This window comes from Adiantum capillus-veneris, chromosome 27 (genome assembly GCF_014529385.1).
Source record: "Adiantum capillus-veneris isolate H3 chromosome 27, ASM1452938v2, whole genome shotgun sequence".
Lineage (NCBI taxonomy): Eukaryota > Viridiplantae > Streptophyta > Polypodiopsida > Polypodiales > Pteridaceae > Adiantum > Adiantum capillus-veneris.
In genome coordinates, this window is record NC_140957.1 from 78497990 (window position 1) to 78570078 (window position 72089).

The window sequence follows — 72089 nt, forward strand, 5'->3', positions numbered from 1 at the left end:
TACATTCAGAAAAGGGCAAGGCTAAGAGCTACTATTGAGGTAGTACATCTTTCAATGCGGTCTAAGAATGGTCATTAAGCTCTTAAAATACTGGTCCTCTCTTGTCGCTCACTCTCTTTGCAAGAAAAATGGGGCTTTAACCCTTGTATCACATAAAGAAAACAAAGGCAATGAAATAACCAGCAGGCATCAAAGATAACCAAACTTATTTACAAACTATTCTTCTCACACTAAAGGAATACATAAAAGTCGAAATAACACAAAAAAGTGCAACTAGCTATTCACGACAAGATCTTGTCAAAAGGCTCTATTGGCCTAAATTCAAATGATACTTCTTTTTTTCTTTACCCACTAACCTTTTTTCCCTCAAATTTTAATTTTTTCTTTAGAATCCAGTTCAACTTTTTGCAGCACACGCCATGGATTCTGATCAAGAATCCGATCAAGATCGGGAATGTGTCCCGCCTACAGCCTTGCAAGAAGACAAATCTACCAGCAATGGAGATTCAAAAAACAATAGATCGACTGCAAGGAGTTGGATGACCAACTCAAAGAAACTCTCGAACAGTCATTCAAGCCACCAGTTTGAACCTTTGATTAACCTTCACATGTGCAGCATGGTCAAACTCCTTATCATGAAAGGGTAAACCCTTCACCTGTTGCACAGCGAGCTAGAAAATCTTATAAAACAAAAATGCTACACAGCAGAAATAAGCTCGTTTACCTCTCAAACCCATTCCTTGCCCGATTTCATTTTGAACTGAGGTTAGTACAAGAAACAACATTTGTACAAAGCAGCTATAGGGATGATACAGCATTCTGGGCTTTTTACTTCTATTTTAATAGGGTTATCTATCCCATCCTGAAGGCCTTCGTCTGTTTCGAGGCTGCTCCTGCTCCAGCTCACTGAAAATTGAGAGGAAATCACATTAGTAAGACAGCATATGCTAACAAACCTACTTTATCTTACATAAGTGCGTTAAAAAAACTTAAGACATCATTCAAGAGAGGCCGACAAGCATGAAAAGAAAGAAGGGCTATTCCTAGCTCAATGGATTTTTTTCGAAGGGTCCCACCACTTGGCTGTTTTAGAAAAACCATTTGTCAAAAGATTAGCCCAAACTTTGTGATTTTGGGAGTAAATCCGCTAAAAATACCGTGTCAAGTGCCATTTTTGTTAAGAACTTCAAAAGGTTCTCCCAAAATCCTGTATTCTACGGTTCATGGAAGAAATATGCTACGCCAACCCATCTACACATACAAATGTTTTAAGGGTTTTTCACCCTGCTGACAAGCATTTTCCATGACATTGTTCTATGGCATGTATGAAAGTAATAGAAAAGAGAGAGATACTGCCTCCCTCTCAGCACTTTCAAAATTCAATCACAATTTGGAAGGGCGACTAAAAAACAAAAAACTTCAATTACTTTCAACAAGAACCTCAAGTCAAGCACCGAGTTGTGTCATACAGTTAGTAGGAGAAACCGGAAAAAATAACAATGACTACTTTCGAGCTTGAAGCTCAAGCCTTACCACTGAGAAATACCATGTAGTTGTATGAGCAACTGAAAATATAAACTTCGATCACTTTCTGACAGCATTGAGTTGAGACTTACAAAATGTTTCGAAGACGATAGCTGAAATCTCTGACGACTTGGTGACGTGACACAAGGCAAGGGCCAACCAGCCGCACAAACGCACAACAGGTGCTGCTGACATATACGCAATATCTTCGATATATTTGGTACATGGATTTTGGATCCAGTAGTTTAAAGCACTTGACTTTTGAGTCGTACTTTTGTTAGCAGACGCTTTCGAAGGAGTTGTTGCTTTTGAAACGCCAAGTGCCTTTAAAACGAGGCACTGCCTCAGTTGTCACACACTTAGCTATAAGCGTGTAATCAAACAATTGTTAAGCATTCTTGATTCGACTTGAGGGTAAATACTCTCTAGAGAAGAACTACGCAGCTCTCATGTCATCAACAAAGTGCAAGTGCGAACCTTTCACTTCTTTTCAAGTGTTCAATTGCAGTTTTACGCGTTTCGGTGAGTCATCTGTCTTGCGGTTGATTACAGAAATCACCTTAGCAGAGTAATTACAAATCATAGGGATACAAATGCCTTACGCATGACCAAAAAAGGCATCCCCATTCTCTCCCTACACTCTAGACCTTCCTCTCTTCCCGGCATCCCCTCATCGAAGAGCAACAGAAGACAGTGAAGCATGGGCACCACGAGAGAGAGAGAGAGAGAGAGAGAGAGAGAGAGAGAGAGAGAGAGAGAGAGAGAGAGAGAGAGAGAGAGAGAGAGAGAGAGAGAGAGAGAGAGAGAAATGAAATGAAATGAAATGTTATATTAACGTCTTCAAAAGGCCAAAATGACCTATGAGACCAATCAGTTACAAAATAGTGAATCTAATACCATGTCTGGGTACAAAAGAACTAGAAAAGAACTAGAAGTGGAACAAAATACTACTACTACTACTACAATCTAAAACTACGTGGGTGTAGCAGCTGATACAATAGGTACCCGGTAAACTGGATGTAACAGTGTGTGAAACAAAGATGGAAGAAATGGTGAGGATCCATCCTCATCTGCACTCTGGATGTCGAGAGAGTATGGCTCGAATCTTCTGTTGTAGTCTCCGTCGATGCTGTGTAGCTCCTCTCCTCAGTCGCGGTCGTCTGTATCTCTGTAGCTCCAATGCTCGGTCGATGAGAGTGCCAGTAGTGGTCGAATGAGTGTGGGACGAGCTCTGCAGTGGTGAGAGAGAAAGAGAGAGAGGAGCCTCTGCCATACGCCCTCGGCATGATCCTCCATGCGGTGCCCTGCTCGAGAGCCTACACTGCACGCCCTCGCCATCCTCTTCCCTACAGCATCCTACGCTCTGCATTGCATGCACTGCCTGCACGTTTGCCATGGCCAGAGCTGAAGGTTCTTCATATGCAAGTGGTCGGACAATACAAGGCACCATAGTATCATCCAACCATTACCCCCCCCCCCCCCCCCCAGACGTCCTGTCACGTGCACATCTAACCCTATGTGCATGTGTTGCTAAATTGGCTTTATCTGACAGAAAAATAATTCTAAATGAATTATTGAAATTTTAACTGAGAGGGTTTTACTCACTGGACTCTGGAGACATCCGAGTACAGATGTTTCTAGTGCGTCATTCACACTAATAACGGGAGCATTGTGAAGGGGGATATTTGTAAGACCACCAAGAACGGGTACTTCTGATGCGTCACATCGGATGGGTGACAGGGAGCATCAGGAAGAAGTAATCGACCATCCGGGAACGGACATCTCTGATGCGTCATAGGATGAGTGACATAGAGCATCGCGAGGGAGATTGTACCGTAAGTTCGGTAGGAAAGACTAGGTGATGGGTTTTCCTGATGCGTCACACGATGGGTGACGGGTGCATCGGAAAAGGGAATATCCATAGTCAAGAGGAAAATCCGAACTGTGTTAGAATTGTGCACAAGGAAAAGCAAGCAATTCAATGAAGATGGGTTCAGAGGAAACTTTGAGGAAATACAGTTGCTTTCTAAGAAAGCAGGTTGCTTTTCAGAAAAGTAGATGCTTTCCCGCGAGGAAGTCTATGTCTGCATTGCAATTGTGCATGTGATTGCATCCAAGGACGCCGGGGATTGTTTTTAACTTAAAAAAATTTATTGAGTTTTTGGGCAGGTTCAGACCATTTTTAAAAGGTGACCGGTAATAAGTGGGCAGCCTATGATTAAACCAACCAGCTTTTCTCTCCCCCTTTTTCTAGCAGAAGAGCAAAAAAGAATTAAAAAAAATATCCGCCGGGATCTCTACGCGGGCCAACGCTCGGCTATCTTTGTCGTGACCAAGGAGCTATAAAAGCATCACACGCCCTCTCCTAGAGGGAAGACCAGTTTTTGCAAGAAGAAGATGCTGCTACAGATTTCAGCCGCAAAGAAGACGTTGCCGGTGATGCCCATGGCTGCCCCAAGTGTACCAGATGTCGCCAGGACCCATTGCGCGAGTTCCCTCACGAAGAAGTGCCTACGGAGCGTGTTTCCATCGCGACAAGCTGCTATTTTTCTCTGTTTCAGCCCATAAACGTCATAGACGAGGCTGATTTACAAGAAGGAACCCGAGAACACACCTCTTTTGTGTGTAGGATTGGAAGAGAGGATTTTTTATGTAGAGATCTCTTTCGAGGAATTGCTTTTCGAGAACCGTGTTGCGTTTCGAGCGTCGAGACTTTGAAGTTAACGATTTTCATGTTATGATCTCTAAGTATTTCTTTGCACGTGTCCTTCCTCTTAGTGAGGGAGTAGGAGCAGAGGAAGGCATGAGCCTCTACAAGAGAAAGTGCTCTGAGGAACTAGAGCGGATCAGCCCAAGGGTTTCGTGCCCGGATCCGAGAGTGGTAGACTCTCGAGTTGAGGATCCGGAAGTTGAGATTCCCAAGGAAGAACTTCGCGACCGAGAAAGCAAAGTTGTTCTGCGGGAAGAGGACTTTGGAAACAGAGTCGGAAAAGAGTTGCAGGGATGCCATGCCCCGATCTGGAAGGTGAAATCGAGAGGCGAAAACCTTCGTTCTCGAGGATTTGAAATAAGTAACAAAAGTTTCTGAAATAGGGTTTTGCCCTAGGAATAGGAAGCCGAGGCTTCCAGGAACCATCAGATCTTATTCTAGAACGAAAGTGTTAATACATTCGGTTCAAGTGCTTGTATAGACTTCTCCTTAGTAACAAAGATACTATTGGGGGGGGGGACCAGCCCATCTTCAAGTCCCCAATACTGTGTCGATCTTCTCACTCTCTCTCTTTATTTCTCTCTCTATCATTTGGCTTCAGTATTAAGTGATAAATTCTATTTACCCGAGTATAGTTTATATTGCTATGCGCTCCCGTTTGTGATAGTGGTATCAAAGTATGGTCTCCTCTCTTTCTCTGTAAAGGAGGACGACTCTGGAAAGATATGGGAAGAAGCCATGACAAGCCAAGAGAGAAGTTAGCAGGCAGAACCCTAAGTCTTGCAGGAAGAGCTCGCAGAGTTGGGAAATTTTTTCTCTCTCCAAGAAGTCGACACAAGACTTGGGATTCTCTAAGATGGCGACAAGAGCATGATGCTCAAGAACCTACAAAACCAAGGAGCGGAATGCTCAAGATACTTCAGAACCCAGAAAATATCCAAGAACATCAATCCAGAACCATAGCCAAGAAAACCCGTCTTTTCGTAAAAGGATATGAAGGCCTTTAGGCCTCATAACACTCCTGTCAAGTTTAATACTCTTGATGAAAAGGAAGATGTCCCGAAAGCTACCACTTTAATTCAATAGTTTGAAGTTGCCTTTGTAAATGGCAATTTCTCATAAGCGTCGAAGGTGAGGCATGTGACCAAACACCTCAAGGGGATTGCAAGTACTTGGTGATATACCAAAGCTCTGCAAGGAACTTACAACGAGACTTGGATTCAATTCAAGGCTAAATTTTTCGACAAATTTTTTTCCTCTTCTCTTTGAGGAAGGCATGCAAGAAGATTGGGATAGGTTTGCCCAATAGGAGCACGAGCGAGTCAAAGCAAGTAGTGGTTCACTCTTGCCAAGGTAGCTCCACTCTTGATCCTCTCTGAGGAAAGAAAGATAATGAGATTCAATGAAGGACTTTTGCCCGAATTTCGTAGACGCATTAGCAAGATACTTTGCAGAGTCAGCAATAAAAGTTGAAATTGTACATAAAATCTAACCCCCGCGGTGGGATGGGAACCATTGAACACAAAAACTATGAATTTTTGTTACCTCTCCTTGAAGGATACGTTGCTATCCAGAGAAAGTTTGGAGTAAGGGAATTCAAACTAACTCCTAAGTTTTTTGAATAGAAGACCCTCAAACTTTAAGTGAGAGGGCAGGTCTTTGATCAAAATTAAATCTTTAAGGGATTCAAAAACTGCATATTGCTTTTATGCACGAGGTATATAAATGAGTCACCAAGACCGATCACTCTCTAGTGTTTATGTAACAAACTTGGACACTCCACGTCAAGAATCAACTGCGACAGCACCAAATAACCACTTCAAAACAATTCACAGATCACAATAGATTTGCACTGGCCCGGCGGAGTTCCGTGCCTAGAGATATTGGCCCCAAAGACTGGCGCCCCTTTCGGTACTTCTTTTTGTATTAATCAATCATCAAAGTACAAGAGAGCGGTTAGGGTTTCACTCTCAGACTCTGCGTCCAGATGCTCTGAGAAGTGAGGCCCTCACCACTAATTTAAAGGTTACAAGGGATGCCCAAAAGCAGAGCCCCAAAAGCTTTTAAAATCAAAAGCATCAGTTCTCTCTCTCTCTTAGAGAGTCTTTTCTCTTTTTTTTTTTTTAAAAGCAAAAGCAAAATTCGCGTCGCTCATCATTTTCCAAAAAAAAAAATTTATTTTTTTTTTTTAATAATCCGCCTCCGCGATTTCCGGAATTTAGGGTTTTTGGCAAAAATTAGGGTTTGCAGGAATTTTAGGGTTTCTGGCAAAAATTAGGGTTTCTGCTGTCCGCCACGTCATCACTTTGTGACATACCCCCCTCTTGAAAGCATTGTAATCGACCGTGATTACGCCTGCAAAACCGACAAAAGCCATAAACCGTCTTAGCAGACACTGACTGTTAGTACCTACGTACTAGGAACACACACCTAGCACATGTACAAAATCGACAGTCACATCACACGACATCACAGGACATCACCAGACATCACAGGACATCACATGACATTCAACATTCATTCGGATCTTAGACCATGATTTATCGGCAATGTAGCTAGCAATCACATCTAGGTCCAATCGGGACCTCATCGATGTCCGATTGACTAACCCCTATTGCAACCATGTCTATTCGAGATCAAGTAGACCAAAATGCTGCAGTCATTTCGTCTATCAGTTCCTGCACTCACAAGAAGTCAAGAACAAATCAGTATCATAATCACGAATTCCATTTGATAAAGTCATCCAGCAGAATACTGTCAGCTCTCAGTATCCCTGAAGCTCAAAGAGACATCAGTGACTTTAGTTTCAAAATCGAGGCATCTGTTGACAAAGGAGCGGAGTAACTCCCCTCTTGTGCATCCCACTGCACCAGATCTTCGGCCAAGCTGAGTTCTGGGTTCCGTTTGGAGTAGACTATGCCAAACCAAAACATCGAGGTAAAGTTTCACAATCCGAGGAGTATCTGCTAGGTCCTCCTCCTCCATCCACTTCGCATCAAATGCAGGAAAGTTCTTGAACTAAACCAAGAACCGCCTTCGGACTTTACCTTTCTTCGTATCATTATGTGCCAAAATCTGTTCAGGAACAAGGATCTCCTCGTTTTCTTCCACTTTGGGTTGCTCATCAGGCTCCCCATCATCAGGCACATCACCCTTAACAGGTTTCAAGAGACTCACATGCAATGCATTATGAATCCTCCAAGTATCTGGCAGTTCCAATCGGAAGGAGACATCATTTATCTTGTCAGTAATCTGGAAAGGTCCGTAGTATCACATACTAAGCTTTGGAAAAAGCCTCTCCTTTCCCTTTTTCTTTCTTAGGCGTGCCTTCTCAAAAGTAAGAGCACCCAATCATCCTCCTCCAGTTTCCAGTCGCGACGATGGCGATCCGCTGCCTTTTTCTGTCGTTCTTGAGACTCCTGCAAAGTCTCGCGAACCTTGGCAAAAGCCGTATCCAAATCTCGCGAATATTCATCCGCTTCAAATTTCTAATCTTTCGTGCTCAGGAAGGATGGACCCTTCGCAGCAGTTTCAACAATCTCACATGGCGTCTTCCCCGTCGAAGAGTGTATCGTGTTATTGTAGGCAAATTCCACCAAAGGTAACTTCTTTTCCCATTGAGTCTTCTGATGCGAGATACAAGACTTCAATAAATCTAAAATCACTGAATTGGCAATCTCAGATTGCCCGTCAGTCTGCAAGTGGAACGATGACGAGAACTGCAACCGCGTGCCAATGTTCTCCCAAATTGCCTTCCAAAACAAACTCATAAATCTGGGGTCTCTGTCAGAGACAATCGTCTCAGGCGTGCCATGTAATCAGAAAATCATCGTGATCATTCTGTATTCTCGGGAGATCAAAAAAATTAAATCCATTTCAATATTTTCCCAGGGGCGGGTGGGTATGGGTAAAGGCTGTAACAATCCCTGTGCCTTATGCCTGTCAAACTTGACCTTCTGGCATACTGAGCAACTGCGCACAAACTCTTCCACATCCTTTTTGAGTCTCGGCCCATAGAAGTATCTCTCTACCCCTTTCATGGTGGTAGCAATGCCGCGGTGACCCGTAAAAGGTGGACAGTGACAATCAGTCATAACCTTTTCCCTCAACGGCTGTGTAACGCACAACATAGTCTTTTTCATCAAGTAGCCTTCCCGAAGGGAGTATCCAGCTACTGTCTCCCCATCCCGTATCCGTGTGAAAATATCTGCAAAATTTGTATCTGTGGCACACTGATCGACCATATCCTCGAAGCTCCTATAATGTATCGCGGAAATAGCCAGAACCAACGGTTTTCGAGACAAAGCATATGCCACCACATTCTTTTGTCCCTGCACATGGACAATCTGGAAGTGGAACTGTGACAAGATGTTCACCCACCGCATCTGCTTTTCCGAAAGCTGCTTCTGTGAACAGAAGTAGCGCAAACTCTGATGGTCTGTAAAGACAGTAAAATCCGCTCCGAGTAGGTAATGCCGCCACTGAGTAAGAGCGTGGATAACCTCCAAAAGCTCTTTCCCATAGATCTGTGCTGTCATCTCCGGCCTAGAGAACAAACGGCCCTCGTAAGCTATGACATGGCCTTCTTGCATCAAGACCGCACCCAGACTACGACCACAAGCATCACAAAATACTTCAAATGACTTCTGCAAGTCCGGCAAAGTCAAAATAGGTCCCGTAGTCAATTTCTCTTTCAATGTCTGAAAGGCAGTCACCTCTGTAGGTCCCCACGAAAAAGGTACTCCTTTCTGTGTCAAGGTATGCAAAGGGGAAGCAACCTCTGCAAACTTTCGTATGAACCGCCTGTAGTACGAACACAGTCCCAAGAAGCTTCTAACTTCATGGACATTCCTCAAATCGGGCCAATCACGGATAGTCTCTATCTTGGCCGGGTTCATTTGCACTCGTGCTGTTGACACAATGTGTCCCAAAAAGTGTATCTCTGGCAGGAAAAATTCACTTTTCTTTGCATTAATCACTAACTTGTGATCTCATAATGCCTGAAAGACCTGAAGTAGATGATCTCTGTGTTCTGCCTCATTCTTGGAGAAAACAATGATGTCGTCAAAGAAAGTGCCAACAAATAGCCTGTACTCTCGAAAAATCTTATCCATCATCCGGTTAAATGTCGCAGGAGCATTGGTTAAGCCAAAAGACATCACCAAAAACTCAAATAACCCAGAAGTCGTCCGAAAAGCTGTCTTGTAGACATCTCTTGGTGCTATCCTGATCTGATGATATCCACTCTTCAAGTCAATCCTGCTAAAGCACGAGGATCCCTGTAACCTGTCGAGTATATCATCGATCCTAGGAATCGGAAATCTGTTCTTGATGGTGATTTCGTTGAGAGTGCTATAATCGATGCACATTCTCCAAGATCCGTCTTTCTTCAAAACCAACAACACTGGAGAGCAATACGGTGAAGTACTAGGCTGGACAAGACCCTTTTCCAAGAGGTCTTTCACTGAGTTCATAATCTTTTCATTTTGTACTCGGCTCACACGATAAGGTGGCCGATTCGGTGGCGTGCTTCCAGATATCAGATCAATGGTATGATCTTCAAGCCCTCTCAAAAGCAATCGGCATGAGCGTGGAGAAAAAAAAATCTTGGCGTTCTTTTCTTCAGGTCAAAACATATTCAACTTTTATCCATCGTTCAGTTCTCCCAAAAGAATGAGTAAGAAAACTGAAGTTCATCAAGTACAATCTCTAAGCCCTTCATTTATCAAAGTCACTTTCTCGGCCCGGTAGTCAACCACGGCGTAGTTCTTGTGGTACCAAGGGATCCTGAGTAGAACGTCACTCACGTGCCCTGAACACCCCTGTCATTGCAAACGAAGTTTGCCAATGCTCGGTGTAATGGCAACATCCCATCCGGGTGCCAGTCGAACTACCTCCGCCTGTGGCGTCAGTCTGTCGGGCGTAGTTCCAAATCGAGCCGCCAATTCCAAGTGAAAAGAAGTTGGCCTTGGCTCCTTCAAAAGAGCTTCCTGATCCTTCACTTTGCCCCAAAAAAAGCGGCAAAGTTTGTACTTTCATTCATTTGATTCGGTGCAAGTCCCACGCAATGTGGTACCAGTTCTACTTTTCTATCTACCTTTTCTACCACATTCCTCAGCTGCTCTCGAACTCTCAGACCTGTCGTCGTCTTTATCATTCTGTTCTTTCTGTGCCTTATCAGGGCACTTCGCGGAAATATGTCCATGTTCCCCGCATCCAAAGCACTTCCCCTCTCTGATGAAGCGAGCTCTCTCCTCAAGAGTAAGCTTCGGTCGTGCATCCTTTTTTTTTCTCTGGGTTGCTCTTTTTCATTCTACTTTCATTCCCAGAAGTCTGTTCGGCTCGTTGTGTCATGGCCTCATCTGTGGGGTAGGTCAGACTGCCAGAGTGAATGGCAAAGCCCCGCTTCGCATGACTCATCAACTCCTGAATAGAAGCTGACTTCTGTTCCAAGCAGTGATCTCGGATCTCTGTAGGTAGACCCAAGGTAAACCGCTCAATCTGTTCTCTGAATGAGATCGTCTTGAATGAAGAGGCGGGTAGAAAAGAGCTCCAGAATCTTTCACAATAAGAATTCACTGTATCGCTCTTGGTCATCCGGAGATGGTTCCAAGCAGCTCGTATATCTCGCTCAAACTCTTGAGTCAACCAAGAAGAAATAAAAAGCCTCTTGAATTTCAGCCATGTAACTGGCACAGTCTTGCTTAATAGAAGCGTGGACCACCAAGTACGAGCATTCCCCTCAGAGTAAGAGGCAGCTCTCCGAATCTTGGAGTGCTCTGAATAGCGTCTTCCCGCGAAAGCGATGTCAAACTGCTGTATAAAAGACAAAGCCTTCGAAGCATCTGAGTATCCTGAAAAGTATCAAACTTGATCGAGTGGCCACCTTCCTTAAACTCTCGGACTTTCTTGCTTTTATCTTCGAGAAAGTCATACTGGTTGGCTTTGTAAAAATTCTTCTTGTTCGCAAAAAACTTTCCGTCATCGGAATCTGAGCTGTCTGTAGACGAGTCCTCAAGAGAACTGTCAGTCTCTGGGCGAGATGTAGCCTTCTTTGCCTTTTTCTTGCCCGTTCCAAAGCTTTGTGTCTTGCTTCGCTTTTTGCTTTTTTCTGTCTTCTTCGCTCTAATCCGAGGAGCTAGAAGAACTGTCAGAAGAAGAAGAAGAAGAACTGGGTACTCCTTCAAATCGAACACGCTTCTTCCGTTTCTTTGCTTTGTCGAATGTCGACTGACGACCCAAATATCCCGGGAAGTCAGTACCTTTGTTCTGCTTTTTGCCGTGCTTTTTGCCTTTCTTTTGCACGTCGAAAAGCTGAGCAATCCGTGCATCAACCACGTTCTCCAGTTCCTTCTCCGTATATTTCTTGGAGGCAGAAGGTTTCTTGAGAGCGGGTTTCGGGAGTGGTGTTGTGGTTCTCTGCCACTCCATCTGTACCTCTTTCAAAGAGGTCTGGTTCATATATTTTACCATCTTCGGGTCCTTGGCAAAATTGAGCATCATCTTTGTTGCATCGCCAATCAATTGACGACGCTCCATCTCTGTTTGCTCCGCCTGAGTAGGCCGAGGCGGGCCATACTCTCTGTCTGAATCTTCGTTGTGATCCCAGCCCGCATCTCCAGATGCAGAGGGAGTCGACTGATCATTGCCCGAAGCCATAGGTGCCGCGGAAAAAAAATTCGGGGATCGGATTTCCCGTAGAAGAGAAATCGGCCGTGCTCTGATACCACTGTAACAAACTTGGACACTCCACGTCAAGAATCAACCGCGACAGCACCAAATAACCACTTCAAAACAATTCACAGATCACAATAGATTTGCACTGGCCCGGCGGAGTTTCGTGCCTAGAGATATTGGCCCCAAAGACTGGCGCCCCTTTCGGTATTTCTTTTTGTATTAATCAATCATCAAAGTACAAGAGAGCGGTTAGGGTTTCACTCTCAGACTCTACGTCCAGATGCTCTGAGAAGTGAGGCCCTCACCACTAATTTAAAGGTTACAAGGGATGCCCAAAAGCAGAGCCCCAAAAGCTTTTAAAATCAAAAGCATCAGTTCTCTCTCTCTCTTAGAGAGTCTTTTCTCTTTTTTTTTTTTTAAAAGCAAAAGCAAAATTCGCGTCGCTCATCATTTTCCAAAAAAAAAATTTTTATTTTATTTTTTTTTTAATGCCTCCGCGATTTCCGGAATTTAGGGTTTTTGGCAAAAATTAGGGTTTGCAGGAATTTTAGGGTTTCTGGCAGAAATTAGGGTTTCTGCTGTCCGCCACGTCATCACTTTGTGACAGTTTATGAGAGTAGAATTGAGTTGAAACATTGCTTTATGCGATGAATTGGTTTGCTCAACCATCCGGAAGGTTATTGATTGATCTAGTATCTGATAGTTTCCTAACACATTACCTGCTGTTGCGGGTAGGACATTATGAAGGAACCATTCCAAGTTTTCAAGAAAAGAAAAGCTTTTGTCAAGCTTGAGTACCCTATGAGCCTACCCGCTTTACCCGGTAAGGGAAGATATGGTAGTGCTTTTCGCACAAGTGAATGAACACTCTCTTTGTGAGGGAAGGAGCAAGAACCGGCTACGGCATGTGCCCGTGGATTTCGAGATTTGAAATCCCAGTTTCTCTGATGAGCAGGTTTGCTCTGGAACCAAGTCGAGGAATCATTTGGTTAAGCGTCTTTGCTCTAAGGATCTTACGAAGGGAAGGTAATTTCCCAGGTGTGCCAAAACTCTAACACAGCTTACGTATTATGTACACCTTTGGGTACACGGATAACACACGAAGATGCAGACCTATGCCAAGGTGGGTCATCTACCAGTCAATTTTTTTTCTACTGAGCAAAATAAGATGAACCAACTTCCGTTTTAGGAACTGGACGGGAGTTTGTTATTGTCACCATGAGGTGTATTTTTCTTGTTGCCTTCCGTAAATAAGTACTAGATATTTTTCTTTATTTTTAATTTTACTTGTTTTCCCCGGAACCCTTGAAAAGGTGCACGTGGACATTGCATGGCCACTGTGAAACGGCTGCGGCCGAATAGGTTTCTCACATCGGGAGTCTAGGTCGGTCAGTCCGGGACTGGTTAGGCCAGTTAGCACTGAATTTTGATGAGTATGGAAGCCTGTGTGCGCCAAATGAAGTCTGGGCCACTCGGAAAATCACTTATAACTTTATAAGTCACTGGGAACTAGAGAATTAACTCAAAGGGGCAAACTGGATACTTGGTAGGAGGAGAGCAGCCTGCAGGACACCTCAGCAAGGGGGGGCGCCTAAGAGAGAGAGGGGGCTGAGTGACCTACACTGTGTGAGTAGTGGGTGCAGGTCTACAGCTTTAATGGAAAGCTTGCCTTCTCCTCTGTCTCATGTAGCGTGATGATTTGCTCTCATGCATTTCTCTCCCCCCTTTGGCACATATGGTAATGCCCCACTAGTTGGGCTACTCAGATGAACATGTACAGTTCTGGGGGTTTATGCGCGTTTGCCAAGGCAAGACCTTCTGAACAGAAACCGGATTAGCTAATTGCTAATTCCCCACAGGTACGCACAGATCCATCACGGAAGATTGGGAGTTTGGAGAGTTTTCTCACGTGAAAACTCGTCCAATTCACAAGGGAACTGTCCCATTGTGTGCGGGAGCCCTTGGGACACGCCTAAGCGTGTTCGCTCCGTTAAAATTCAATCCGAAACAAGGAATTACAGCCTGCTGTGTTTTTCTGCAGGTTTAGGGTTTCGCACCTAAACTGCAAGGGAGCACCACGGGAGCCTTGTGAGACCCTTGGGATGCGTGTACAGGCTTTTGGGCACCCGGCAGTGAAAAACAGAGAATTACAGCCCGCTGAATTTCTGTGACAGCTCACCAGAAAGCTTCCAGATAGTGAGGGAATCCACCCTAGACAGGTACTTTTGACCTGCAAGGGTTTTTGCGCCGTTATGCTGCCGAAATCAGGTCCAAAACCTGCGTTTTCAGCCCTCGCCAGGTTTGGACAGCTTTGTAAAAGCTTGTACTAAGTGGTCGGATCGTCTACCTTAAGTTAATAAAGAAATACCGAAAGGGGCGCCAAAGACACAGGCTGTCGGTCTCGTGTGCACAGTGACATTCTAGTCATTGGACGCATCTGTGTTCTCTTTCCTTCTCAGTGCTCTGTGTAAAGTTAACAGGTAAATGAAATAGTACCGCCCTCTACATTGTACAGGCTGGTTATATGGTTCCATCGCCGGGACAGTCACTTTTTCTTCAAAAATTGCAGCGTGGATTGTTGTGGGTGAAAGCAACACAGAGCTTGTCGTTATGGCAGAGAAGAGAGAGACCAAGTACCTGAAGAGGCATCTTCCTCACATGGCAAAGAGAAAGTTCCTTCAACTCTTCAAGAAGAGGGTAGGTTGTTTAGAGCTCACCTACGTTGCTACATGGACATGTTTCAGCAGTTGGCTAGCAACCCAAGGATGCAGGAGTTCTTACAGGCTCCGACACAGGGTTTCCAGCCTCCTACACATGGCATGACTGAGCCGTTGCACGAAAAGGAGATTTCCAATGCGCAGAGGAAAGCCCATGTGATTGAGCAACTAGCGGTGTCCAATGATCCAAAGCAACTTGCTTTAGCAGGACAGGAGCCGTTTGTGAATGGTCAAGGGAGTAATGAACAGGCTATGCGTCAGACCCTTCCATTACCTATTACTTATCCTGGTTATTTTAGAGGTGGTTCAGTGTTTCAAGCTATGGCTGGACCTTCCACAGGTTATATGCCACGGAATGTGTTCGGGACAATGCAAACAGGCATGGGTAACCCTATGTACGCAAACATGGGTGTCCAACCAGGATTTCAGGGTGCCTATGGTCAATTTAGAGTGCCTGGAACACAATTTGGTGAGGCTGGTTTTTCGCAGCCATACGTACAAAATGCAGATACGACAGGTAAAACAGTTGATGCGAGTGCTGGAATGAACAATCATGGAGCACCACTGTTACAGGCACCTGTTTATGATAATGTGGCTCCTTTGAGTCAACCTAAGGATTACAAGGAAGGTGGGCAGGGAGTGAAGTTTAAAACTTTCAGAGAAACTGAGGACCAATTTAAGGCTTTGACCTTCATACAGCAATTCGATGCAGCTTATGTTGGAGGAAACTTCACTGAATTTTCAAAGATACGCAAGGCTGCCACTTTCTTGAAAGGGAATGCGCTTCAATGGTGGACCGCATTGTTGAACCAAGGTCAAGCCCCAAGAACATGGGTCCAATTCAAACAACTTTTTGCACCTGCATGGCTGACAAACACTTTTGAAGTCGATGTGATGACAGAATGGCACGAGTTGAATGCTAAACAGTGTGCGAATCTGGAAGAGTACAATAAACAGTTTTGGGCCGCACTATTGCCTGTCACCTCTTACAGGTTTGTGCCATTGTCAGAACAGATTGAGAAGTACTGTTGCGGATTGCCCAAGAAAATTAGGGACTATTGCACAAAGACTACTATCATGAATATGTTTCAGTTGATAGAGTGCAAGAGTGGTCAGCGATCTGTCGAAGCGAGATTCCAATGGATTTAATAGCCACAAGAAAGGATCCCAGGGCAAACAGTTTTCAGCCAAGGGCAATGTTGCAGCAAAGCCTTCTGAGCCTCCCACAAAGAAGCCCTCCAATGAAGAATTTGATACGTCCAAGAAGCAGTCTAAATCTCCTTCGAGACCAGGACAAGGACAAAAAAGGCATTTTTCTGGCAAAACTTTTGAAGAAAGGAAAGCTCTTAGGAAGGCCAAGAAATGCTACATTTGTGAACATGAAGGACATTTTGCAAATGAATGCCCACAGAAGAAGTCACAGGATAAGGATGACAAGTCAGACCATAAAGAGAAGAAGCCAAAGCCGAGTGCAGGACTTGTCCCAGATTTGGTTGGAGACTAGCCAAACATAGATGCCACGGAACTGTGCAGAGCATGGGGCAAAGTTAGAGACCAGATAGTGCTGGTTTCTTTGATCCAAGAGCCCGTGCAAATTTCATATCACCAGAATTGGCATCAAAGTTGGGCATTCGTGCAGAGGAGATGGGTATGGCAGGGGAAGCAGGTTTGGTATGCCCAGGTCATTTAGAGCCTGTTACTCCCATTTTGGGGAAGCTTCGTTTGCACATTCAGAGCTATGTGGATGCAAAAGAATTTCATATTATGCCACTTGAGGGTTGTGATGTCTTACTGGGTATCCCATGGTGTTACAGGTTACATGCTATGATGGATACTTACAACAAAAAGATTACCCTTTACATAGAGGAAAGACTCATGTCCTTGATGTAAAGCTTAAAGGCGAGTCTGTTCGAGTTGTTTCTGCTTCTGCTATTTCATCTGTAATAAAGAATCGTCTTTCTACGTACTTGATCTTTGCAAAAGGAGTACCTGAAGTTGTATCTAATTTGTCTGCTTTAGATAGATAGGTCAACTTTTTTGAGTGGTTTTGGTGATTGTTTTTCGGACTCTTTGCCAAGGGAGTTACCTCCTGAGAGACCTAAGGATCATACCATAGATCTTGTGCCAGGTTCTAGTCCACCGAATAGACCACCATACAAGGTTAGTGCAGCCCAGCAGAAAGAGATTATGAGTCAGGTCGATGAGCTTTTAGAGAAGGGGCTGATTCAGTCCAGTTTATCCCCTTTTTGCTTGCATGTGCTTTTAGTGCAGAAGAAGGATGGTTCATGGCGCATGTGCATTGACTCTCGCGCCTTGAATAAGAATACAATCAAGAACAGGTTCCCCATACCAAGGATAGATGACATTCTTGATCGGCTTGAGGGAGCATCATTGTTTACAAGGATAGACCTAAAGAGTGGTTACCATCAGATACGCATTAGGCCAGAAGACGTCCATAAGACTGCGTTCAGGACAACATTTGGTCTCTATGAGTTTCTTGTCATGCCATTTGGTCTCACAAATGCTCCTACCACATTTAATAGAATGATGGACAGAATTTTTAGACCACATAGAAACTTCGCACGTACCTTCTTTGATGACATGATTGTCTACTCAAAGTCTAAGGAGGAGCATAGGGATCACTTGACCGCAGTTTTCAATGAGTTACATAAGAACGGGCTACTCATTAATACGAAGAAGAGTGAATTCTTTTTGCAAGAGATTCACTTCCTTGGGCACATTGTTTCAAAGGATGGGGTACGCATGGATCCCGCCAAAGTGGAAGCAATTAGGTCATGGCCAGACTTGAAGTCCGTACATGACATTCCAAGCTTTCTAGGCTTATGTTCCTACTACAGGAGGTTCATCCGAAATTTTGCTGAGATTGCTTCTCCACTCCGTGCACTACAAGGAAAAGGAGTTACTTTCAAGTGGACAGCCAAGGAAATTTTGGCCTTCAAACACTTGAAAGAGAAGTTGACTTCAGATCCAGTAATCATTTTGCCAGATCTTTCGAAACCTTTTGTGGTTCGACGTGATGCATGTGGCCATAGTCTTGGTGCAGTTCTAATGCACAATGGCCGAGTAATCACATATGAGAGCAAAATTCTTTTGAAGACCGAAAGGAACTTGCAAGTCTATGAGAAAGAATTGCTGCCGGTAATTCACGATCTCACTAGTTGGAAACACTATCTACTAGGGGCTGATTTTGTTGTCCAAAAAGACCATCAAAACCTTGCGATATTTTCTCACACAAACGAAGTTGTATGAGAAGCACATGCGATGGGCAAACATCTTGTCAATGTTCCATTTTCAGATTGTGCATGTGCAAGGGAAAAAGAACATGGTGGCTGATGCGTTGTCACAAAAGCCCCAAATTTCAGCAGTGTCAATTCCGTACCATTGTGAACTAGACGAAATGCAGACACAATATGCTGAAGATTCAGATTTTGCAAGGATCTATGATCAGCTTGTTGATGGGCAACATCATGAGCACTGTATGCTTAAGAATGACTCTCTCATGATGCATGGAAAGTTATGCGTTACTAAACACTTACAGCCAAAGATTTTGATGAAAAGTCATCCTCCACCTTATGCTGGGCATCGTGGAATTGATGCGACAGTGGAAGGGGTTGACGCATTCTTCTATTGGCCAGCTTTACGTCAAGATGTTGACACATTTGTAAGATCATGCTTAGTATGCCAAAAAGTCAAATTTGACAGACAAAAGCAACCGGGATTGTTGCAGCCATTGCCGATCCCTGATAGGCAATGGGAAAGCATAGCGATGGACTTTATCTTTGATCTTCCAAGGACGCAAACAGGCAATGATGGGATTTGGACTATCGTTTATAGGTTCAGTAAGCAGGCCCATTTCATTCCTGTGAGGAAGAAGATAAAGCCAAAACACATGGTCAAGATATTCATGAGCAATATCTTTACATACCACGGGATGCCTCAATCAATTGTCAGTGAATGACACGGATCCACGTATGACGAGTCTTTTCTGGAAGGCATTGTTTGAGATAGGCCACTGTCATGGGGACGTGGCAACTGTTAACTATGCCACGAGGACGTGGCAACTGCTAACTTTAGTTGTTGGTTTCTTTCCAAGGGGTTTTGTTTTATTTTTGAGACCCTCTTCTTGAAGTAGCAGACGGTCGGACATTGCATGGCCAATGTGAACAGTAGTTTCACCCGCAAATGGGTAGTGGTCGGCACTGGAACTCGTATGGTAAGAGGATGTCTAGGCTCAGAGCAAGATCATATAGGTTCCCCCGTCGCACTTAGCAAGTTGGTGGATACAAGGAAGTGAACTCAATAAAGGCCTAAAGTCAAGGTGTGACGACCAACTGAAAGTATCTGACAGTTGGGCCACATTGCACTTTTGGATGCGGTCCCAATGAGGATAGATGGTCAGATGACCACATGGAGCCCAACGGAATCGTTTCCTAAAAACTAAGGAACTGCTATTTTGGGCCGTGAAATGTGTTCGCGTCATTACCTCCGGTATGACTAGGGGAACATTTTACAACTTTGCCGCGAAGTCAACTGGGCAACGGTCAGGATATTTTAAAGTGGCGAACCCGAAACGGGAAAATGCTTGTAAATGCGCCAAGTGTCACATTTTCATGAACTTTCCTCCTACAGAAAAATGGGCGCTGATTTTTAAGCTGGGAGAGGCCTTCATTTGCATTTTGTCACAGGTTAAGAGCTATGGAGTGCTTCCTTTCCCTCTCATGTACAGTGTGGTGCTAGGAGTGATGCCTTGCACACTACACACTGCTCTCTCCCCCCCCTACGTGCAGTTATGTGATGCCCCACAAGAGGGCTCCTCATTTGACTGATGTACAGCTGTGTGGGTTCATGCTTTTGTGCTGAGGCAAGAGCCTCCTTGAGCATGAACAGGGGTAGCTAGCTGCTGCTACAAAGCAGGCACTGGTGAGGGTCATAACCTCACCATACAGGTGCAAAATCAGTGATGTGTATGCACTGTAATTTTACTGTTTTTCAGCCATACGGACGCCAGAACCTTTGGGAATCGTGCCCCACTGGCAAAGGACAGTTAGGGGACTGTTTGGGGCTGAAAACAGGGCAAAAACCAGTAAATACAGCGTGCTGAATTTACTGGTTTTGGGCAGGAATCAGAGGGTATACGCCAATAGAAGCGGGTTCCAACAGGGGAATTGTTTTCGCGCAAGTTTAGGGGCTGTTATGCTGCCGAAACTTGGCCAAAACAGGCGGTATCTAGTGGGATACAGTCAAAGGATTCCCAGGACTCTTCTTTGTACTTTACCCTCCTAAACAATAAAGAAATACCGAAAGGGGCGCCAACTTTGGGGCCTACAGGTTGTCGGCGTCTGCTCGGAGCATTCTAGCTTCCGAGCCGTGTGTGTGATTAAGTGTTAATTCCCGTTACAGGTCTCCTTTGGAAAGTGCTCTGTGTGTGTATCTAAAGTAAAGAATTTTGGGTGAAAGCCAATGCCTACTGCCCTACGGACCGGTTTCATGGTTCCATTGCCGGGATATCAATCACTTTTTCCTTAAAGAGTGAGCCTGGATTGTTTTGGAATAAAGACACGGAGTGCAAGAACGCGGGGATTACACTATGGCCGACAAGGGGAAGGGAATTATGGAAGAGGGTTCCTCTTCAAAGGACAGGCAGGAGATTCCTATGGTTTTTGAGATTGGCGAGAGCTCACGGCTACGTCAGTCTGTACCTCCTGTCAACGTGAATGTCCCTCCAGTAGTACAGGGCTTTATGACTGGGCAACTTGAGGATGATGCGTTCAAGACTCAGTTAGTTGCCGCGGTGAATGTCTTTTGGTAGCTGGTGCAGAATCTGAGGTTTATGGAATTCTTGGGAGCGCCACCAGTGCAACAGCAAAATAGACAACCTACGCCGCATACGGAGCTTGTTGATGCTCAAGCCCAGGTACTTCATGTGGCGCAGGAGAAAAGGGAACACTCGCATGTTGCGGAGTCGGGGGCTCCAAAGCAGGTTCCTCCCGTGCTTGAACAGGTGGCTAGAACGCCCATTTCACAGGTTATGTCAGTTCAGCCCGCCACCTTTCAGAGCCAACATGCTCTCTTGAATGGACAAGGAGCTGGATACCAGGCTATGCACTCAGTTTTTCCACCACCCACAGTACATCCTCGGTATTTCGGGGGTGGATCACTGTTCCAAAGTATGGCTGGTTATGCGCCTGGAAGTCAGCCGTACATGCCAGGAACAGTGTTCGGGGGTATGCAAGGCATCATACCAAACCCCATGTATGGTAGTATCGGCATGCAGCAAGGTTTCCACTGCAACCAGGGCCAGTTTGGGGTGCCTCAGGGTCATTTTGGCATGGCTGGTTTTTCTGGACAGCAGCCAGATATCACACCTCTGACGCAAAATGTGAATGGCCAAGACGTGCCGATCATGCCTACTACAGTGCCCATGTTGCAGACCATTCCGTATGACAACTTGGGGGCAGTAGAGAAGCCGAAGGCTTACAAAGAAGGTGGTGCAGCGGTAAAGTTCAGTACCTTCAGTGGTTTTGAGGATAAGACAAAGGCCCTCACTTTCCTCCAGCAGTTTGATATAGCTTATGCGGAAGGGAATTTTACAGAGGCCTCGAAGGTCAGGAAAGCTGCCACTTTCTTAAAGGACAATGTGCTTACATGGTGGACGACATTGGTAATGCAAGGACAGGCACCCGCCACTTGGGTTTACTTCAAGCGAATGTTTGCATCTGCTTGGCTGTCAAATGAATTTGAAGCCAACGTCATGACAGATTGGCACCAGCTTACTTCAGCTTCGTGCAAGAGCTTGATGGAGTACAATAGGAGGCTTTGTAAAGCGTTACTCTCAGTGACCTCCTACAGATTTGTGCCACTGACAGAGCAGATAGAAAAGTACTGCTGTGGGCTGCCTAGAGGGCTTCGCGATTACTATACAAAGAACAAAGTGGCTACCCTTACTCAGCTTATGGAAGTTGCGACACTGGTCTTGCCTTGTTGAAAGGAAAGGACAGTGGATTTCCGAGCAGTGACAAAGGAGGGCAGCAAAAGAAAAATTCAGCGAAAAAGCCCTTTGTGAAAACGGCTCCTGATGCGTCACAGGGGTCAGAAAGGGCCACCAAAGACAAGGATTCAGCCGGGACTTGTGGAGCGCAGGCAAAGAAACAGAAAAGGAATCCTTTTGTTCGCAAGTCGCTCGAGGAAAAAAAGGTCCTAATGGCTGAGAACAAATGCTTTATATGCGAGCAGCCTGGTCACTTTTCTATCAATTGTCCAAAAAGGAAAAGGCCAGCTGACTCAGAGGATAAAGAAGACCAGAAAGGCAAGAAGCCAAAACCCACGGCAGGTTTAGTGCCAGACATGGTGGGTGACAGGCCCAGCACAGATGCCAGTGAGTTATGCAGGGCATGGGGTAAAGTTAGGGATCAGACGCCACTCATCTTCTTTGATCCAGGTGCCAAAGCCAGCTTTATCTCACCAGAGTTAGCTATGAAGCTGGGCATCAGAGCTGAAGAGATGGGGTACACAGCAGAGGCAGGGTTGGCATGTCCTGGCTACTCAGAGTGTGTTACTCCCATCATTGGAAAATTGCGTCTGCATATTCAGTCGTATGTGGACACTGAAGAGTTTTACATCATGCCGCTGGAAGGTTGTGACGCCTTGTTTGGGATCCCGTGGATGTTCCGAGTGCATGGAGTCTTGGATGCCTACAATAAAAAGATCATTGTACAGCATAGGGGCAAAACTCACATCTTGGATGTAAAGCTTAAAGGAGAGTCAGTCCCTATTGTATCTGCTTCTGCTATCACTTCTGTAATAAAGAATCATCTTTTTGTGTACATGATTTCTGCACGTGATGTCTCAGATAGCGATCAGTCAAATTTATATGTGTTAGATAAAGAAAGGTCAGCATTTTTGCAAAAGTTTAGTGACTGTTTTTCTGATTCATTACCGTCATAATTGCCACCAGAGAGACCTGAGGACCATTGGGTGGCAACTGTTAACTATGTTACGAGGACGTGGCAACTGCTAACTTTAGTTGTTGGTTTCTTTCCAAGGGGTTTTGTTTTATTTTTGAGACCCTCTTCTTGAAGTAGCAGACGATCGGACATTGCATGGCCAATGTGAACGGTAGTTTCACCCGCAGATGGGTAGTGGTCGGCATTGGAACTCGTATGGTAAGAGGATGTCTAGGCTCAGAGCAAGATCATATAGGTCCCCCCGTCGCACTTAGCAAGTTGGTGGATACAAGGAAGTGAACTCAATAAAGGCCTAAAGTCAAGGTGTGATGACCAACTGAAAGTATTCGACAATTGGGCCACATTGCACTTTTGGATGCGGTCCCAATGAGGATAGATGGTCAGAAGACCAGTGGGAGCCCAACGGAAGCATCTCCTAAAATTTAGGGAACTGCTATTTTGGGCCGTGAAATGTGTTCGCGTCATTCCCTCCGGTATGACTAGGGGAACATTTTACAACTCTGCCGCGAAGTCAACTGGGCAACCGGTCAGGATATTTTTAATGGACGAACCCGAAACGGAAAAATGCTTGTAAATGCGCTAAGTGTCACATTTTCATGAGCTTTCCTCTTACAAAAAAATGGGCGCTGATTTTTAAGCTGGGAGAGGCCTTCATTTGCATTTTGTCACAGGTTAAGAGCTATGGAGTGCTTCCTTTCCCTCTCATGTACAGTGTGGTCCTAGGAGTGATGCCCTTCACACTACACACTGCTCTCTCTCTCTCTCCCCTACGTGCAGTTATGTGATGCCCCACAAGAGGGCTCCTCATTTGACTGATGTACAGCTGTGTGGGTTCATGCTTTTGTGCTGAGGCAAGAGCCTCCTTGAGCATGAACAGGGGTAGCTAGCTGCTACTCCAAAGCAGGCACTGGTGAGGGTCATAACCTCACCATACAGGTGCAAAATCAGCGTTGTGTATGCGCTGTAATTTTACTGTTTTTCAGCCATACGGACGCCAGAACCTTTGGGAATCGTGCCCCACTGGCAGAGGACAGTTAGGGGATTGTTTGGGGCTGAAAACAGGGCAAAAACCAGTAAATACAACGTGCTGAATTTACTGTTTTTGGGCAGGAATCAGAGGGTATACGCCAGTAGAAGCGGGTTCCAACAGGGGAATTGTTTTCGCGCAAGTTTAGGGGCTGTTATGCTGCCGAAACTTGGCCAAAACAGGCGGTATCTAGTGGGATACAGTCAAAGGATTCCCAGGACTCTTCTTTGTACTTTACCCTCCTAAAGAATAAAGAAATACCGAAAGGGGCGCCAATTTTGGGGCCTACAGGTTGTCGGCGTCTGCTAGGAGCATTCTAGCTTCCGAGCCGTGTGTGTGATTAAGTGTTAATTCCCGTTACAGGTCTCCTTTGCAAAGTGCTCTGTGTGTGTGTCTAAAGTAAAGAATTTCGGGTGAAAGCCAACGCCTACCGCCCTACGGGCCGGTTTCAGGCGCTACGCTAAAGTTCTCTTCTTCGTTTCATCCGCAAACTGATGCACAGTCAGAAGAGGCACATTCTACTGTCCTTGACCCTGCTCAAATGTTATGTGTTAGAGCACAAGGCAACTTAAGAACACCATCTTGCATTGGTTGAATATGCTTACCATAACACTGTGCATACGTCAACAGGTAAGGCACCATTTGAGATAGTGGAAGGAGAGAAGAAAGTCCCGCCCATTTTGCAGACTACGAACAAGATTTTTGAGGCAGACAAGTATGTGCAAGATGTGGATGAAACATACAGGAAGATAAAGATTGCTCTTGAGAAGACTCAGGCTAAGCAAAAGAAAGCTGTTGATCGTCACCGTCGTGAACTTGTATTTTCACTTGGTGATTGGGTGCTTTTGCGCTTTGAAAAGGCAACGTATTTAGCAATTGCATCTAGATCCACAAAGGACCTCACTGATGTCATATTAAAACTAATCCTTATTGCGATCATGTTTATAGATTCTCAAGTCCATGAGCAACGTATTTAGCAATCGCATCTAGATCCACAAAGGACCTCATTGATGTCGCCTTACTACGATCATGTCCATAGTCTGACAAGACCGAAATGCTATAGCCATCCCGTCTTGCAAACCTGCACTCAAACACAATCACATGAGTGAGCACAGAAACCAGATTCATTATCGAGAATTCCCATGTCGAAGTACTTCTTTCATAAAGTCATCCAACAGAATACTATCAACACATCAGTATCCATGAAGTCCAAAGGGAAATCAGTAACTTTATTCCATCCAGGAAATCTGTGACAAAGAAGCGGAGTAACTCCTCTTGTGCAGTCCCGACTGCACCAGATTCAACCTGTTGATCTCCGGGAACTCTTGGAATAGCCGAAGCTAGACCAAAAGCGTCAAGGTAAAGTTCCAAAGTTGAGGAGTATCTGCTAGGTCCTCCTCCTCAATCCACTTCGCATCCAATGTCGGATGGTTCTTGACTAAGAACCGTCGTTCACTTTACCTTTCTCTTTCCTTTCCGGGAGAGCCAGTATCTGTTTTGAAACAAGTATCTCCTCGCTCGCTTCCACTTCAGGTTGCTCCTCGGGCTCCCTATCGACTAGCACCTCACCCTTCAAATTTTTCAAGAGACTCGCATGAAAAGCATTGTGAATCTTCCAAGTTTCTGGCAACTTCAGTCTGAAGGATACATCATCTCTTGAATCTGGAAAGGACCATAGTATTGCATTCTTAGCTTTGGAAAAAGCTTCTCGTTTCCCTTTCGTTTCCAAAGGTGTGTCTTCTCAAACCGTAAGAGCACCCAAATCATCCTCCTTCAGCTACAAGTCGCGATAAATCTTGTCGGCTGTCTTCTTATGCCGTGCTTGAGACTTCTCAAAACCCTCATGCACATTGGCAAAAGCAATATCCAGATCTAGATCATATTGATCTTCTTTGAAAATCTTATCTCGAATCTGGGGAAATCTTTGATCCACCAGTTGATTCTCTTTTTCCTTTCTTTCCTTGTATCCTAGGACCTGTGGGTAGCTTCGTTAGCTTCCCCTATCAAGTGGTACGTCATTTGCAATCATCGGAACCCTGAGACGCACTATCATCTTTATCCTATTTTCTTCTTCGGAATCCTCTCATGGAGTTGCATATGGTTCCCTTAGTTCGTTGGGACTCTCATCTAATTCTCCAGAATCCAGTGATGAGTTGTAATCCGGTTCCCTTGATTCATTCTCTTCAGTGGCAAGACTCTTGCCTTGTTGAGGTGGATACTATCCTGTCCGTCGGATAAGTCAATGAGCCGGTGCATTCCAAATCGTTGCTTAGTCATGTCACATAAGTCTCTGAATGGAGTCAGACTTCTGGTTTAGAGCATAGTCTCGAATCTCTTTAGCAAACCACAGCAAAACCGCTCAATCTGGTCTTTCAAAATAATCTTCTGAAATGAAGACACTGGCAAAAAAGTATTTTAAAACCTCCGGCAATAGTCATTCGATGTACCATTTTCAAGTGATGCCAAGTCGTGATGGCATCTCTTGCATATTCATTTAATATCCAAGCCGACGTGAAAAAATGATTTTAACCACGTCGCATGTGCTTCTCTGCGTAACAACAGAGTAGATCACCATGCTTGCACAGTTCCTTTCAAATAAGATGCCGCCTTTCGTACCCTAGAGTGTTCTGAGGACCGTCCTCCAGAGAAGGCGACTTCCAATTGTGGTACAAACTCAAGGGCTTGATGGGTGTTTTGGTAGCCTGAAAACACCTCAAACCTTACAGCCTGACTCCCTTCCTTAAACTCCTTGGTTTTCTTGTTGATCAAGTCACTGTCAAAAGAGGATGAGCTCTCCTCCTCTAAACTGCTAGATTGCCTTCCATGTCACAAGACGGGCACCACGTGCCAATAGAAAAGAATAGAGTTTTAGCACTTCAATAACAACTTAACTAAAAGAGAGAGAGACGACATGCGACACAGAGTGGCGGAATTCCACCCCAGATAGTATTGGCCCCAAACCTTGGCGCCTCTTTCAGTGTTTCTTTATATTGCATTAACACAGTACAAGCCGGTACTCCAGACTCTACACCTTCGCCAGGAAGCATGCCAGAGAATGAGCCCTAACCTCATATTTAAAGGCCCTAGGCCCCAAAAGCAGTTTAAAGTAAAAAGCCTTCAAACTCAAAAGCATCTGGTCCAAAAGCAAAGCCAAAAAAGCTGCCAAAGCATTTTACGAAAATTCGAACAGCCTACCACGTCATCAACCAGCGCAAAACGCGGAATTCCATACAGCCTGCCACGTCATCAAATTATGCAATTTTCGAAAATCTGCCACGTCATTTGTTTGCGCAAGCCTTGAGAGTCCAGCTTTATTTAAATCCTTTGTCACTCAGAGCCCCATCGGACGGAGTCCCCATAAGTTGGTAGGACTTCTTCTTCTGTTACTTGTTCTCTTAGGGTATAGGCCCCTCGGCCAGCATCTGCAAATTGACTCCATTCTTCAAGGCTTGACATGTCAGTAGTTTGTTCCATCTCCCCTTCTTGAAAGAAAGTAATCGTCCACGATTACAGCATATCTGCAAAACAACTCAAGTTAGCTCAAAAATTTCCGAGGGTCATTCCGAGGGACAATCAGTTTGCTCTTTTTGTTAAGGAGTTAGCGTCTCTTTTTGGCTCTTTTGATCAAGGATTAGCTTCTCCTTTCGGCTCTTTTGATTTTCGTCCAGATCGGAACTCTTGATATTCCGGCGTAGTAAAATTAGGCATCACACCCAGACAGTACTGATCTTCCACGAGTGTCTTGATGCATTAAAATTACATACCCAGTCAATCTCATCCAATTAGGAATATTCAGTGGTTGGCACATCACAATGCAACACAAATGCTCACATATGCATGTTACAAGACATAGAAACTTAAGGCCGCCGATGAACACTCCTCGCGCATAACCTAACAAGGTCCGGGCCGGGAGATAGAGGCCTTTTACAACCAAACGCCCCCCCAGACCGTAGCCTGCGTCGTTTGGAGGTGCTGAGAGTAACCACTGCTCAGACTTCTTAATACTCCTCCTACATAACCATCCAGGTCCAGGTCGGGAGTCACAACAACAATACCCCCCCCGTAAATAACCACAAGGGTCCGGGCCATGAGTAAAAAAAAACAGCACTTTTCAATCATTCAATACTCCCCCCGCAAATAACCCCAAGAGTCCAGGCCATGAGTATGAACAAGCATTCTCAAACATAATTTCTCACTACTCCACCAGGGAGTAAAATCACCAATCATTGAAACCAGTATTAAAACCAGAGTCAAACAATTCAAATCAGCACCAAGACAGGTTCAAAACAGATACTATACATTTCAAAAAAATTCCAAAAGGATCACCAAACAAGTTCTCAAACAGATTTCAAACTTAAAAAGCAATCTCGACATCAATCGAGCTTGAAAAGTCGATCGACTTTCATCCTGGAACCTGCACCAAAAATTAGGGTTAGGTTCATTCCGTAAGGTCATAGCCGAGCACAGCATGGTCCATCAGCTCTTGGACAGACAGTGTTTCTTTGGCGGGGATGGTAGTCCCAAGATAGCAATCACACCGAATCTCGAAGGTCATCTGCTCGTGAAGAGACATCTACTGAGGGATGTCGAGAAATTTCAAGTTATAATCTACTAGGGTTTCCATGGCAAGCATTTTAGGGACCCATTCTGCCAGAAGTTGCACTCCAAAGAAAGATGTCAGAAACCATACAACTTCGGGCAAAAATTTTCTTGAAAGCTTGCCAAGTACTTGAAGTATGCTGCTTGGTAGCTATCAACATCTGCATAGCATTGCCTCTGAGAAAAGCACTGCCTCGAAACAAATCTTGGATCCTTCTCTTGTAAGTGACCTTTATGGCTTATGCCCTGTAAGACATGAGCGGTGAAGACGGGAGCACGCCCAATGCGCAATGAACTAAGGGTGGGAGTGGCTAATAAGTCCGGGTTGGCGGGCGAAGATACCTCAAATAAAAATCCAATAGCTTTGTCTGCTCTTTTGTAGGACAGGTATGCTTTCAGAAAAGCACACGCGGGATGCTCTGTCCAGGTAAGTATTCGGAGTTGTTTACGATATTTAAACATCTCTTTTTGCAGGATAATCTTCCACCTCGCCTTCCACCGGGGCGACCGGAGGACCATCGCATCGAGCTTATGGAGGGAGCACAGCCCGTCAGTAAGGCTCCCTACCGTTTGAACAAGTCACAGGATGAGGAGTTATAGCGACAACTCATGGAGTTGGTCGCTAGAGGATTCATACGTCCTAGTGTAAGTCCTTTTGCTGCTCCTATTTTGTTCCTTCGCAAGAAGGATGGTTCGTCTCGTTTGTGTGTTGATTACAGGGCATTAAACAAGATGACCGTCAAGAACAAGTTTCCGATGCCTCGCATTGAGTATATCCTCGATAGGCTCAATAGGGCAAAGTTTTCCAGCGAGGTCGATCTCAAAAGTGGATACCATCAGGTACGGGTATTCAAAGGTGGCATTTTCAAGACCACCTTTCACACCGAGCGAGGGCAATGGGAGTATATTGTTATGCCTTTTGGATTGACAGGAGCCGTGGGTACATTCAATCATCTCATGGTAGGTCGTTTCGGCGACATGGTAGGTGTATGTGTGTTCATCTTTTTAGACGATATTCTCATTTTTTTCTGCATCGTGGGAACAACATGAAAGAGATGTTGAAAGGGTACTAACTCGTTTGGATGAGTGTCAGTTGTACATTGTAGCTAAGAAGTCTGAATTTTTTCTTACAGAAGACACTTATCTGGGTTATATCATTTCTGCAGATGGCGTCAAGCTAGGCCCCGTCAAGGTGGAACAGGTTTGTAATTGGGATTTGCCCAAAACTGCATATGATGTGCGTTCTTTTCTTGGTTTATGTTGCACATTGCAGCTAAGAAGTCTGAATTTTTTCTTATTGAAGTCACTTATCTGGGTTATATCATTTCTGCAGATGGCGTCAAGCTACACCCCGCGAAGGTGGAACACGTTCGTAATTGAGATTTGCCCAAAACTGCATATGATGTGCATTCTTTTCTTGGTTTATGTCAAGCATATAGTTCGCACATTGAGAATTTTGCACGCATTGTTGCACCTATGACGGATATTTTGAAAGGAGTAAAGACTCGCCGTCAGCACGTAGACTTGCCCGAGGCAGCCATTGAGGCTTTCACAGCTCTCAAGGTTGCGGTGACAGAAGCACCGTGTCTTATCCTTGCCTCTTGGGATGATCCCTTTGAGGTATGGACAGATGCGAGCAATGTCGCCATAGGCGCTTGGCTCCAGTAGCATGGTCGCCCAATAGCTTTCCTTAGCCGGAAGCTCAATAGTGCGGAAAAGAATTATTCAGTTTATGATAAAGAACTTTTGTCTGTCATTCACTCTCTTAAGCATTGGAAGCATTTTTTGTATGGTAGAGAGTTTACAGTGCGCACAGATTATCAAGCTCTCAAGTGGCTCCAGTCTATGCCTAGTGCACATTGGAGTGATCGCCAAGCGCGGTGGTCACAACTTTTTGAGCAATTTGGAGGTTTGATTGAGTATGTGCCTGGAAAAGCTACCCCTGTTGCAGATGCGTTGAGTCGCAAAGGACAGGTTTTGGCTCTTGAGTCAGGAATCACATTTTCTATACAGGGTGAGTCTTTTGACAGCATGAAGAATCAGTATGCAGATTCGGAGTTTGGTAAGTATTGGTTGCAGGCTCTTGCTTCCCAAGGGCCCAGCAACTATCTTATTCGTGATGGATTGTTATTTTTTCGTCAGTGTCTATGTGTGTTGCCCTCTCTCACGCCAACCATATTGCATGATGCACATGACTCTCACGGGTGGGCACAGGGGTATGAACACCACATTGGAAAAGATTGAATGATTTTTCTATTGGCCTAAAATGAGAAAAGACGTGTTTAGTTATGTCACACATTGCACTATTTGTCAAAAAGTGAAAGCTCCTCGGGGTAAGCAGCAGGGCCTCTTGCTTCCGCTGCCTATTCCCGAGGGACCTTTTCAGGATATCTCTATGGATTTTGTGACTAACTTACCACCAAGTCAGCATTCAAGGAACACTCAATGTTTAACTATTGTTGATCGCTTCAGCAAATTTTGCATGTTGATTCCTTGTAAGGCCACAGTTACTGCACAAGATGTTGCACGATTGTTCATAAAGCATTGGTACCCCCTCTGTGGTTTGCCAAAGTCCATTGTTTCAGATAGGGATGTTAAGTTTACGTCCAACTTTTGGCGTACACTCTTTGACAATTTTGGCATCAAGTTGAATTTTTCATCCGCTTTTCATCCACAGTCAGATGGTCAGACTGAAATTTATAATCAGTTAGCTTTTGATGTGTTGAAGTCTTATGTTCATGATCAGCAGTCTCAATGGGAGCTCTATCTCCCATTGGTACAGGCTATTCTCAATGATTCCTTCTCTTCTGCTATTCGTCGAACTCCGTATGAGGCAGCTTTTGGCCGTCGATTCCAGTCCTTGTTGACTCGATCGGTCAGTCAAATGCTTGATGCCAATGCTGAGAGTCAGTCATTGGATGAGATTTCTGAGAGTGTGAAGCTTCGGCTAAGCAAGGCTCAGGAATCTTATTCTCGACAGGCTAACAAGCATCGTCAGGAGGTCTCGATCAAGGAAGGAGATTGGGTGTATCCACGGATTATGAAACAGCGTCTTAAGCAAGTTGGAAAGAAATGTCCTAAATTATCTTTTCGTATGTATGGTCCATTTCCAGTCATCAAAAAGATTAACGAGGTTTCAATGAAATTGAAGTTGCCTAACTCATGGTCAATGCACAACGTTTTCCATGTTTCTTGGTTGAAAGTGTTTCAGGGAACACCTCCAAAGGACGTTTCGGAAGAAGAAGAGCCGGAGATCATCGATGAAGCAGAAGTCATGGAGCCGGAGCAAGTCTTGTTGCATCGGTTTCGCCATGGTTCGAAGAAACAAGTACGACATTATTTTTTGAAGTTCAAAGATCGAGGAACCCATGAAGCGGTGTGGGTAGACGAAGAGTTCTTCAAGGATTATTCGGAGTTGTTGGCAGACTACAAGGAAGCCATGAAGCTGGGTACCAGTACCTCACTTTAAGAAGGAGGGGATGTCACGTGACACATCCCAACCCTATGTGTCCGTGGACAAACTACACCATAGCAGGGTTTCCGTCAAGTCCAGTCAAGTTAGATTAAAAGTGATCTGGCACTTTTGTGAGTCTATTCGTAGACCGTGCATGCCCAGTCACTCAGTGTAGATGCATATCCTGTGGTTGCACCTTGCATAAGCATAAGCATTTCCATCAGATTCCATCAGAGTCAGTTTGGGGATAACTTTATCCCATTTTTCCCTATTTTTGACATTTTTCACTTATTTATTAAGTGACTTTTGTTGGGTAGTCAGTAGGGCAAATTGGGTAAGTTAATTTATAAGCAAACCCAAGTTAGCTCAAATTCGCAGATGAGCCAATGAGCACAACAGGCTACCAAGCGACAGGTGTTCCCTCCCTCTCTCAGCAAGACCCTCTCCAAGCTTCTTGGTGAGGCCCATTCCCCCGCATCCTCAGCCCATTGGTATCGCCCTCTCCTCTTGCAGTACCTAGCGTTTTCCACTCTTGGAGCTATCGCCAGCAACAGGAAGATTCAGCGTTTTCATCCAGCCACTAACGCCAGGCCATTCCTCAGCAGTAACGAGCAAGTACTAACGCTAGCGATCTGTGGCAGATCTGCAGCAAATCAGCCCTTTCAAACACAAGGGAAACCTCAGCCAAGGCAGCGTTTCCATCAAGCAATCGCAGCAGAAGATCCACAGCCGGTAAGGCCTAAGGGAACCCTAAACCTAGTGTTTTTCCAGCAGTCAGTTTCAGCCATTAACCCGCAAGAAAACAGTCTATTTTCAGCAACGAAAACAGTCCAATTTCAGCCCGAAACAGTCCAAGAAATTCAGCGTATGAAAGATCCACAGTTTCAGCCAAGTCGTCATCATCATCGTTGTCGCCATCGGCATAGTCCCATTGCATCAGTCCATTGCATTTGCATTGTACTCTTTCGTGCAATCAAGTAGACCACTCTCGCCGACGAGAGTGGGGCCTTCGGAGGAGGGTTTTACAACCTCTCGGTGTCATAACTTTCTCTCTCCTCCTCTCAGTCTCATTCACTTGCACGCACAAGATCCACTCATGATCACAGCACTCTCTATAAGACGGAAAGCTCTCTTTCCCTAAGAACTAAAAGGAACCTTGAGCAGTAAAGATCACTAATCTTGAGAAAATACAACATTCATTCCGCTGCACCTTACATTGGTATCAGAGCTTTGGAAGTGTTCTGCATTACTCAAGGGAAGAACCACAAGAATTTTTTTTGCTTCTTGTGATCGCACGAACCCAAGTTTACTTGGGCGTGGCGATTCCTAATCGTGTTTTGTTGAAGAGTGACTGGAATCCCAAGAAGAAGGGCTTGTCCATCCTCCCCTTGTGTCTCTTTTCACTCATTGAGAGCGGACCCTCAAGAACCAAGTTCCTCGCGAGCTTAAGGCCCCAAGATCATAGTGCATGGTCGTCACCCGAAGCGGCATGGATACTTTGCATTCAGGTGATGAGCATGAGAGAGGCGACGAAGGATTCTCCTCACCAAGAGGTTTTTCCAACCCTCCCCCTTTGCCATCTACGCCAGACCCTATGGAGGCAATGATGAAGCAAATGATGGCCATGATGGATATACAGGAAGACAAGCGCCTTGCCTTAGAATGCGGGCGCAACGCAAGAAAAGAAAGAAAAGAACTAAGGAAGGAAGAAGCGGCAGCAAGAAACGCAGCATTGGAGGCCGATCATGTTGCGCATAGATTGGCTATGGAGGCCGAGCATGAAGCTCAAAGGGAGCTTCGCAATCAAGAATTTATTGCCCAAGTCCTAGCCTCAAAGACCAATCCACCCAAAGATCGGGGAAGTTCGTCAAGTGGCGCAAGCTACGATGCGGATTCCAACCATCCAGTTACAGAAAAGTTGACTTTCAGTAAGTATGACAGTAAGATGGATGCTACAGTTATTCATTCTTGGTTGCATCAATTTAATGCTTATTTTGCGACCACTAAGAAAACAAGAAATAGCAAAGTTTTGACGGCAGCTATGTACCTTGCCGGTGATGCCATCAATTGGTACCATGCATGGCAAGAGGCACAGCTAGCCGCGCACCTAGAGGCAGCCGACGATTTCACGCCCCTCTCTTTTAGTTGGGCTGATTTTCAAGACAAGCTCAAGGCGTGGTTTATGCCACCTCAGTATCTTGCACGCTTGAAAGAGGATTGACGTAATCTCAAGCAACATGGTATGCCAATCATGTCTTTTTCTAACCGTGTTTTGCAGCTAGGCACTCAACTACGCCAGAGTTACCCGGAACGCGGAACGGGAACGGCGACGGGCCTCCCTGCGGAACGGGGGAACGGGAATGGGCCCGGAACGGGAACGGCGCGGAACGGCAGGCTAAAAAAACACCCAAATATTATTTTTTTTAGCGTTATGTGTTTGAATACAAGTAGTATTAGAGTCCTTTGACTCTAATACCCACAAAAAACACGATTCGAAGACCATTTAACCTTATTATGACTTGATTGGGATGTGAGGCGCCCAGAGTACATAGCCAGATGAACAACAATGAGCAAACACAATGCCCATAGTACATACACAATGCTCTCAAATAATTGCAAGAGTAGTAGTCAGAGATAACACTTTGGAATTAATTATGGCTAACATAGTAACAAGCCTCAAGGGCCGCCAACGGCCAAGGTGCTACAAAAAAACCAAAGGGGGGCAAAGTTCAAACCAGACTTCAGTGACCACAATACCAAAAGACTGAAGGTGACAAATACCATAAAGATGCTAGTAGCTACAAATGGCAAAGAGGGCAAGGCTCAAGCAGCCATACAAAAAGGTGGATAAATGGCAAAGACTCAAGACTCAAGACTCAAGAGCCACTAGCCTGAGAGGCCTCCCAATCCGTAGTAGCCGGCTGTAAATCATGCACATCCTCCCATTCCTCATCGTCGAGGTCTAGGTCCGGCTCGATCTCAGCCACAGATGAAGTACCTGATGTTGGTGGATGTGCATCTCCACCCGTCTGAGAAGCCTCTTGCTCCATCTCCCACTGTGTAAAAGGATCTGTCTGTTTGTCTGTACTCTTGCAAAGCATTTTCAAATTTGCGCTGACGAAGACAAGATCATTAGCCTTCTCCACTCCAAGCCGATTTCTCTTCTTGGAAGCAATGTGGCTAAAGGTACTCCACAATTGCTCCAAGCATGAGGTACTGACTGACTGGCTGAGAATACGGATCGCCAATCTCTGAAGCTCAGGGCCATCATAGCCATAGTCCTCCCACCAAAGCACTGAACCTATTTTCCTGCGATCAATCTGAGTATCTGGACTGCCAAATGACCCCCGCATCTCTCTGTACTGTCTCAGCTGATCTCTGACAATGCGTCGCCCATCTCTGTCTAGAACCATCTTGTTTAAGATCTCTGTAAATTGGTTCATGACTTCCCTATCTGTCTCTTGCCCTGCACCTTGGAACTCTGGATCCACCATGTACGCTGCCCCGTGTAAAGGAGAGGCATATGAATTCCACCTCGAGCTGCAAAGCGCATGGATCTCCTCATATCGCTCTGCATTCGGCTCAAGCTGTGCAAGCTGCTCAATCATGCGGTCCATTGCCTCATAAATCTTGCCAATGCAAGGATCCATGCCATCCAGAACTCGAAGCAAATGAACCACCGGTTTTACCTGTGCATCTAGACTCTTGAGCTCCTTCCAGAACTCAAGATCCTCTGCCTTATCCTTGCACAAAATCCCTGCAACTGTCTTTGCATAGGGGGAGGTGGTGAACTCATCACTGATGAAGACCTGTCAGACCGCATTTTGACATTCAGACAGCCTGCGTACAAGAAGAAAGTTGAATGCGAAGCGGGTATCTGAATACTTTAGAAGCACTTTGCCGCCCGACCTCTTGAGGTACTCACTCCGAACCAAGTTGTGATTGTTGATGAAAGTAACCATCTTCACTGCATCAGCAATGACTGGAGCAATCCAGTCTAGCTTGCCGATGTCTTTTAGAAGGTTGTTCAAGCAGTGTGCCATGCAAAAGCACACTGTCACATGCGGATAGTGGCCCTCTATGATAGCTGCTGCTGCCCTGTTTGATGCCTCCCCATCTGTGACAAAGGCCACCACGTGTTGCTCACCGATGGTTTCTATGGCCGCTGTCCACTCTGCAGAGAGGACATCGGCGGACTTGCCACTCTCAGTGGCATCATGAGAGTGCACAAAGTACATCTCTCCACTGGAGTATGCGACGAGACCATGGATAGATCTCTTCCTTGTATCGCTCCACCCGTCAGCAATGAGGGAAACGCCATGTTTTGCCCAAAGACGCTGAATGTTGAGGGTTGCTTGCTCCGCGATAGCCTTCTCTCGATCGAGCAAGGTGGTTCGGAGAGCCTCTGAAGATGGCGGCACATAGCCGGTGCCATACTCTCCTATCCGTTGCACCATGACTTTCCAATACTCCGACCTATTTCGATCAAACATAGAAGAGGTTAGTATCAAAAAAGTGGAAACGACGATAACGGAAGAAATGAGAGAGAAGATTGATGAATCATAAAACAATGAACATACCTCGCTGCGACAAATGGAATATGGTCGTGATAGAAGAATCGGGCCACGGCCGCATCCACCTCTTCCTTCTTCTTTGGGTCCCAAGAGGTGGCAAGGGTCTTTTGGCGACGAATTGGACCTTTTGAAGATGCACCAACACCTACACCGGGTAGAGAGGAAGAAGGGAAAATGAGGGTCTTTGGATCAATACCTTTGCGTGCCGGCTTGGCTTTATGGTTGAATTGCCGATCCTTTTCCTCGAGCTCCTTCCTCTTCTCGATGGTTACGTTGGCACAAAATTTCACCTCATGTCCCGGCACTCGAAGAAAGTGTGCCCTCACTTTGTCATGCCCCCCTTTCCGCGTGTAAGAGCATAGCTTGCATCCCCATGCACGAGAACCTCCCGCCGCCGACAAGGTGCCCTCCGAGGTCACTTCATCCCACCACGACCATTCCTTCGCCTTTTGAGTGTTGCCCGCATGAACGGAGGGGGTTGAACGAGAAGAAGAGGCCATGGATGATGGATTATCCGTGAAAGAGAGAGCTTGATCTTGAACTTTGAGAGAGAGAGAGGGATTGAGAGAGAGAGGCTTGCCGCTTGATTCCGTGAGAGCTTGAGCCTTGAGCCTTGAAAGTTGAGGGTTAGAACTTAGAAGTTAGCCCAAGAGAGAGAGAGGTTGAGAGCTTGAGCCTTGAGGCATGCCGCGGCGCCACACTATGGCTTGAGAGTTGAGAGCAAGCTAGGGAGAATGAGCTTGGCTTGAGAGTTGAGAGAAAGGCTCAAGCAAGGGAGAATGGGCCTTGAGGCTTGATGAGTGTGTGAAGAATGGGGGAGGAGGGGGGCATTATATACTTTTTTGACTGCTGAAAATGGCCGTTGGCTGCCTAACAGTCATTTTTTTCAATTTCAAAAACTGCCGTTTATGGCCGTTCCGGTCCGTTCCGTCCCGTTCCGGTCGTCCCGTTCCAGCCGGAACGTCGTTCCATTCCGACGAGTTCCAGAAAATCCCAGCCGGCCGGAACGCCGTTCCGGCGTTCCAAGGCCCGAAATGTCCGTTCCCTGGTAACTCTGAGTTACTACGCAAGTCGGATGATGAGCGCAAAGAGGCTTTTCTCTTTGGGTTAGACGAATACATCAAGTTTGATGTTGAAGTCTTTGACCCCGCGGATCTCAACAAGGCGGTAGCAATCGCTCTCCCCCAAGAGATGAAGCACAACAAGGGAAAGCCTAAGGAGAACAAGTCTTCTCAAGGGACATCTCAGAATTCTCAGAACTCACAGAATGGTAAGAACGGTAAGAATGGTAAGAATGGTAATTCTTCTAGCCCTTCTTCCTCTAATTCCTCGGAAAAGAACTCTCACAATGAATCTAAGGGTAAAGCTAAAGCACCTGCAAAACCTACGCTAACCCCTGATGAAAAAGCTTCTCAAGGAATTATAGGAGGATACATCACGGCGGAAGAACAAGTGATTTATGCTAAAGAAGGTAGATGTTTTCAATGTCACATTAAGAAAAACTGTCCTAAGACAGTCCCACCTAAAGAACCAAAGGCACCCACAACTACCACAAACTCTATCACAACACAACCAGCATCTTCTCCTAACTCTGACACACACATTGATGAATCTCTCTTGAAGTGTTATGGTCATGTAAAAGGACAGTGTTTCATCATATTGTTTGATCCAGGTAGTATGCATGATGTGATTAGTCCCCTCTTGTTGAGAGAGCTCGCCTAGAGGTTAGTCAGAAATCTCCTCTCGAGGTTTTTGGCTTCGCTCCTGGTATGGACTCTCTTATCACGAAGGAGTGCCTTGATGTGATGTTTACCATTCAGCAAGCTTCTTTTCGTAGGAAATTTCTCGTGTCTCCTCTCTCAGGATGTGAAATGATTTTGGGCATAAAATGGTTTCGTGAACTCAACGCTCTCATTGATTTTGAAGCTAACACTCTCATTTTACATGCCAAATATGATTCCCCCTCACCATTCGTGCTAAGGAGGGCTTGCATTCTTTGCCTCTCATCTCGCATGTTCAGGTAAAGCGTGAATTACGACGAGAAGCACAAGCGGCATTCATTTATACTGCCCCAGTTTCCCAGAGCATTCAGGCTCCAGGTAAGTATTCGGAGTTGTTTACGACATTTAAACATCTCTTTTCGCAGGATGATCTTCCACCTCGCCTATCACCGGAGCGGTAGGAGGACCATCGCATCGAGCTTATGGAGTGAGCGCAGCCCGTCAGTAAGACTCCCTACCGTTTGAACAAGTCACAGGAGGAAGAGTTAGAGCAACAACTCACGGAGTTGGCGGCTAGAGGATTCATACGTCCTAGTGTAACTCCGTTTGCTGCTCCTATTTTGTTCATTCGCAAGAAGGATGGTTCGTCTCGTTTGTGTGTTGATTACAGGGCATTAAACAAGATGACCGTCAAGAACAAGTTTCCGATGCCTCGCATTGAGTATATCCTCGATAGCCTCAACGGGGCAAAGGTTTTCAGCAAGGTCGATCTCAAAAGTGGATACCATCAGGTACGGGTATTCAAAGGCGAAATTTTTTAAGACCGCCTTTCGCACCGAGCGAGGGCAATGGGAGTATATTATTATGCCTTTTGCATTGACAGGAGCCGTGGGTACATTAAATCATCTCATGGTAGGTCGTTTCGGCGACATGGTAGGTGTATGTGTGTTCATCTTTTTAGATGATATTCTCATTTTCTTTGCATCGTGGGAACAACATGAAAGAGATGTTGAAAGGGTACTAACTCGTTTGGATGAGTGTCAGTTGTACATTGCAACTAAGAAGTCTGAATTTTTTCTTACTGAAGTCACTTATCTGGGTTATATCATTTCTGCAGATGGCGTCAAGCTAGACCCCGCGAAGCTGGGACAGGTTCGTAATTGGGATTTGCCCAAAACTGCATATGATGTGCGTTCTTTTCTTGGTTTATGTCAAGCATATAGTTCGCACATTGAGAATTTTGCAAGCATTGCTGCACCTATGACTGATGTTTTGAAAGGGGTAAAGACTCGCCATCAGCGCGTAGACTTGCCCGAGGCAGCCATTGATGCTTTCACAGCTCTCAAGGTTGCGGTGACAGAAGCACCGTGTCTTATCCTTGCCTCTTGGGATGATCCCTTTGAGGTATGGACGGATGCGAGCAATGTCGCCATAGGCGCTGGGCTCCAGCAGCATGGTCGCCCAGTAGCTTTCCTTAGCCGGAAGCTCAATAGTGCGGAAAAGAATTATTCAGTTTATGATAAAGAACTTTTGTCTGTCATTCACTCTCTTAAGCATTGGAAGCATTTTTTGTATGGTAGAGAGTTTATAGTGCGCACAGATGATCAAGCCCTCAAGTGGCTCCAGTCTATGCCTAGTGCACATTGGAGTGATCGCAAAGCGCGGTGGTCACAATTTTTTGAGCAATTTGGAGGTTTGATTGAGTATGTGCCTGGAAAAGCTAACCCTGTTGCAAATGCGTTGAGTCGCAAAGGACAGATTTTGGCTCTTGAGTCAAGAACCACATTTTCTATACAGGGTGAGTCTTTTGACAGCATGAAGAATCAGTATGCAGATTCGGAGTTTGGTAAGTATTGGTTGCAAGCTCTTGCTTCCCAAGGGCCCAGCAACTACCTCATTCATGATGGATTATTATTTTTTCGTCACTGTCTATGTGTGTTGCGCTCTCTCAAGCCAGCCATATTGCATGATGCACACGACTCTCTCACGGGTGGGCACAGGGATGTAAGCACCACAATGGAAAAGATTGAACGATTTTTCTATTGGCCTAAAATGCGAAAAGATGTGTTTAGTTATGTCACACATTGCACTATTTGTCAAAAAGTGAAAGCTCCTCGGGGTAAGCAGCAAGGCCTCTTGCTTCCGTTGCCTATTCCCGAGGGACCTTTTCAGGATATCTCTATGGATTTTGTGCCTCACTTACCACCAAGTCAGCATTCAAGGAACACTCAATGTTTAACTATTGTTGATCGCTTCAGCAAATTTTGCATATTGATTCCTTGTAAGGCTACAGTTACTGCACAAGATGTTGCACGATTGTTCATAAAGCATTGAAACCCCCTCTGTGGTTTGCCAAAGTCCATTGTTTCAGATAGGGATGTTAAGTTTACGTCCAACTTTTGGCGTGCACTCTTTGACAATTTTGGCACCAAGTTGAATTTTTCATCCGCTTTTCATCCACAGTCAGATGGTCAGACGGAAATTTATAATCAGTTAGCTTTTGATGTGTTGAAGTCTTATGTTCATGATCAGCAGTCTCAATGGGAGCTCTATCTCCCATTGGTACAGGCTATTCTCAATGATTCCTTCTCTTCTGATATTGGTCGAACTCTGTATGAGGCAGCTTTTGGCCGTCGATTCCAGTCCTTGCTGACTCGATCGGTCAGTCAAATGCCTGATGCCAATACTGAGAGTCAATCATTGGATGAGATTTTTGGGAGTGTGAAGCTTCGACTAAGCAAGGCTCAGGAATCTTATTCTCGACAAGCTAACAAGCATCGTGAGGAGGTCTCGATCAAGGAAGGAGATTGGGTGTACCCACGGATTATGAAACATTCCTTGTAAGGCCACAGTTACTGCACAAGATGTTGCACGATTGTTCATAACGCATTGAAACCCCCTCTGTGGTTTGCCAAAGTCCATTGTTTCAGATAGGGATGTTAAGTTTACGTCCAACTTTTGGCGTCCCGATCAAGGAAGGAGATTGAGTGTATCCACGGATTATGAAACAGCGTCTTAAGCAAGTTGGAAAGAAATGTCCTAAATTATCTTTTCGTATGTATGGTCCATTTCCAGTCATCAAAAAGATTAATGAGGTTTCAATGAAATTGAAGTTGCCTAACTCATGGTCAATGCAAAACGTTTTCCATGTTTCTTGGTTGAAAGTGTTTCAGGGAACACCTCCATAGGACGATTCGGAAGAAGAAGAGCCAGAGATCATCGATGAAGCAGAAGTCATGGAGCCGGAGCAAGTCTTGTTGCATCGGTTTCGCCATGGTTCGAAGAAACAAGTACGACAGTATTTTTTGAAGTTCAAAGATCAAGGAACCCATGAGCGGTGTGGGTAGACGAAGAGTTCTTCAAGGATTATCCGGAGTTGTTGGCAGACTACAAGGAAGCCATGCAGCTCGGTACCAGTACCTCACTTTAAAAAGGAGGGGATGTCACGTGACACGTCCCAACCCTATGTGTCCGTGGACAAACTACACCATAGCAGGGTTTCCGTCAAGTCCAGTCAAGTTAGATTAGAAGTGATCCGGCACTTTTGTGGGTCTATTCGTGGACCGTGCATGCCCAGTCACTCAGTGTAGATGCATATCCTGTGGTTGCACCTTGCATAAGCATAAGCATTTCCATCAGATTCCATCAGAGTCAGTTTGGGGATTTTTCAGATGACTTTATCCCATTTTTCCCTATTTTTGACATTTTTCACTTATTTATTAAGTGACTTTTGTTGGGTAGTCAATAGGGCAAATTGGGTAAGTTAATTTATAAGCAAACCCAAGTTAGCACAAATTGGCAGATGAGCCAAGGAGCACAACAGGCTACCAAGAGACAGGTGTTCCCTCCCTCTCTCAGCAAGACCCTCTCCAAGCTTCTTGGTGAGGCCCATTCCCCCGCATCCTCAGCCCATTGGTATCACCCTCTCCTCTTGCAGTACCTAGCGTTTTCCCCTCTTGGAGTTATCGCCAGCAACAAGAAGATTCAGCATTTTCATCCAGCCACTAACACCAGGCCATTCCTCAGCAGTAACCAGCAAGTACTAACGCTAGCAATCTGTGGCAGATCTGCAGCAAATCAGCCCTTTCTCAAACACAAGGGAAACCTCAGCCAAGGCAGCGTTTCCATCAAGCAATCGTAGCAGAAGATCCACAGCCAGTAAGGCCTAAGGGAACCCTAAACCTAGTGTTTTTCCAGCAGTCAGTTTCAGCCATTAACCTGCAAGAAAAGTCTATTTCCAGCAACGAAAACAGTCCAATTTCAGCCCGAAACAGTCCAAGAAATTCAGCGTATCAAAGATCCACAGTTTCAGCCAAGTCGTCGTCATCATCATCGTCGCCATCGGCATCGTCCCATTGCATTTGCATTGTACTCTTTCGTGCAATCAAGTAGACTACTCTCACCGACGAGAGTGGGGCCTTCGGAGGAGGGTTTTACAACCTCTCGGTGTCGTAACTTTCTCTCTCCTTCTCTCAGTCTCATTCACTTGCACGCACAAGATCCGCTCACTTTGTTCGTGATCACAGCACTCTCCATAAGACGGAAAGCTCTCTCTTTCCCTAAGAACTAAAAGGAACCTTGAGCAGTAAAGATCACTAATCTTGAGAAAATACAACATTCATTCTGCTGCACCGCACAATTGGAGTTTACGCTACTTCTTGTCACAGAAGTAGCTATCGGAAAAGCAAATGCGGTGGGCAAACATCTTGTCACAAGTTTTACTTCCGGATTGTCCATGTGCAGGGACAGAAGCAATTAGTGGCAGATACTTTGTCCCGGAAGCCGTTGGTTCTAGCTATTTCCGCAATACATCATAGAAGCTTCAAGGATATGGTCGGTTAGTACGACACAGGTACAGATTTTGCAGATGTATTCAGTTGTATACAGATTGGGGAAGTTGTAACAGACTTGGACACTCCAAGTCAAGAATCTACCACAATAGCATCAAATAACCACTTCAAAACAGTTCACAGTTCACAATTTATTCGACACTTGCCCGGCGGACTTTCGTACCTAGAGTTATTGGCCTCAAAGACTGGCGCCCCTTTCGGTATTTCATTTTGTATTAATCTGATTTCAAAGTACAAGAGTGCAGGCAGGCGCTCACACTCAGACTCTGCGTCCAGATGCTCTGAGTTGTGAGGCCTGCTCACATATTTAAAGATTACAAGGGATGTCAAAAGCAGAGTCCCAAAAGCTGAAAATCAAAAGCCCAAAGGCTTCCTGCTTTCCACAAGCTCTTTCTTGAGCCAATAGAAAAACCGAGCTCATAATCTCTTTCTACTGCGCCGCACTAACCCTATAGAGAGGTCTATTTGGTGGGCTACACCCTGGCACCAAATCTATCCGATGGTCCTCAAGTCTCTCTGGCGGCAATTGCGACGATAATGAATCAGAAAAACAGTCACTAAACTTTCGCAAAAATGTTGACCTTTCTTTATCTAACACAGATAAATTTGATTCATCACTATCTGAGACATCACGTGCAAAAATCAAGTACACAGAAAGATGATTCTTTACCACAGAAGTGATAGCAGAAGCAGATACAATAGGGACTGACTCTCCTTTAAGCTTTACATCCAAGATGTGAGTTTTGGCCCTATGTTCTACAGTGATCTTTTTGTTGTAGGCATCCAAGACTCCATGCACTCGGAACATCCACGGGATCCCCAACAAGGCGTCACAACCTTCCAGCGGCATGATGTAAAACTCTTCTGTGTCCACATACGACTGAATATGCAGACACAATTTTCCAATGATGGGAGTAACACACTGTGAGTGGCCAGGACATGCCAACCCTGCCTCTGCGGTGTACCCCATCTCTTCAGCTCTGATGCCCAGCTTCATAGCTAACTCTGGTGAGATAAAGTTGGCTTTGGCACCTGGATCAAAGAAGATGAGTGCCGTCTGATCCCTAACTTTACCCCATGCCCTGCATAACTCACCGGCATCTGTGTTGGGCCTGTCACCCACCATGTCTGGCACTAAACCTGCCATGGGTTTAGGCTTCTTGCCTTTCTGGTCTTCTTTATCCTCTGAGTCAGCTGGTCTTTTCTTTTGTGGACAATTGATAGAAAAGTGACCACGTTGCTCGCATATGTTCTCAGCCATTAGGACCTTCTTTTCCTCGAGCGACTTGCGCACAAAAGGCTTGCTTTTCTGTTTCTTTGCCTGCGCTCCAGAAGTCCCGGCTGAATCCTTGTCTTTGGTGGCCTTTTTTGACCCCTGTGACGCATCAGGAGCCATTTTCACAAAGGGCTTCTTCGCTGAATTTTTCTTCTGCTGCCCTCCTTTGACGCTGCTCGGAAATCCACTGTCCTCTCCTTTCAACAAGGCAAGACCAGTGTTCGCAACTTCCATAAGCTGAGTGAGGGTAGCCACTCTGTTCTTTGTACAGTAATCGCCAAGCCCTTTAGGCAACCCACAACAGTGCTTCTCTATCTGCTCTGTCAATGGCACAAATCTGTAGGAGGTCACTGAGAGTAACGCTTTACAAAACCTCCGATTGTATTCCAACAGCTCTTGCACGAAGCTGAAGTAAGCTGGTGCCAATTTGTCATGACGTCGGCCTCAAATTCATTTGATAGCCAAGCAGATGCAAACATTTGCTTGAAGTAAACCCAAGTGGTGGGTGCCTGTCCTTCCAATAACAATGTCGTCCACCATGTAAGCGCATTGTCCTTTAAGAAAGTGGCAGCTTTCCTGACCTTCGAGGCCTCTGTAAAATTCCCTCCCGCATAAGCTGTATCAAACTGCTGGAGGAAGGTAAGAGCCTTCATCTTATCCTCGAAACAACTGAAGGTAATGAACTTTACAACTGCACCACCTTCTTTGTAAGCCTTCGGCTTCTCTAGTGCCCCCAAGTTGTCATAAGGGATGGTTTGCAACATGGGCACTGTAGTAGGCATGATCGGCACATCTTGGCCATTCACATTTTGCGTCAGAGGTACGATATCTGCCTGCTGTCCAAAGAAACCAGCCATGCCAAAATGATCTTGCTCTGAGCCACGTCCCCATGACAGAAATACCGAAAGGGGCGCCAATTTTGGGGCCTACAGGTTGTCGGCGTCTAGGCTCAGAGCAAGATCATATAGGTCCCCCCGTCGCACTTAGCAAGTTGGTGGATACTAGGAAGTGAACTCAATAAAGACCTACAGTCAAGGTATAACTACCAACAGAAAGTATCCGACAGTTGGGTCACATTGCACTTTTGGACGCGGTCCCAATGAGCATAGATGGTCAGATGACTACAAGGAGCCCAACGGAATCATTTCCTAAAATTTAGGGACCTACCAACTCTGCCGCGAAGTCAACTGGGCGACCAGTCGGGAGATTTTTAAGCGGCGAACCCAAAACTGGAAAATGCTTGTAAATGCGTCAAGTGTCATTTTTTCATGAACTTGCCTCATACAGGAAAAAGGGCGCTGAATATTATGCAGGGAAAGGGCTTCATTTGCAATCTGTCACAGGTTAAGAGCTATGGAGTGCTTCTTTTCCCCCTTATGTACAGTGCGGTGCCAGGAGTGATGCCCTGCACGCTACACATTGCTCTCTCTCCCCCCTACGAGCAGTATGTTATGCCCCACTAGTGGGCTTTTCATTTGACCAATGTACAGTTATGTGGATTCATGCGCGATTGCCAAGGCAAGAGCCTCTTGCACAGGTACTGGATTAGCTAGCGGCTAATCCCCCGCAGGTACAGGTGAATTCGCAGAGATTTCACGTCAGAAATCTCGTCCGATTCGAAGGGCAAGTAGCCCTACAGGTGCGGGAGCTCGAGGTCTTGCTACAGATGCGACCGGCACGCGAAACGTAGCCCAAAGCAGGGAATTACAACCTGCTGTGTATTTCTGCAGGTTTAGGGTTTTGGCCCTATACGGACCCTAATACCCCCAGGAGGTTCAGGGACGCGAGGGGTCCGCTGTACAGGTGAACCGGAGCATTTTCGGGGCAGAAAACAGAGAATTCAGCGTGCTGCAGATTCTCGCCAGGTTTTGCAAAGTGTCCGTATGCGTCGGGAAAGTCACCTATTGCGTGGGGATACTGACTGTGAAGCGTCCTAGTACAGTTATGCTGCCAAAATGGGGCTAGAACAGGTGTTTCTTAGCCTAGATTGTGCGGGGCAGCTTTTGGGAGATCATAGGTTTTATTCCTTCTGTTAAAGAATAAAGAAATACAGAAAGGGGCGCCAATTTTGGGGGCTACAGGTTGTCGGCGTCTGCTCGAAGCATTCTAGCTTCCGAGCCGTGTGTGTACTTAGGTGTCAATCCCCGTTACAGGTTTATCTTTGAAAAGTACTTTGTGTGTGTCTAAAGTAAAGAATTTCGGGTGAAAGGCAACGCCTACCACCCCACGGGCCGGTTTCATGGTTCCGTTGCCGGGACATCAATCACTTTTTCCTCAAAGAGTGAGCCTCGGTTGTTTTGGGTAAAGACACACAGTGCACGAACGCGGGGATTACACTATGGCCGACAAGGGGAAGGGCATTATGGAAGAGGGTTCCTCTGCAAAGGACAGGCAGGAGATCTGTCACAAACGGGAGCACATAACAATATAAAATACATTTGGATAAATAGGATTTATCACTTATTACTGAAGCCAGAGGATATAGAGAGAAATAAATAGAGAGAGAGATAGAGAGTGAGAAGATCGACACAGTACTGGGGACCAGAAGATGGGCTGGTCCCCCCCCCGTAATAGTATCTTTATTACTGAGGAGAAGTCTATACAAGAACTTGAACCGAACGTATTACCACGTTCGTTCTAGAATAAGACTTGATGGTTCCCGGAAGCCTCAGCTTCCGATTCCTAGGGCAAAACCCTATTCCAAGGAACTTCCGTTCCTTATTCCAAATCCTTGAGAACCAAGGTTCTCGCCTCTGGATCTCACCTTCCAGACTCAGGGCATGACATCCCTGCAACTCTTTCTAACTCTCTTTCCAGAGTCCTCTTCCCGCAGAACAACTCTGCTTTCCCGGACACGAAGTCCTTACTTGGGAATCCCAACTTCCGGATCGCAACTTGAGAGACTACCTCTCTCCGATCCGTGGATCTACTTCCCAAACTCGGGTACGAAACCCTTGGGCTGATCTGGCTCTAGTTCCTCAGAGCGCTTTTCTCGTGCAGAGGCTCATGCCTTCCTCTTCTCCTACTCCCTCACGAAGAGGAAGTACACCTGCAAACAAATACTCAGAGTTCATAACATGAAAATCGTTACCTTCAAAGTCTCGATGCTCGAAACGCAACTCCATTCTCGAAAAGCAATTCCCCGGAAGAGATCTCTCCATAGAAAATCCTCTCTTCCAATCCTACACACAAAAGAGGTGTGTTCTCGGGTTCCTTCTCGTAAATCAGCCCCGTCTACGGCGTTTATGGGCTGAAAACAGAGAAAAACAGCAACTTGTCGCGATGGAAACACGCTTCGTAGGCACTTCTTCGTGAGGAAACTCGCGCACTGGGTCTTGGCGACATCTGGTACACTTGGGACAGCCATGGGCATCACCGGCAACATCTTCTTTACGGCTGAAATCTACAGCAGCATCTCCTTCTTGCAAAGATTGGTCCTCCTCTCTGAGTGAGGGCATGTGATGTTTTTATAGCTCCTAGCCACGGGCACGAATAGCTGCTCGCGTAGAGATCGCGGCCGTTTTTTTTTTTTTTTTTTTGTTCTGTTCTGCCAGAAAAAGAGAGAAAACGCTGGCTGATCTGTTGCCTTATTTATCAGATGGCTGCCCACTTATTAAGTGGACGGCCGGCGAATTTTAAAAATAATTTGAACCTGCCCAAAAACTCAATAAAACCTTATAAGTTAAAAACAATGCTTTCATAGCACTTCCCAGGCATCCCTGGATGCAATCACATGCACAGTTGCAATGCAGACATAGACTTCCTCGCGGGAAAGCATCTGCTTTCCCGATAAGCAATCCCGCTTTCTCAGAAAGCATCTGTTTTTCCTCAAAGTTTCCTCTGAACCCATCTTCATTCAAGTGCTTGCTTTTCCTTGTGCACAATTCTAACACAGTTCGGAATTTCCTCCCGACTATGGATATTCCCTTTCCGATGCACCCGTCACCCACCTTGTCACGCATCAGGAATACCCATCACCTAGTCCTTTCCTACCGAACTTACGGTACAATCTCCTTCACGATGCTCTATGTCACCCATCCTATGACGCATCAGAGATGTCCGTTCCCGGATGGTCGGATACTTCTTTCCGATGCTCCCTGTCACCCATCCGATGTGACGCATCAGAAGTACCCATTCCTGGTGGCCTTACAGATATTCCCGTTCTCAGTGTTCCCGTCATTACTTTAAATGACGCACTAGGAATACTTTGTACTCGGATGTCTCCAGTGAGAAAAACCCTCTCACTTAAAATTCCAATAATTCATTTAGAATTATTTTTTCCTTGGTGTTCCAAGCGAGAAAACCCTCACTTATAAATCCAATAATTCATTTAGAATTATTTTTCTGTAAGATAAAGCCAATTTAGCAACAAGATCCCTATGGTTTTTGAGTTTGGCGAGAGCTCACGGCCACATCAGTCTGTACCTCCTATCAACGTGAATGTCCCTCCAGTAGTACAGGGCTTTATGACTGGGCAACTTGAGGATGATGCGTTCAAGACTCAGTTAGTTGCCGCGGTAAATGTCTTTTCGTAGCTAGTGCAGAATCCAAGGTTTGTGGAGTTCTTGCAAGCGCCACCAATGCAACAGCAAAATAGGCAACCTACGCTGCGTACAGAGCTTGTTGATGCTCAAGCCCAGGTACTTCATGCGGCTCAGAAGGAAAGGGAACAGGATTTTCCAATGATGGGAGTAACAGACTGTGAGTGGCCAGGACATGCCAACCCTACCTCTGCGGTGTACCCCATCTCTTCAACTCTAATGCCCAGCTTCATAGCTAACTCTGGTGAGATAAAGTTGGCTTTGGCACCTGGATCAAAGAAGATGAGTGTCGTCTCATCCCTAACTTTACCCCATGCCCTGCATAACTCACTGGCATCTGTGCTGGGCCTGTCACCCACCATGTCTGGCACTAAACCTGCCGTGGGTTTAGGCTTCTTGCCTTTCTGGTCTTCTTTATCCTCTAAGTCAGCTGGTCTTTTCCTTTGTGGACAATTGATAGAAAAGTGACCAGGCAGCTCGCATATAAAGCATTTGTTCTCAGCCATTAGGACCTTCTTTTCCTCGAGCGACTTGCGCACAAAAGGCTTGCTTTTTTGTTTCTTTGCCTGCCCTCCAGAAGTCCCGGCTGAATCCTTGTCTTTGGTGGCCTTTTCTGACCCCTGTGATGCATCAGGAGCCGTTTTCACAAAGGGCTTCTTCGCTGAATTTTTCTTTTGCTGCCCTACTTTGTCGCTGCTCGGAAATCCACTGTCCTCTCCTTTCAACAAGGCAAGACCAATGTTCGCAACTTCCATAAGCTGAGTGAGGGTAGCCACTCTGTTCTTTGTACAGTAATCGCTAAGCCCTTTAGGCAACCACAACAGTGCTTCTCTATCTGCTCTGTCAATGGCACAAATCTATAGGAGGTCACTGAGAGTAACGCTTTACAAAACCTCCTATTGTATTCCAGCAAGCTCTTGCACGAAGCTCAAGTAAGCTGGTGCCAATCTGTCATGACGTCGGCCTCAAATTCTTGCATGAAGTGGTTGTAACAACCCTGGTGCCTTTTGCCTGTCAAACTTGACCTTCTGGAAAACTATGCATACTCACACAAAGGCATCCACATCTCTCCTCAAGGTAGGCTAATAGAAGAATGTCTCTACTGCTTTAATTGTTGCATCAATGCCACAATGCCCTGCATACGGTGGGACATGACTCTCTTCCATGACCTTATGTCGCAGTGGCCTAGTGACACACAGTCTGCCATGCATCATCATAAAACCATCTCTGAGGAGGTAGTGCTCGTGATGTTGCCCCTCTTGTAACTATTCAAAGATCCTTGCAAAATCTTCATCAACAGTATATTGTTCCTTCATATCATGTAACTCATGATGATAAGGAATTGACACAGCTGAAAATTTGTGGCTTTCTTGATAACGCATCAGCCACAACATTCTTCTTGCCTTCCACATACATAATCTGGAAGTGGAACATGGAAAGAATGTTTGCCCATCGCATATGCTTTTTGGATAACTTTGACTGTGTCAAGAAGTATCGCAAGGTCTGATGATCTGTTTGGACAACAAAATCAGCACCTAAGAGGTAGTGCTTCCAGCTAGAAAGCGCATGAATCACGGCCAAGAGCTCTTTCTCATAGACTTCCATAGTCCTCTCTGGCCCTTGCAAAATTCAGCTTTCATAAGCTACTACCCGTCCGTCTTGCATTAGCACTGCTCCGATGCTACTGCCACACACGTCACACTGGACCACAAATGACTTCCTGAGATCTGGCAAAACAATAACTGGCTCTGAAATCAACTTTTCCTTTAAGAGACTAAAAGCTGAAATCTCTTTTTGGGTCAATCTGAAAGTGACCTCTTTCTTTTGCAAAGCGTGAAGAGCCGATGCTATCTCTACAAAATTTCTGATAAACCTTGTATAGTAGGAAAACAATCCCAAGAAGCTTCTGACATCGTGCACAGTCTTCAAGTCTGGACATGTCTTGATAGCTTCGACCTTTGCGGGATCCATTCTAACACCATCCTTTGAGACTATGTGGCCAAGAAAGTGAATCTCTTCGAGGAAGAATTCACTTTTCTTAGGATTGACAAGTAACATGTGATTGCGCAGCTCTTTGAACACAATGGTCAAGTGACGCCTATGCTCCTCTTCATTCTTCGAATACACTATCATGTCATAGAAGAACATCCCAACAAACTGTTGATGCAAGCGGAAAATCCGGTCCATCATTCTGTTGAACGTGGCAGGAGCATTTGTTAGCCCAAACGGCATCACTAGAAACTTATAAAGACCAAATGTCGTTCTAAACGCGGTCTTGTGCACATCCTCTGGCCTTATACGAATCTGATGGTACCCACTCTTAAGGTCTATCCTGCTGAAAATTGCAGCACCCTCTAAACGATCGAGAATATCATCAATTCTAGGAATGGGGAACCTAATCTTGATGGTATTCTTATTCAACACACGGTAATCAATACACATGCGCCATGAGCCATTCTTCTTCTGCACTAGGAGCACTGGGGAGCAAAAGGGTGAAGAACTAGGCTGAATCAGCCCCTTCTCTAATAACTCCTCAACCGAGCCCATAATCTCTTTCTACTGCGCCGCACTAACCCTATAGGGAGGTCTATTTGGTGGGCTACACCCTGGCACCAAATCTATCCGATGGTCCTCAAGTCTCTCTGGCGGCAATTGCGACGGTAATGAATCAGAAAAACAGTCACTAAACTTTCGCAAAAATGTTGACCTTTCTTTATCTAACACAGATAAATTTGATTCATCACTATCTGAGACATCACGTGCAAAAATCAAGTACACAGAAAGATGATTCTTTACCACAGAAGTGATAGCAGAAGCAGGTACAATAGGGACTGACTCTCCTTTAAGCTTTACATCCAAGATGTGAGTTTTGGCCCTATGCTGTACAGTGATCTTTTTGTTGTAGGCATCCAAGACTCCATGCACTCGGAACATCCACGGGATCCCCAACAAGGCGTCACAACCTTCTAGCGGCATGATGTAAAACTCTTCTGTGTCCACATACGACTGAATATGCAGACACAATTTTCCAATGATGGGAGTAACACACTGTGAGTGGCCAGGACATGCCAACCCTGCCTCTACGGTGTACCCCATCTCTTCAGCTCTGATGCCCAGCTTCATAGCTAACTCTGGTGAGATAAAGTTTGCTTTGGCACCTGGATCAAAGAAGATGAGTGCCGTCTGATCCCTAACTTTACCCCATGCCCTGCATAACTCACCGGCATCTGTGTTGGGCCTGTCACCCACCATGTCTGGCACTAAACCTGCCATGGGTTTAGGCTTCTTGCCTTTCTGGTCTTCTTTATCCTCTGAGTCAGCTGGTCTTTTCTTTTGTGGACAATTGATAGAAAAGTGACCACGTTGCTCGCATATGTTCTCAGCCATTAGGACCTTCTTTTCCTCGAGCGACTTGCGCACAAAAGGCTTGCTTTTCTGTTTCTTTGCCTGCGCTCTAGAAGTCCCGGCTGAATCCTTGTCTTTGGTGGCCTTTTTTGACCCCTGTGACGCATCAGGAGCCATTTTCACAAAGGGCTTCTTCGCTGAATTTTTCTTCTGCTGCCCTCCTTTGACGCTGCTCGGAAATCCACTGTCCTCTCCTTTCAACAAGGCAAGACCAGTGTTCGCAACTTCCATAAGCTGAGTGAGGGTAGCCACTCTGTTCTTTGTACAGTAATCGCCAAGCCCTTTAGGCAACCCACAACAGTGCTTCTCTATCTGCTCTGTCAATGGCACAAATCTGTAGGAGGTCACTGAGTAACGCTTTACAAAACCTCCGATTGTATTCCAACAGCTCTTGCACGAAGCTGAAGTAAGCTGGTGCCAATTTGTCATGACGTCGGCCTCAAATTCATTTGATAGCCAAGCAGATGCAAACATTTGCTTGAAGTAAACCCAAGTGGTGGGTGCCTGTCCTTCCAATAACAATGTCGTCCACCATGTAAGCGCATTGTCCTTTAAGAAAGTGGCAGCTTTCCTGACCTTCGAGGCCTCTGTAAAATTCCCTCCCGCATAAGCTGTATCAAACTGCTGGAGGAAGGTAAGAGCCTTCATCTTATCCTCGAAACAACTGAAGGTAATGAACTTTACAACTGCACCACCTTCTTTGTAAGCCTTCGGCTTCTCTAGTGCCCCCAAGTTGTCATAAGGGATGGTTTGCAACATGGGCACTGTAGTAGGCATGATCGGCACATCTTGGCCATTCACATTTTGCGTCAGAGGTACGATATCTGCCTGCTGTCCAAAGAAACCAGCCATGCCAAAATGACCCTGTGGCACCCCAAAGCCGTGGTTGCTCTGAAAACCCTGCTGCATGCCGATACTACCATACATGGGGTTTGGCATGATGCCTTGCATACCCCCGAACACTGTTCCTGGCATGTACAGCTGACTTCCAGGCGCATAACCAGCCATACTTTGGAACATTGATCCACCCCTGAAATACCCAGGATGTACCGTGGGTGGTGGAAAAACTGAGTGCATAGCCTTGTATCCATTTCCCTATCCATTCAAGACAGCATGCTTGCTCTGAAAGGTGGCGGGCTGAACTTACATAACCTGTGGAATAGGTGCTCTAGCCACCTGTTCAAGCACAGGAGGAACCTGTTTCGGAGCCCCTGACTCCGCAACATGCGAGCATTCCCTTTCCTCCTGAGCCGCATGAAGTACCTGGGCATGAGCATCAACAAGCTCCGTACGCGGCGTAGGTTGCCTATTTTGCTGTTGCACTGGTGGCGCTTGCAAAAACTCCATAAACCTTGGATTCTGCACCAGCTGCGGAAAGACATTCACCGCGGCAACTAACTGAGTCTTGAATGCATCATCCTGAAGTTGCCCAGTCATAAAGCCCTGTACTACTAGAGGGACATTCACGTTGACAGGAGGTCCAGACTGATGTGGCCGTGAGCTCTTGCCAATCTCAAAAACCATAGGGATCTCCTGCCTGTCCTTTGAAGAGGAACCCTCTTCCATAATGCCCTTCCCCTTGTCAGCCATAGTGTAATCCCCGCGTTCCTGCACTCTGTGTCTTTACCCAAAACAACCGAGGCTCACTCTTTGAGGAAAAAGTGATTGATATCCCGGCAATGGAACCATGAAACCGGCACGTAGGGCGGTAGGCATTGGCTTTCACCCGAAATTCTTTACTTTAGACACACACAGAGTACTTTGCAAAGGTAACCTGTAACGGGAATTAACACTCAATCACACACACGGCTCGAAAGTTAGAATGCTCCGAGCAGACGCCGACAACCTGTAGGCCCCAAAATTGGCGCCCCTTTTGGTATTTCTTTCTTCTTTAACAGAGGGAATAAAACCTGTGATCTCCTACAAGCTGCCCCGCACAATCTAGGCTAAGAAACACCTGTTCTGGCCTGATTTCGGCAACATAACTGTACTAGGACGCTTCACAGTCAGTATCCCCGCGCAATAGGTGACTTTCCCGACGCATACGGACACTTTGCAAAACCCGGCGAGAATCTGCAGCACGCTGTATTCTCTGTTGAAAATGTGCCAGTTCACCTGTACAACGGACCCCTCGCGTCCCCGAACCTCCTGGGGGTATTAGGGTCCGTTTAGGGCCGAAACCCTAAACCTGCAAAAATACACAGCAGGCTGTAATTCCCTGTTTTGGGCTCCGTTTCGTGTGCCGGTCGCATCTACAGCAAGACCTCGAGCTCCCGCACCTGTAGGGCTACTGGCCCTTTGAATCGGACGAGATTTCTGAAGTGAAACCTCTCTGAATTCACCTGTACCTGCGGGGGATTAGCCGCTAGCTAATCCAGTACCTGTGCAAGAGCCTCTTGGCTCGGCAATCGCGCATGAACCCACATAGCTGTACATTGGTCAAATGAAAAGCCCACGAGTGGGGCATAACATACTGCTCGTAGGGGAGAGAGAGAGCAGTGTGTAGTGTGCAGGGCATCACTCCTAGCACCACACTATACATAAGAGGGAAAGGAAGCACTCCATAGCTCTTAACCTGTGACAAAATGCATAATGGAGCTCCTACCAGCTTATATTTCAGCGCCCATTTTTCTGGAAGAGGCAAGTGCATGAGAATTTGCCACTTGGCGCATTTACAAGCATTTTCCAGTTTCGGGTTCGTCGCTTAAAAATCTCCTGTATGGTCGTCCAGTTGACTTCGCAACAGAGTTGTAAAGTGTTCCCCTAGTCATACCAGAGGTAATGACGCGAACACATTTCACGGCCCAAAATAGCAGTTCCTTAGTTTTTAGGAAACGATTCCGTTGGGCTCCATGTGGTCATCTGACCATCTATCCTCATTGGGACCGCGTCCAAAAGTGCAATGTGGCCCAACTGTCGGATACTTTCTGTTGGTAGTCACACCTTGACTTTAGGCCTTTATTGAGTTCACTTCCTAGTATCCACCAACTTGCTAAGTGCGACGGGGGGACCTATATGATCTTGCTCTGAGCCTAGACATCCTCTTACCATACGAATTCCAGTGCCGACCATTACCCATCTGCGGGTGAAACTACCGTTCACATTGGCCATACAATGTCCGACCGTTTGCTACTTCAAGAAGAGGGTCTCAAAAATAAAACAAAACCCCTTGGAAAGAAACCAACAACTAAAGTTAGCAGTTGCCACGTCCTCGTGACATAGTTAACAGTTGCCACGTCCCCATGACAGAAATACCGAAAGGGGCGCCAATTTTGGGGCCTACAGGTTGTCGGCGTCTGCTCGGAGCATTCTAGCTTCTGAGCCGTGTGTGTACTTAGGTGTTGAACCCCGTTATAGGTTTATCTTTGCAAAGTACTATGTGTGTGTCTAAAGTAAAAAAAATTCGGGTGAAAGCCAACGCCTACCGCCCCACGGGCCGGTTTCATTAGCAATCGCATCTAGATCCAGTCGGGACCTCACAGATGGCCGATTGACTAACCCCTATTGCAACCATGTCTATTCGAGATTAGACCAAAATGCTACAGTCATTTTGTCTATCAGTTCCTGCACTTAAAAACAACTTAAGAACAAATCAATTTCATATTCCAGAATTCCATTTCATAAAGTCAAACAGCAGAATACTGTCAACTCTTAGTATCCCTGAAGCTCAAAGAGACATCAGTGACTCTAGTATTCTAAAAATCAAGGCATCTGTTGACAAAGGAGCGGAGTAACTCCCCTCTTGTGCATCCCACTGCACCAGATCTGCGGCCAAGCTGAATTCTGGGTTCCATTTGGAATAGACTATGCTAAACCAAAAGCTTCAAGGTAAAGGTTCACGATCTGAGGAGTATCTGCAAGGTCCTTCTCCTCCATCCACTTCGCATCCAATGTAGGATAGTTCTTGAATTTAACCAAGAACGGCCTTCTTACTTTACGCTTATTCTTTGTGTCCTTGTGTGCCAAAATCTGTTCAGAAACAAGGATCTCCTCGTTTTCTTTTACTTCGGGTTGCTCATCGGGCTCCCCATCATCAGGCACATCACTTTTGAAAGATTTCAAGAGACTCACATGAAATGCATTGTGAATCCTCCAAGTGTCAGGCAGTTTCAGTCGGAAGGAGACATCATTGATCTTTTCAAAGATCTAAAAAGGTCCGTAGTATCTCATACTAAGCTCAACGTAACCGTGAAACGTTTCAAGGCCTAAACGTTTCACTTTGAAACGCGGCGTTTCACCACGAAACGTTTCAGTCCAAGAAGAGAGCACGGTGAAACGTGAGAACATGCGTTTAGCGACTTTGAAACTACAACTTGGTAACTTGTTGTTAGTGAACCGGCTTGTGTTTCACTTGGTGAACGAAACGTTTCAAGGCCCAAAACGTTTCACCAACGCTCTGATACCATGTCAAAGTGTGCAATGAAAGAGAAACATAAAAGAGATGTAACTTTCAGTAATAGCAACATAGTACTATTGCTAAATTAGCTATAACTTAAGAACTATAATGAGTTAACAACCGAATTCAAATTTGAGAGGGTACATTTTTTTATGTGTCATCAGAGGACGACGAGAGCATCTCTAACGTCCATCCTAGAAGATGAGTCTTAGAGCATCAGAGAATGATGAGAAACCGTCCTACAACAGGTATTTCTGGTGTGTTGTTCCAAGGGAATGACTAGAGCATTGTGAAAGGGAATATTTGTTGGACCACCTAAGACTAATACATCACATTGGATGGGTGACATAGAGTACCAAGAAGGGGTACCTAGCCATCCGGAGTGAACACTTCTAATAGGTTGTGGGATTGGTGACTTTTTGCATCCCTAAAAATAAGTTCAGTACGCAGGAGACCGAGGTAAGGGTGTTTCCAATTGGTCACAAGGTAGGGAATATTCCATGGTTTTGAGTAGATTCCATGCCGTGAATGAAGATAGGTTCTCACTAGCTTTAAGAAAAAGCTGTTGTTTTTGAAAAGCAAGTTCCTTTTGTGTTGCTTTCCAAAAAAGCAAGTGCTTCTCCATGAAGGACTTTGTCATCATTGCATATGTGCATCAGATTGCATCCAAGGACACCTAGGAAGTGCACGTGCAAGTATTAAGTCCCTTTCGGTGACTTTTGTAGGGTTATTGTACACGTATTTGAATATCCTCTGATGTATTGCGTTGGGGTCCCTATTAACTTCTTATCGAGGTCCTTAAAATCTTTATTACTAGAAAATGTGTTGGTATTTAAAGAAAAAGAGAGAGAATCTGTGAGAGGTTTGTGTGTGCGTGTATGTGGGGGGGGGGAGAGAGAGAGAGAGAGAGAGAGAGAGAGAGAGAAATGGAAGATAGAGAAGGGAGTATGTACCCAGCAGTTGTATTTGCAGAACTGGTGGGCAGTCCCCTTGTTTGACCTTGTTGAGACATCCCTCCACCTATTGAACCTCCTGACACGAACCCACTAAGAGTAAGCCCCTTGCCATTTCCATAACCGATGCCACCCACATTTCGACCATGGTGGGCAGGATTTTGGCCTAGCTGCTGTGTAGTAGCTGATGAAAAATTGGTTGATCCAGCCCCACCTGATGATGCCGCAACGAAACTGCTCTTAAATCGGGCCATCATTCCAACTTTCAATGCATCGACAGCTACCCCACGATTCAGAATCTCCATCTTCTTGTTTACTTGAGATGCCTTACTTGTATCAGAATCTGGTTTATAGCCTAGCCCCAGGCCAAAATCCACACCACGTACACTCCTTCCACCACCACCACCACCACCACCACCACCACCTCCTTTAAATCTTCCCTTTCCCCCACCTTTTCTTCCACCTACACAAAAACCCATGGAGACAAAACTTATAACAGTAAGCTGTTTGAACAATTGACCACCAAAAAACATCTAAGCATATCAACAAGATTCAATACCTCTCCTCTCTTCACGCCGTGCTCTAAAGCGACCATCCTGCAAACTCACATAAGAAACGTCAAAGATATACAAATAACAGCATGCGAAACCACATCAAGCAAAAGAGTACCAAATCATCCAAGCAAGGCCATCAGCAAGCATCATGCACTGCTCACCTTCATGGCCAGGTCTAATAACTCTGACGAAACATTCTGCCCAGCAGCTATTAGACTTGTCACAAGCTCTCCAGCAAATCGTGCCTCTCTGTTTGTCACAAGTGAGAAGGCCACACCTTCCTTGTCCCCAGCCCTACCTGTTCTCCCAATCCTATGTACATGGCGGTCCATGTCCTTTGCAGAGTCTACATTGACAACTGATTTTATAGATTTTATGTCTAGACCTCGAGCAGCTACATCTGTTGCCACCAGCACATGATAAACACCGGCCTTGAACTTTTGTAATACATCCACCCGTGATGCTTGGTCCTTATCTCCATGTAAAGCAGCAACCTTAAATCCCCATTCACGTAACCGTCCCTCAACCTCCTCAACTCTTACCTTTGTGGAAGCAAACACAAGAACATCACCTGCATCAATAAGCCCGGGAAGCTTGTTGCAAAGCCACGGCAGCTTCTCCTCATCTGAAGGTAGCACAGTCACTATCTGTGTAATATCTTCATTTGCACTACCCACCTCCCCAACAGTTATTCTGACCGGATCTGACAAGATTTCCCTTGCCAGCTTTTCAACTTTCTTTTTCATGGTCGCCGAAAACAAAAGAGTCTGTCTATCAGGCCTAATCTGACCAACAATGGACCTGACTTGAGGCTCAAACCCAAGATCAAACATACTGTCTGCCTCGTCTAACACAAGATAGGTTGCTTTGAGCATTGTCAAGGCCTTCGATTTAATCATATCTATCAGCCGACCAGGAGTAGCAACAACTATCTCACAACCAGCTTTCAGTTCCTTGAACTGTTCAAACTTTGACATTCCTCCAAAAATTCCTGAAACTCTAATCCCATAAGGTTTTGCGAACTTCTTAGTTTCTGTATAAATCTGCTGAGCCAACTCCCGAGTGGGTGCACAAATAACTCCTATGGGCCCCTCCCCTTTACCTAGCTCTTCTCGATCTAAGATATGGACAATCATCGGAAAGACATATGCTGCTGTCTTACCTGACCCTGTCTTGGCTATTCCAATAATGTCCCGGCCACTAAGTGCAGTAGGCAACGCTTGGCACTGGATAGGTGTAGGTGTTTCATAGCCCTGCTTCGAAATTGCACTCATAAGCACGGAATCAAAGCCCAGATCTTCAAATTGCCAAATGGGGCGTGGCACATCAAAACCAGAAACTTTGATTGCCAACGACTGTTGATAGGTGAAAACATCCTCCTGGCTCATGCCTGCAAATGCATCAGGAAACAGGGTAACCATCTGGAAGACTGTGTCACGTGCCTTTACTTAAAAACAGCTAACCCCACCCCTAATAATTAACCTAATTATGATTACAAACATTTCCGAACATTATCGTTGGCAGTTTTTGAACAAAGAGATTTAAAGTAGAAAAGCAAAGAGGTCACTTCCAAAGACAAATAGAATAAAATTTTGGAAATTACAATGACAATATCTGACACGCACAAAAATATTACCTGATATAGAGAGCTTCTCCTCATAAAAGTCCTTATTGAAAGGCTCATAATCAATCTGACTATGATCCAAGGTTGCAAGCGGCTCAATTTTCCTCTTATCTATGGTGATAATAGCATTATCATCTGAATCATACTCAACAGAGCCCACATCAACCGCTTTAGCAGCAGCATACACTTCCTCATCAGAATCATATCCAGCATGTAGAGCCTCAGCAGCCAATGACAAACCAGCATCACGACGGGCATTCAAAAAGCTCTCCATTGGATCGTCCTCTTCATATTCAAGCTCTTCAAGTCTAGAGTTAGGTTTAGGGTTAGCGGGCGCATTCTGGACCTCTTCATGGATGCCAGCCATGAAGGCATCCAAAGGGTCAATCTCTTCATCAGTGTGAGGATTCTGCGAGGAGGGTTTGTTTTCGTCTTCATCGTAAGCTATGTCGTCAACATCGTGGTCTTCGTAATTGTCGTGAGGAGCTCGACGAGGAGGGGAAGTGCGCCGAGGGGCTTGGGATGGCGAGTCGTCGTCAGGGAATGAGGAAGCAGGTGCCTGTTGCTTGATCCCAAATCCTTCAAAGCCAAATTTCCGCTTCGACATAGCTCTTGAGCGCAAAGAGCTCTACAGACAATCAAGCTTTACGTTTAACTTGGAGAGGGGATTCTTTCATTAAATTTCAGGAAAAGGTAGCCTAATTTATTAAACAATGGCTTGGGCCATGTAATTTTGATTACCCAAAGTTTTGTATCTACTAACCGAAAGCTAACTATACTGCATTTGGTAGTCCATTGTAACTTTGCTTCTATTTCTTTAATATAAATCTGCTTGCGCAATGGCTTAGTTCTCTTTGCTTGACGATTTAAAGTCTTTGTCAAATATGAGTTACTACCTCTTTGTGGGTTGTATACTTCATTGTACTCCTCACTAATAGACACTCTTAGTTAGTTATGAGAGCTCAGAGCTCCCCCTTTGAGTTTCTCTCTCTTCTTCGCTCCCCCATTTTTGGCTTATAGCCCTCATCTCGCAAAACGTGACACGTGTAAAGGGTCACGTCCTCCGCCATATTATGTTAGTAGATACAAAATGAAGGTAGACATGTTTATCCGCTCGTTGGGATCAAGTTTAAATCAAAAATAGTAGTAGACGACTCTTTCGATGTCCATCCGTGAGGAGCATCCTCATCAACACGCTCAATGTAGTCTGCAAGGTAGTACATGCACTCTCCAAGCACCCGCCATTGAACCCTCTCAACTTCAATTGGGGTTTTTTTGCATGCCATCAAGGGGCCATATTGTTTGCTTGAGTTTGGTTCATCTTACATGACACCGTCTCTTCGCATTAGAAAGGAGAAATGTCGTTAGTTACTCGTCATCCCCCCCTCTTGCATGGGTCCTCTCTCTCTCTCTCTCTCTCTCTCTCTCTCTCTCTCTCTCTCTCTCTCTCTCACACACACACACACACACACACACATGCGCGCGTGCGCACACATGATGATGATGCTCTTATTCTACTCCCTAAGTCCCCTCCCGCTTTTTGACCTACAATTAGCCATGATCGTATCTCTCCATCACTCCAAAGGAAGGGCATTAGAATATCGAATCCTCATAAAAAAGTTCCTTCCATTACGCAACCCCATCAATGCATAAACCTTTCCTGTAGAGAAGGCTCTACCCACCCTAGATACTCAATATCATATGAGGAGAAGCAAGTTCTACACTTCCTTGTCTTGTTTGGGCACAAAGCATTGCCTCCTACCAAAGCTTGTAGAGTCCTTTCTCTTAACAAGATCTCAAGGGCTCACTCAAACTCGTCGTCCCTTCAATCTCCATGGTAGAGTAAGTTTTTTCCCCCCCATACCTTCTACATGTGAAAGTTTTGATGTTTGGGATTTTTATTATGTTCCTTTTCTTTTGCGTATTGAGGTCTCTTTTGTTTGTTCTTATATTTTTAAATGTTTTTCCAATGAACAATATGTGGTCATTGTTTTTGGGGTTTTGTCAAACCTAAAGATGCACAGTGTGAGTGGCAATCATAAATAGATATGTCTTAATAGTTTGGTTCGGATGTTGCAGCCTCATTTTTGCATGTTTCATTGTGAGAACAGAAACCTTGTTGTACATGATACCATTTGGCTCATGCCTTCCTGATGGAATCAAACTAGATATTTAGGAATGAATCACATCATAAGTGATTAGGGTTCCTAATGCATAGCATAATCCCTAAGGTATGCACCACTAATGGGATAAATAGGGTGACAAGATAATGGAGAGAGAGAGAGAGAGAGAGAGAGAGAGAAGCAATGAGCTTTCAATAGCTAGGGCTAATAGCAACATGATACTTTGAATCAACAAACTTATTACAATGCTTGCATGACGACTTCCTTATAGGCACACAAAGGTTGAAAGAATATTTGTATTTTGCAATGCTAATTGTCCATGTAGGCCTTCACTTGACAAATACCTAAGAGAGAGAGATATGTAGTAGAAGAGGCTAGAACCATCTAAAAGATTTCCAAAGTTTGCTAGAGGTTTCTAGAAATTTCTTCGAGAGATACCATTGGAATATTTTGTTAGCACTATATATTCCTTTGACATTTGAAATATGCTATGAGGACAACATATTGAGAAGACAAGGGAAATTGCTTGATATTATCCTCCCATCCTACCCTTATATGGCTATATAAGGGGCCTCTATAGCAATGCTATACAGGCCCCTTTCTCAAACTATGTGGGTTCTTCACCCCTTGCTAGAGCCTTGCTCGGACCCTTGTTCTCACATTGCTTCTCCCTTGGAGAATAGGATGAGAATAGTTTTTGTTTGATAAAAAAAAAGCGGCTATTTGTTGCTTAATCACGCTAATGTTAAGAACAATTATGTTTTTCACACTAGCATCCTTCCTAAATCGTTCTGCCCATTTGACCAGAACACGGTTCAACAAGAGGTTCAATGAAATCAGTAAGAACATCTTGATTTTCCACATTGTCGTCCCTTTGCTTGCATTTTGTGTAATAGACCTATATCCAACATAGTGCGATAAATCTATTTATAACTCATTAGAGTATGCTAAACAAGTTACCACAACTAAGAAGTATCTAAAAGAATACCTCTTCTCACTTTCTATGAAATTCACATGCCGACATAACCCATTAGCAAAAATTAAGTCCTTGTTATCATTCTTCATCAGTAAACAAACCCACCATAATCGGTGATTGAGATCAAGAACCTAACCGAAACATGAAGGGAATAAAGTTAGTCACAACATGCTTTGCCCCATGGGGTAAGCAAACTCCAACTAGAGAGATCACATTTCCAATTGGATTGTTTGGTGCTAACGTACGTGCTTAGCACAAGATTAACACTTCTAATCTGCCTATCCTCTCTGGATGACTGACAGTACTAAGGTGTGTTTCCCCACCATTTACAGAAAGTCCTCCAAAATGACTGGTTAACTTTTGTGAATTGATGTACAAGCACCCAAACCGAGCAATGACCTCTATTGGTGATTTAATCTCATATTGCATATATAGTGCAAAATGCTTTAGAAGCTACTAATGTCATCAGTGTGTATGCCACTCCAAATCAGCCTTTGCTAAATATTAGGACCCATAACACCTAATGTGCATGCATTTAGCAAAAACGTATCCGAACTTGCATATCCATGATTATACTTGCGAATGCTTATGGCCAATGTTATGCTCACAGGCCATAGGGAAATAACTAAATACTTTCACGTGAAAACCATGCTAATATATTTGGACCATAATAGAATGTGAAAAACAATCACGTATAGGTACCAAATGAAACATGTTCATTAACAGAACAAAGCTTTCCCATGTGTAAACAATCATTCGTTAAATTTGTTTCATCATACTTGTAACCTTAACATGTCGTACTAAGCATCCAAAAATTCCTTCAATGACGGTCTCAACAGTGTGAGCCAATGCCATATGTGCCTTGCACAATTTGTATTGGCATGGATACATCACAATTCGACATTGCCAAATATAAAATGTGAGCTTATATCCATATTGTCAATGCGCCAAACTAGTGTGCCATATCCCTTGATCCTAAGTCAATGGATAGTATTTTGACATGGAATAGAAGCCGTGCTTTGCATTAAGTCTGTCAAAGCACTTTGCTTTGCACAACAGAGAAATCTTTTTCAAATGAAAAGTATAAAAAAACAAGTTAAACTTGAAATTGTCTAACCTTCTCGTCCCTCTGAGAGCAATGAATCCAGTTCGTAATCATGTATGCTGAGAAACTTAAATCTGTCAGATGTACCCTACATGCCCTCGTGGCTTGGTTCATATTGACCTCTAATAAAAAATCAAGTAGACATGTTGCCAAGTTTTCCCCAAGCTCCTACGCTAATAGCATATTCCAAACTTTGAAAAACTTCTATGCAAGATGCTTGAAAGTGAAGCCTTGCTTCGCATAAGTTCATCAAAAAGATGAGACGGAACAAAGCCCGAGTACTCATAGCTAATAGGTGCTCCTGTTGAAACACAGATGTCAAAGCACAAGAAAATCAACCTTGTCGAGCTTGCATAGAGAATTGGCCTTGTCAAATTGTACCTCTTATTGAGAATCACGAGATTGCCCAATTGTAACAATAGATAACTCAGGAAACGTAGATATCAAACTTATTTTTCTTTGTACTATTGAGCTGTCGACTGGAGTAACAAATTGGAAAATCCATATTGTTCTCTCCAGGTTGTGTTGAGATGCATCATAAGCCGATGCATCTACATAAACGTGGAATATTTTATTTCAATAAGGAGCTTTCAAAATTGGAGCCAAAATTAGTCTATGCTTCAATTGTTGAAACACTTTCTGACATTCTTCATTCCACTCGAATTTTGTACTGAGAGCATAGAGAGGTTTTGCAACAACCGCATACATGTAAATAAACCTTTGATAATCGCCACAATGAACCATAAAGGCGTGTACCTATCTAGCTTTTTGTGGGTCTTGGAAAAGAAACAATCACTTGTATCTTCTCAAGATCTGTAGAAATGCCATTTTTGGACACAATATGTCCCAAAATCTTACCTTGTCTTACCATGAAGACACATTTTTAGGATTTAAGCAAATGCAATAAGTTTTGCAATTCTCAAAGATCTTCTTTAAGTGTTTGACATGTTCATCTCTCCAAAAGAATGCACACCCAAGTCATCCATATAAATCTCTATGACTTGTCTTAGATACTCCTTGAATGCATGACTCATCAACCTCTAGAACGTAACAAGTGCATTGGTTAAATCAAATGGCATCACCCCATAAGCAAATATGTCCCATTATGTGGCAAAGTCTGTTCTGTGTTGATCCTTTGGATTTATGACAAGCTAGTTGTAGCTTAAAAATCCATCAAGAAAGTTGTAAGCTTCCTTGCCCGCTATTATCTCAATCACATGATCTGTGATAAGTAATGGATAGTTGTCTCGGATAGTAGAAGCATTCACCTGCTTGAGATTTACGTACACCCATAATTTATCATTCTTTTTGGGCACTACCACAATAGGTGACACCCACTCTGTATGCTATATCTCGTAGATAAACTCTGCTTCTTTAATCTTATCTATCTCCTCTTTGATTTTCTTCACAATTGTTTTGTTATATGTATAGGGATGTTATCTACGTGGTTTAGCATCGCTCTTAAGGGGTATCGTATGTTGACATATGTTCAAGTCTACTCCCTTAAGATCCTTGTATGACCAAGAAAACACATCTCTATATTGCTTGAGAGTAGCTATCAAAAGGTGCGCTTTCTCTTCGGCAAGATCCGTGGCTATGTAAGCCGGTCTCAGTTCTTTTCCCAGTTCAACAAAATCAATTCTCTTTTCGTTATCAGGTCCATCATATGATGTTCCCGTCTCTTTAGATTCTCACATTGGCTGCTCAATCACAATACACCGGTCCTGAATGATATACTTCTTGTAGTGAGAAGGTGCATCAAATTTTTTTGTGTTTAAATCCTCTTCACTTTTCATCTCAGTCATCCAAACCTCTTTCAATGTTTGTTTCAACTTTTGGTATGCGCTTTTTTGTTCGGTCTTGGACATTTTGGTTGATGTTTTGACTATGTCATTTGGTTTCTCATTTGTCTTTCTCCCCCCCTTTCATCTTCTACCTTCTATTCTCTCTCTCTCATCATTAGAAAAAAATATGAACCCTCTAGAGGCCTTTTGGGATTAAGGTTAATTAGAGGCCACCCAATGAGAAGAGGATGATGGACACATCTATGCCCTCAAAAACGTAGGGGGACAAAGTAGTCTTATACTTCTTAATGGCCTCTTACCTAGTGAGAAGCTGGGGGATCTAAGGGTGGGAGGGGTGTGGTGGGCCATATGGAACCTCCAACTTCACTCCTTTTTTATCCGGTTTTGAAAACTTTGAAATTTTTCAAAATTTTCAAAACTCAAATGTTATCTTTTGAAAACCCCCCTAAACCTATTTATCTTTCTTGACCTCAAAAGGTCAAAACATGCACCAAAGAACCCTAAAATTCAATTTTTTCTAAAAATTATTGAAACATCATTTTTTACTATCCAAAGCCCCCCCAAAACTAATCCTCAGTAAAAAAATTGATTTTCTCTCTATAGAACCCCTTTTCCAACCCCTCCTTGGTTGCAACCATCACACTCACCCTCTACTCCAATACTCTCTCTCTATACCATCTCCATTGCTGCAGCAAGGAAACTCCTCTCTCCTCCCCTACCACCTCCCATTGCCACACCAAGCAAGGGTTATCCACCTTCTCCTATCTCGATTGCCACAACACTCTTCCCCCCCGCCCTCTGTCACTACCACATCCCATTGGCACGCCAAGACAAGTCATTCACTTTCTCCCACCTACATTGTAGCAACAAGCAAGGTCCTGCTCCCCCTCCTAATTTTCTTTGTTCAACCATGGCTAGCTCTAATTTGCAAAGGCGGCCAAAGGATGAGGTCACAACACTTGCATTCCACAACACAAGAGGTATAGATGATGAGTGGGTGCCACAAGAGTTCACCTAAGGTGCTTGGATATACATGTAGCCATCTGTTATTGGCCCTCATCATGTGCGAAATCATGCAAACTTGGATCATCATTGGAAAGGAAAGCTCCTTGGCTTTAAGAACCGCAAAGACAAGGGGGCCGTAGCCATTGTGCAACATGTTTTCTCAATGTCAAGCATGCAATTGCAACAACCACCTCGATTTCCAACACATTGTAAGTACATGTTTTGAGAATATAAAGCTAGGTGTGAAATCACAGTGTAATGTTTTTATGGATTCATACTTAAGATTTTCCATGCATTTATAGTCATATTTCCATCCACATTGGTGGAGGAGTAGCGACTACATAGTCTCTCCGATACATTCAATGCTATACATATGGATATTGGAGCAACAACTTTTGCACATCTTTCCCCAACCAAACTGGTTCAAAGAAGGATTTTCTTCTATACTCACTCCTATATTGTGCCTACTTCTACACAAGAGTTTGGAAAGCTTGAATCCATCAAAGTATCTTCATTATTAAGTATGGAGTGGCCACAACCAAATTTGTGGTCGGTAGCATCTTTCAAGAAAAAGATGATAATAGATGTCCAAAATTCTTTGAAACAGTCTACAGCCTTTAGGCTTGTGGGCTTGAGTTGGTGTTTCCTATTCATTGTTTCGTGTACATTTTTAAAGAGTTTAGATTTGTGGAGACTACCACAATTCTTGTATGTAAAGATGTGCATTATGAAGAATTAGGAAGGCTTTTAGAAGAGGACTGGGATTTTGTGGAGGGCATGCACAATGGGGATAGGTACCATTGTAAGGTTGGAGTGTAATGGAAATGGCCTATGAACTTTAAGAGTAGCGGAATTAGGAAGTTAGGTGAAGCACTTTTATGAGATTACTTTGTGAGCATAGCGGGTGAACTTAATTGATGGTAGCAACATAAACATGGTACTTAGTTAGCTTGGCATGAACAATACTTTTGCAAGAGAGAGAGTTTAGAGAACATGACAATAGTTGAGGACCGGATTCATACAGAGCCGGTCCCTCCTCCAATAGGCATTTGAATTATAGTTTCTCCCATCAAGAGAGACTTGGTACTTTACAATCTTTGTGTTCCTTGTGACCTAGGTGATGTAATGAAGATGGAAAGCTTTATGCATCACAAGCATAACATAAACTTTGTAGAAAGCATTAACTATCCCAAGCCTCAGTCCCAAGGCCTCAAACACCTTCGAAGGTGGAGAGAGCTAGCAGGGAATGAGGGTAGGAAAGAGGAAGAAGAAACATTCCATAGGAGAGAAATAGTTCCTCACTTATCATCACTCTTCTTGCTAGCATACATAATAGCATAGTAATGAAAATGGAGAAGATGGCAAGTTTAAGCATTGAAGCATGGCTCTTGGTTGGATTTGCATTCCATAGCCAAGAGTGTCGGTGTAGGGTCTCACTTCTCACAAGATTGGTGTGGGACGCGTGTCTAACCTCACTATCCTATTTTATTACAGTTTTAGCGCCTATCTTATTGCAGTTTTAGCGAGAACCATGATTAAATTGTCAATCCATGGGATGAAGCTGACTTGACTAGTGCATAGAGGCTACAAGAGGTTGTCAATCTCTTGGAAAACAACAAACAACTCGCATCTAACTCAAGCTACACTCAAGTGACTGAATCACCAAAAGCCAATTGTTCATCAGCAAAAAAATCACATCCATTATAGCATCAAATGATATCCAATGTAACAAACGTTTAGGACAAGTTTATAAGACCTAAGCACACATGCGTATGGTCTCAAACCCCACGTTAGATGAAGTGCCAAAATCGCGATTATTAACAGCAGTGGATTTTTGACCTAGTCATTTTCGACCCAGAATGCACCTAAATGCTTAGCAATGCTGCCCAAATACCCCGCCTATGCTTAGTTTTTGATTTTGAAGTGTAAATTCCTACTTATGATGAAATTACGGCCACGCCAAAGGCTACAAAATATTGTGATGTGTTTACGTCAATGCGTAGAGCACTTACTCGTGGTTGCAATGCAACAAACACGATTGCAATGTGACAACCGGGGAGGGAGTAGGAAGCGCGAGAAGGAGAGAAGTGAGCACCGTTAGCTCACACTGTGTATTTCATTATCCAAAACTTCACAATAACTTACAAAAAATGGCTTTTATACCTTAGCCAAGGTTTTTGGTGGTCAAAACTAATAATCTGGAAGCTCTAACTAAAGGTAGGCAATGATAGCTTGATACAATCTGGAAGCTTCTAGCCCCGGCTCATCAATTACAAGGTTTATCCAAAAAATAGGCGTTACAATATTCCCGGTTTATCAAAATAATAAGTGTTTTTACAATGAGAGCTTCAAAAAATGGTATTGGTGGTGTCTGTGTTAGCTTGCTGCTAACATTCCCCCCCTCTTCGCCTATGTCATCCCTTGACACAGCTTTATGGGCTGAAGTAGTCTTTGGGTTGACGGATGGTGAGGCGGTCTTTTAAGTGCATTGAATGCCTTTTGGTATCTAATTTTCCTTTCCTTGTCTGGCACTTGCAAGAACTGCATGGTGACTTTGTTTTTCAACTCCACTGCTGAGTAGCCTACAAACCTTGATGCCAGGTTGCTGATCACTAGCCCAAATATTTTCGTTCGCCAAGTGAAGAACCCTGTGTAGAACGCTTCCTCGAACGCCAACATATTGTGAGATGGTAAAACATGCATCTAGCGTAGAAGTCATAGAGGACTTCTTCGGAAGGTTGCCCACTGAGATCATAGCACAACTCTTTGTTGCCCTCAAGGAATGACATCCACGGGGTGCCTGCTTACTCTGGATCATGGAAGACTTTGATGCAAGTGAGCAGCATTCGGCAGATTTTGTATAACATTGCACACGACAAATCTGGTAGACTTTTAAAGAATGACATGCTGCCCTTTAGGATTTTCACCATGTACTCTTTCGTCGGTGGGCCCTTTTCTAGAGCAGGAAATCTGGGGTAATTTAGCCAAGTTGGCCGCTTCTTTAATAGTGCCTCATGTGCTATCCAAGTCCTTACTCTTGCTACAGGACATAAAGTTGGATCCTTTTGCAGGGATGCACGTGCTCTTGTGAACAGAATCAAGTACCTTGGATTCTTGTTCAACTAGCTCAACCTCCACTTCGGGTGGTCTTGATCTGCGTCCTCGAATTTCACGTCAGTGTAAAGCCTTTCTTTTACTTGTAGCAACTCCACTTTAATAAGAGGATAGGGCAGGGATTGTTGGTGCCATTGTGCATTGATTTGATTGGGAGTGAGTTGTATGCCATTGACGGAATGAAGTACTCTTAGCTCCCAATCCATTGCTGCCTTCCACTGCTCATCTACCTCTTGTGTAATTTTTTCCTTCAGTGCATCTTCCTCAGCCTTTGAGATTGGCACTGTGTCTACTTTTGTATTGTGTACTTGAAACTCCTCCTCGCCACTTAGCTCTTCACTTGGCTGTGTCTCCATCTCAGCAAATGAAACTGAGGGGATTTCTATCTGAGGTTGCTCTGAAGTGCTTGACTCTTCTTGTATTTCCGGCTGTCCCTCTCTCAATAGCTGGTTGACTCTTTTGAGTTCAGCTATTTTCTTTAGCAGCTTGTCTTCTCTTTGGGCCCCCATTAAAGCAAGGTCTCTGCACTGAGACTACTCCAATTTTAGCTCCAGATCGAGGTCTTTATTCTTCTTCTCTAGAGCCTTGTAGACCTCGTATGTTCCTTTGATCGAGGCCATGGCTGGATTCTCTTGTATTTGCCGCAAGAATATTGCATGATCATTTATTCATTTTTCGGAGTACTGTAGGGAAGCATTTGCCACTTCTAACTGTACCTAAATTTTTTGAACTGAGAGGGTTGTTAGAAGTTCATTTGTAACTTCCGTCAGTTGCTCATATTTTGCTTTGCATGCATCCGACAATTTTGTAAGCAACTCACCAAGCTCCTCTATCTCTTTCTGCTGCTTATCCTTGGCGAGCTGATGTTGTTTAGCTTCTGTTTTTAACTCCTGTACTTGCCTTTGTAGATTGGTGATGACGTTGAGCCGATCATCTAGCTCCCCTTGGAGTGCGTCAATCACATTAGGAAAAATATGAACCCTCTAGGGGCCCTTTGGGATTAAGGTTAATTAGAGGCCAGCCAATAGGAAGAGGGTGGTGGATACACTCTCTACCCTCAAAAAAGTAGGGGGACAAGGTAGCGTTACACCTCTTAATGGCCTCTTACCTAGTGAGAAGGTAAGGGAGGTGGCTAGGGGAAAGGGAGGGGGGGGGGGGGCGGGGACCACTTTGACCTTTTTTCCCCCACTTTTTGGCCTGGATTTAAAAATACACTAAAAATTTCAAATTTCAAGTTTTCCCTCCTTAAAAGGTCCCCTAACCTATTTCATGGTCAAAAAAGTATTTTTGACCTCCAAAAGTAAAAAACGTGCACTAAAAAATTCTAAAAAATTAAATTTTTTCAAAAAATTTCAAAACATCATTTTCCACCCTCCAAAGTCTTTCCAAACCTATTCTATAGCTAAAAGTGATTTTCTCTCTCTACAAACCCTTTTCCAAGCTCTCCATGGCTGCAACAACCACATGCACCCCCTATAGTCCAACATTATCTCTCTACTAGCTTTCTCCCATCTCCATTGTAGCACCAAGCAAGCTTCTTCCCCATCTCTTCCCCTTGCCCACCACATAGTTCCACACCAAGCTAGCTCCTCTCCCTTCTCTCACCTCCATTACAGCATGAAACAAGATTCTCCTCCTTCTACTTTCATTCACTCGCACTACATGGAAACCTCTACTCCCGAAGGTGGAAAAAGCATCAACTCACATGACTTGCATACCACAAGAACAGGAGGTGTGAATAGTGCATGGGCATTGCAAGGATTCATCTCCAACATAAAGATAGAATGGTGAGAAAACTACCCTTGTAGCTTACATTCAGAGCTTAAGATCATCTCCATCTTTAAGTTTATCATGCTGGAGGGAATTAACCTCTTTATGGCTTTCAATGTTTAGGCTTCACACCTCATAACATTGGGTGGTGCTATTTTGTTGATGGCTTTGGTGCGCCATCTATAGTTTTGTAGCATGTGATTGAGTCTCACAATGTAAGTAAGTTGTGTTATCTATGGAGAGTCATCAAAGATTTTTCTTATAATTTATTCTTTGTATAGTTGTCATTAGATTATTAGAATGATATCATTTTGTACTTTATAACTTTGTGCTTACATAATCTGTTGTTTACTTACAGAGTCAACTTGTTTTGAGAGGACATGAGCAAGCAACCATGTGCAGAGATGGAAATCACCCTATTTTTGTTCCGTGAGGAACCTTTCACTACCGTGTTAAAAGATTTTGATAAGAATAGTAGGATTTTTGTAGAATCTTGAACCAATAGGTACTCTCTAGGAGCTCTTAGAAAAGCCATCCTTATAGTACTACTATCTTCCCTAGTGTCATAGACACACAAATACTCGTGTATATGAATCTCTAGATG

General features: G+C 44.6%; 1 protein-coding gene across 1 annotated transcript; it reads right to left on the reverse strand.

The window, feature by feature from the left end:
• Positions 1 to 571: 571 nt before the first annotated feature.
• On the reverse strand, positions 572 to 60246 carry LOC147422251 (P-loop containing nucleoside triphosphate hydrolases superfamily protein). Its single transcript, XM_086503146.1, has 5 exons — positions 59600 to 60246; positions 58125 to 59353; positions 57969 to 58005; positions 57410 to 57872; positions 572 to 906 (listed from the first exon to the last, which is right to left on the reverse strand). Exons 1-5 carry the CDS (start codon positions 60192 to 60194, stop codon positions 849 to 851), a joined length of 2382 nt encoding a protein of 793 aa, XP_086359272.1. The 5' UTR covers positions 60195 to 60246; the 3' UTR covers positions 572 to 848.
• Between the last annotated feature and the right edge of the window lie 11843 nt (positions 60247 to 72089).

Bases quoted from the DNA above. Each gene is read 5' to 3' on its own strand.
- LOC147422251 (XM_086503146.1), bottom strand. From the start codon at position 60,194: ATGTCGAAGCGGAAATTTGGCTTTGAAGGATTTGGGATCAAGCAACAG. The intron at 59,354-59,599 runs GTAATATTTTTG...ATGCATTTGCAG, and splicing joins GGAGAAGCTCTCTATATCAG to GCATGAGCCAGGAGGATGTT. The intron at 57,873-57,968 runs GTATTGAATCTT...GTTTTTGTGTAG, and splicing joins ACGGCGTGAAGAGAGGAGAG to GTGGAAGAAAAGGTGGGGGA.